The sequence below is a fragment of the Cupressus sempervirens genome, chromosome 3, assembly GCF_028749045.1.
Source record: "Cupressus sempervirens isolate cs-2001-9-10 chromosome 3, ASM2874904v1, whole genome shotgun sequence".
NCBI lineage: Eukaryota > Viridiplantae > Streptophyta > Pinopsida > Cupressales > Cupressaceae > Cupressus > Cupressus sempervirens.
The window spans coordinates 187103961-187176049 of NC_143120.1; the positions used below are offsets into that span (position 1 = coordinate 187103961).

The 72089-nt window shown below is 33.5% G+C and overlaps 1 pseudogene across 1 annotated transcript; it reads left to right on the plus strand.

Annotated features, from left to right (window-relative positions):
• Positions 1–7546: 7546 nt before the first annotated feature.
• LOC149565425 (uncharacterized) lies at positions 7547–24223 on the plus strand (annotated as a pseudogene). Its single transcript, XR_016361382.1, has 4 exons — positions 7547–7597; positions 21292–21436; positions 21626–23648; positions 23762–24223. The product of XR_016361382.1 is annotated as an uncharacterized LOC149565425 (transcript).
• Positions 24224–72089: the final 47866 nt, after the last annotated feature.

Sequence of the window (72089 nt, forward strand, 5' to 3'; positions counted from 1 at the left end):
AAACACTCTCTCTCTTTTTGGAGATTGGATTTTGTTTTGATTTTGTAACCCCATCTCGAGTTATGTTGAAACTTATAGTGTTGGTTAGTACAAAGTCACCAACTGGTGAATCTCTCTAACCATTCATCGTGGGATCAAACTATCTATTTTGTTAGCTCTGGGTGGCCAAGTAAACCCTAGTCCCAAGCTTGTCTCATCTTGTGCATGCCAAACCAAATTGACTCTAAGAGTCATTAAATGCCATAGGGTAGTGATCTTTGATGAGACATATCTCAGAACTCGTGCAATGTATGGATGCAATTTTGGGTGCTACAAGATCATATTTCCAAAAGCTACAATAACCTCTCTCTCTTTTTAGAGATTGGATTCCATTTTGATGTTGTGGCCCCATCTCAGGTGATGCTAAAACTTAGTGTTGGGTAGTACAAAGTCACCAACTGGTGACTCTCTCTAATCATTCATCGTGGGATCGAACTATCTATTTTGTTAGCTCTGAGTGGCCAGTTAAACCCTAGTTCCAAACTTGTCATGTCTTGTTGATTACTTGAACGTTCTCAGGCATGCTGAACCGAATCGACCCTAAGACTCATTAAATGTCATAGGGTAGTGATATTTGATACGACATGTCTTAGAGGTAATGTGAGGTATAGGTGCAATTCTAGGTGGTACAGGATCATGTTGCCAACACCTACAATAACCTTTCACACTTTTTGGAGATTGGATTTTATTTTGATTTTGCGGCCCCATCTCAAGTGATGCTGAAACTTGTAGTGTTGGCTAGTACAAAGTTGCCAACTAGTGAATCTCTCTAACCATTCTTCATGGGATTGAACTATCTATTCTATTAGGTTTAGGTGGCTGGGTAAACCCTAGTCCCAACCTTTTCCTATCCCTTTAACCATTCGAACATTCTTGGGCATGTTGAACTGAATTGACCCTAAGAGTCACTAAATGTCATAGGGCAATGATCTTTGACAGGGCATATCTCAAAGCTTGTGCAAGGTATGGATGCAATTCTAGGTGCTACAGGATCATGTTTTTGACACCTATAATAACCTCTCTCTCTCTTCGAAGATTGGATTCCATTTTGATTTTCCGGCCCCATCTCGGGTGATGTTGAAACTTGTAGTGTTGGCCAGTACAAAGTTGCCAACTGGTGAATCTCTCTAACCATTCTTCGTGGGATTGAACTATCTATTTCATTAGCTCTAGGTGGCTGGGTGAACACTAGTCTAAAGCTCATCATGTCCTAATAACTGCTCAAACATTCTCGGTCATGCCGAAGAAAATTGACCCTAAGAGTCACTAAATGCCATAGGGCAGTGATCTTTGAAGAGGCATATCTCTAAGTTCGTGTGAGGTATGGATGCAATTCTAGGTTCTACAAGATAATGTTTTTGACACCTACAATAACCTCTCTCACTTTTTGGAGATTGGGTTTTTTTTTAAAATTTGGTGGCCCCATCTCGGGTGATGCTGACACTTGTAGTGTTGGCTAGTACAAAGTCATGAACTAGTGAATCTCTCTAACCATTCATCATGGGATTAAAATATCTATTCCATTAGCTCTAGATAGTTGGGTAAACCCTAGTCCCAAGCTCATCCCATCTTGTTGACTGCTCAAACATTCTCAAGAATGTTGAACTGAATTGACCCTAAGAGACACTAAATGACATAGGGCAACGATATTTGATAGGGCATATCTCAAATTTTGTACAAGGTATGGATGCAATTGTGGGTGCTACAAGATAGTGCTACTAACACCTACAATAACCTCTCTCTCTCTCTCTTTTTGGAGATTGGATTTCACTTTAATTTTGTAGCCAAATTTCATGTGATGCTGAAACTTGTGGTGTAGAGCACCTCGGTTGCAACTAGATTTTTCATCTCATCCAATGATGGACACTCATGATAGAAGGTAAAGGGGTGATCATACACCTCATTTTTAACATGTTATTTTGTTATGGTAATAAGGCAATCCTTGTTTGTAAGGTCAAGGAACTTGAGGTCACCTATAAACCCAACTTGCCTTAGTCCTAAAGAGTTTTGCTTTATTGTTCTTTTTGTTACAAATTTGACTTACTAGAAACCACTTGGTTAAGTTCTAGGAAGAGTTAGTGCAAAAATTGCATTTCGCAATAAAAGTTCCTAACAACATTTTGGCAATTTTAACAATTTTTTTGGAGAACATTTAAATTAACCTTGTAACCAATCAAACCAATTGGTAATTAGTTGGAATGGATGTAAAATGATTAAAATATCCTCTATGAATTTAGAGGAAGAATAAGGTCTATGTTCAATAGATTTTTAATACCAAATATACAGATTTTTTGAGGAATTACCTTAAAATGCTGATTTTGTGGACAGGGCTTGGAGTTGGTGATGCAATAGGAGGTGTTAATCTTGTTCTTCTTACCAAACTCTATAACTAGGCTTCTTCCAATCCTTCCAAACATATTTCTTTTAGTCCCTTGGGTCTCTTGCAAGGCTAGAGACCTTTTGAACTACTGACTTTTGGGCTCCTAGTCATTGAGTAGAAGGTAGATTCTTCAAACCCTTGTCTCCGTGAGGGTTTCATTGATGATTATGGTAACTATCTCCCAAACTCCATTATCTCATCTATTCCCCTCTTCCAAGAGGCTCCTTAGCATCCCATGAATGCATACAAGCCTTCCAACACACATGCAAACTCTAACTAAGCCACTGTCACATTTTCCATTGTTGATCCTCTGTATTTTTGATGCAATCAGTAGGTATTTACTGATTCTCAACCATATCCAAAATAAGAAACAATGGTATGTTGTCAACTTATAAGATGGTGATCTAAAAAGACCAAGGGAATATTTAAATCATCCTCCACTTTATATAAAGATAACATGCAAGTGTTGTGATCATTTAACCTAAAGAAGCATCCAGTTTACTACTCAATCTATGAATACAGAGAACTATACCCATTATAAGTGATGTTAGACATACATCTAGCACTTAGTATTGATCCTAACTTCATTACCATGTATAAGGAAGTTTAAGAGTCATCATAACCATAAGATATTAGAAAAGGATAAGGATTGTAATCAAATGATGGTACATCAATAAAATCTCACCAAAAATGAATGATTTATTATACAAACTCACACCATACTCTGCACTTTTCTTCTTCACACCTCGTCCCCTTTATCTTCTACATGAAATTACATTGTTTATACCATAACATGACCTTTCAACTTGGAGTAGAGTCCCTTGATTATATAAAAATATGTTACTTGTGAGTACAAAAGCCACTCTCCAACAATACAACCTAGGGCTCCACAATATGATTCCCAATATCCACAGTATCTAGACTAGATCAATTTCAAAGTCTAGAACACCTCCTTGAGGCATAACAACACAAAAAATTTAATCCAAATGATTCAGGGATGAAATATGGCCTTCTTCAATACTATATGTAGCTCCCAAATGTTTTATAACACAAATTTCACAATATTGGCTTAGGAAAATCAAACTACGCACCTAAATCTCCAAATAGGGCTACAAGGAGAAAATTAGGATTTATGAAGGCAACCTTCTTGGAAATCCACCACAGAAAGTCTTAAATACCTTCAGATGCTCCTATCTACTGTTCAGCAACCCTCATCAAGTTATGACCCTTGACCAATCCCCTAACTCAAGTTGTTTGCAAATCTCTCCTAAGCCTAATAGAGCTAATTAGGTCACTCTTACAAATAAAGTGCAAGGAATTCAAAAAATATTCCAATAAAACCTATTGTAATACTCTAGGGACATGTCAAAACATATAAATCCAAGTTCTTATGTTTCTATTCCACACTTGGGCCAAGTCATGTCTCAAAAACTAGACAGTCACATTTAGATGCCTATCCAGAGGATTTAGTAATTTCTTCCAACATCTCCAATCTCCTGATTTGAGACCAAAATATTATTAAATTAAATCCTCCCCCTTTCTTTCCATCAAGGCTCATATTTTTCCAATGGTGGAATCTCTGGGAAAGAAAGATTTTCTCTCAAAACCCTAGTTAGGGCATTCCAGCAACTAGCAAACACACAAAAATCAATTCCTCTTAACTAGTATGACTTGAAGACCTCAAACCACTTGAAAAACCTTCATGTGAACTTTCTTCAATTTTCTAGTCCTTTAGAGTCTCATTTGATTTTGTACAATTTCATACAAGTATTTTCTCACGAAGATTTGGTACGAAAACAACAAATTTTATTGATTTCAATATAATTATTACATTAGATTCTTCTCTTATGTTTTGAGAAAGGTTTATCAACCTTATTCATGACATTCCAAATAATTTCCAAATAATTTCCAAATAATAAAGGTGCTTGTGAATGTTGGGATTCAAAATCTTGCATTTTTTCGCAAAAGTTGCATTATGCAACATTGACAGCTTTTGACAACTTTTTGCAAAATTTGTCAAATGTCTTCAAATTCTACTAGACTTTAATCTTAGACTCTACCTAGGAATTTAGGAAGGTTTTGATCATAAAATAACCATTATTCAACCTTCTAAACTACTTTATCCTATTTCTACCTAGAAATTGCCCATAAAATGACTAAGGTAAACAATTAGGTTTATGACACACCTAATGTCTCCTTGCCTTACAACTTGGACATTATTTATAGCATTGGATCCTAGATGCAACTATTACCCTAACCCTTTGCCTTTGATCCTCCAGATGTGCTTGTAATTGGTGGAATTACAGGTGCTCCTACATCATACTCCTAGGGTGCATTGATCTCAAGTCCTCTTGAGATAAGCTCTTTCAAACTTGGGCCATGTTTCTAGATCTCTTGTTCATCCATCCATTTAGACTCTTCGTCAAGACAGACCTGCCATTAAATAAAATATTTCTTGTATGCATTCTGATGGGACTCAAATTTGAATTCCCTATTTTGAGTACCATTCCAAATTTTGAGTCACTTTGAGCCCCCTATGAATGTTTTTTGTGCATATGTAACCAGCTGTCCCTTCAAGGCCTAGGTGGTGTTTTATGTTTCTAACACCTTACATTTAGCCTTTCTATGTGTTCTATAATGATAAACTGACATTCTGAACCATTCTGCAAGGTTCCATTTTGAGTTGTCTTCAAGTTCTGCGTTTTTGCCTAAATGTCAAACAATGATTGGAGGCCCAGTTTGCCTTTGAATATCTTTTATCCAAAAATATTTCATGATTTATTGCTTTGATGATGTTTAATATGCATACCAAAGAACCTATGTTCCAAGTTTCAAGTCATTTTGAATCCATTTGATTAGGTTTTGAACCCCTCAAAGTTGGTAGTTTACTGTTTTAATGCATTTGCCAATTGTGCACAATTATGGAAGGCCCTATTTGACAAGTTATAACTTTTGACCCATTGACCCAAATAAGAAAATTCCTTTTGCATCATATTCTAGGGGTTGAAGACTTTCTATGTTCCTGATTTGAGCTTATGAAAAATCCATTTGATCAGTTTTCAAACACAATTCCAAATGCAATTTATAACTTTTACTGGTGTTATGAAATGCAGAAGGGTTAGGAGCCCTATTCATGATGTCATATCTTTGAATCTGTGATTGGTGGGACCAAATGGATTGTATCACTGTGTTCCATACTAGAAATAACACAACTGTGCTAGTTTTAAAGGATTAAAAATTGCTAGTTTTCAAGTCTTGATGAATCCATTTGCACACTTTCCCAGGGCCATTCCATTTGCAAAAAAAAAAAAAAAAAAAATTCCACTGATGTTTCTTGTCTTGCAATTCTGAGAAGCCCACTTTGCATGCTCACCAAATTTTTCTAGTCTCTTTTCACGAGCCCAAATTGGAGGTTTATACTCTCTATGTCAATGTCTACCAATGCCCCAATTTCCAGAACCTCAAGTGCATGTTTGCCCAGTTTTCAAAGTTAAATCAAAATCCACTTTGTGGTTTTCTGACAAGTTCATTTGTAGATGATTTTAAGTAAGCAAATTTGGAGGTTAATATCTTTTGACCTTGATGTTGTCATGTGACAAGATTTGGCAGGTCTGTTGAATATGTCAAAGAGATAGGATATCCAAAGTTTTAGAGCTCGACCAGGTGTTTATGTCAGTTTTTAAAGCTAGGCAACAGGCTCTATTATTAGAAAATCACAATTTAAAGAATTGAGTAAAAAAAATTTTTGAATGATGATTCACTGCCCAAATTTGATTTCAAACAATTCAAGGTGATCATTAGATTATTGTGCAATATTAGTTGTTCAAAAACAAAACAAAAATAGCTGGACCCACTTTTGGGCCCAACTATTTTGATCAATTGCTTAGAGTCATGATAGTATAAGCTTTGCTAATGTTGCCTACAGAAGTGATTGAAACAATCTTTTACTATATGGTTTAAAGGATGAAGTCATTTTTAAAATATGCTAACATTTGTGGTAACTCTATGCCTTAGTGGTGATCCTTACCACATAGGTGCCTCGGGTTGTTGTATAAGTGACCCTCTAAAGCTTACAGTTGAAGATCATCTCTGTTATGATTGATATATTTATCATGCACTTAGCACTTGAGACCAACAATCACATGATGGATGAGAGGAGGAACACACCACTCATGTTCCACTTTTTGCAACCTTAATAATATTGATATTTTGAGCTTGCAAGGCATCATCTTTATATTGCTGAAAATATTTTCAACTCTAGTTGAGACATACAGTAGAAAAAATTAGTGGTTGCCTTCAGATATCAAGTTGATCATCTCATGTTAAGTGTTTGGGTGGTTTCATGGCAGTTGCAATTTCTAGAATGGGCCTTTTTTGAAACAGGAATAGAGCAATCCATGCAGGTCAGAGCATTTCACACAAAGGGGAGATGGTGCATCCCACGACTTGCAAGAAGTTTCAACATCCAATGAGGAGGAGCAAGGATGGCAGAAGGCCCATAGTTGGGAGTAAAACCTACAAATTAAAGAGGCGACATCATCAAGCAATCCACGACATGGAGAATGTTCAGGGGAGGCAGGGCAAGGGTGTCTATAGCCTAGAGGAGTCTTTTTAGATTAAAGCCATAGTAGGAATTCCTCATCCAAAATGCCCACATCATGAGGAGAAAGATGTTTTTTTTTTGCTCTATGCATTGAAAAAAGACCATGCCACAGGTAGGAAGCCTGCTATAAGGAAACAAGAGCATCAACAAAAGAACCACCCATACATGAAGAAAGAGGCCGTAGCTTGAAAGAGGAGCCCCATGTTGAAGAAAAGAGACTTGATAGTCATCGAAATGCATTGGAATGCCCATAGAAAATAAGTATTTTGTTCTCCACATAGTCATAAAAAAAAAGACCAAGTGTTGTGCAAGATATTTGAATAGGGATCAACATTTTTTCACATGGATCTTCATCGAATGAGTGCATTATCCCACATTTTTCCTATCGAAGATTTGCGCATGTTTAAAAGAAAGGGAACTTTAATGTCAAATAACATGAATAGTCCACGCTACTTGACAATGTGGAGCCAGGCTAGTGGCAAAGAGGACATGTTTTAACTTTCAACTCCAAAAGGTGGAGTGCCATGTGGCAGCTCCAAGAGGCTCACTGTGGGGTCAGAACACCAAAGTTGGAGGTATGCAATGTTATGCCAATTTGTAGCATCAAGAGATTAAGATTGAAGGCCTACGATCTTACATTAAGGTGGTTATCATCTGACTGAAAGGTAAGGCTTAACTCCTTAAGATACTATGAAAATTGCCTTTGTCGGGTGGTTGGGAGGATGAGTAATAAAGGATACGATATTACAATTTTTTTGTAAGATTGTAAAGTTCATTTCAAATGCTTAAGATGCTACAATAAATTATTTTTTGTATGATTAGGGAGGTTTAATAGTTGAGGATGATTTCTCATAAATTTCAAATGCATGATTGATGTGGGGCCTGCTTGAGCATTTCAACCAATGGAGGATGGACATGTGGTGATGGCAGATTGGAGAGAAAATGAAAATGAATATAAAAAATAAATTTGAGACATGTTTCAAATGCATAAAGTTGTAAATTTCAAGGATTTGAATTATTTTAAGTTTTTATATAGTTTTGACTATATAGAACTTTTAATTTTTTCCTTTTTAATGCTTTGTTCATAGCTCAGGAGCTAGAATTTCAAATTGGTATCAGAGGCACAATTTTTATCCAGAATATGTAGTGTAGCATACTGCTGGAACTGGGAAGAGATAAATTTTTCATTTCTGCAGTACATTTTTGCATAGTTATTTTTTGGAAGTAGCTACAGGAGGTTTTTGATTCCAGGGGCTTCTCAGTGAAAATTGTAGATTTGTGTTTTCAGTTTGAAGTGATATCAGATATAATCAAATTTTTATTAGATTTGACTTGATCAGTAACTTTAAGGGAGATTTGATGGTTTTAAATGCATTTGGTTGCAAATGGTGTTTTTGGCAAAAACACGGTTGATTTCATGACAAGGGCAGAAATGACATGCCAAAATCAAATTTCAAGGCTCCATCATATATTTGATGTGTACCTGATATTTTCTCCATAAGATATTTTGCTAATTGTTTTAATTAGATATATCAGATATTTTGTTGCATCATTTATGGTTTTTGGTTATAGGCAGATGAAGAAGTTTAGTTTCAACAACATCAAATTGAAGACATTTTTAGTGGGACACATGTCAATTTTAGTTTCTAGATCCTGAAATATCTTCTCTTCTATATATTCTTCTTCTCTGCTCATTAAGGGTTCCAATTTTTATGACTAGTGAGAGCATAAGGTTGGCTCTAGTTTTAGAGTTGTGATACCATTTTCTCAGTGTTATTATGTTATGAACAACAGTGTTGTATTTCTTTTGAAGCATTGTTATATTACATAGTCATCCTTTGTGTCTTTTCTAAATTTTGACATACAAATGATGTATTAGTTTCAATGAAATTAATACAAGAGCTTCATTTTCTTTAGTTTCATTTTGATTCTCATATCCTTCCTCTATTCTTTGCATTTTTTTGTGTTTAAGAACTAAGAGCTTAAACTCAATTACAATCCCTTAAGGTTGTATGTCTAGATAAACTTGTTGTAGGAACAAAGAAGCCAAGTAAATGCTTGTTTACATTGACAGGGTTGTAGGTTACACTAGGATGATATTACCATAACTATGAGAGTTGTTATGAAGATAGATATCTATTTGCAAGTCAGATAGATAGATCAGATGTCTGAGTATATGAGTATATTAAGATGTCCATTTGTATGTGAAAGTTTAGTTGATGCCTAATGGATAAGGGACTAGTTAGCTTAGAGGTTGCATGTTCTCTGTTATTGCATACCCGAGTTATGCTAAGATCCAAATTATCAATTGAATAATCTTTCCCTTTATGTTTAAAAGTTGAAAAAGTTTCCCTCACTTGTTTTATCAGGTTCATGTGCTCTGTTGTTAGCTATTTCACCCATGAATGCTTGCATAAACATAGAAGATTAAGAGAGTTTATCTATTATTTAGATTTAGTTGTATGCCTTACACTAGTACTATTTAAAGAATCTGAGGTCCACCCTCCTAGGTCTTGCAAAGCCTGAAAAAGAAGGAATTACCCTTATAGTTGGCCCAAGATCAATAGTCAAGTGCATCCATTATAGGAATTTTCTAGCCTTATATGTATTGGTCTGGTTTCTTGGTTATTTTTAAATCTGTTAAATCAAGAGCCAACACATTCTTCCTAGTTTGTTTGATGACCTTGGTATCCAAGATCTTCTCAAGTCTCCTTGGTTCATGGGTTGGTATCCTTGAAACATTTTCTTTAAGCTCTTCAAGATGCACTTCTAAACCTGCATTTGCATCACTTTTATATGGGGTTAGATTACAAATATTAAATATGGGAGAGATACCAAGGTGTGGGGGAAACTCTATCTCATAAGAATTCATTCCATGCTTCTTCAATATCTGACAAGCTCCTACTTTCTTCATGAGTAGTTTGGTATGCTTTCCCTTTGGCAACCTCTCCTTTTTCAAGTATGCCCAAACCAAGTCTCCAACCTACAACTGAACATCTCTTCTATGTTTGTCTTTAGCCTGCTTATACTTCTCTACACTCTTCTCAAGTGCTAACCTCACTAAGTCGTGAATCTCTTTCATTCTTTCTACAAACTCCTCTCCATGAGCACTGAACGAAGCATTGGAAGGTAGTTCCCTAAGTTCTAAGATACCTCTTGGATTCTGCCATTAAACTATTTGAAATGGGCTCTTCCCTATACTCCTATTGACTACGTCATTAAAATAAAACTCTACTTGTGGTAGGATTGATTCCCACTTGTCTCCATATTGTTTTTTCAAGCTTCTAAGTAGGTTTCCAAGAGACTTGTTGACCACCTCTGTCTGCCCATCCATTTTTGGATGGTAGGTAGAGCTAACACAAGGTCCTCCAAAAGTGACAAATGAACTTCACATCTCTATCTAATAGTATGGTTAGAGGAAAACCATATATCCTAACAATCTCCTTGAAGAATAAAATTGCAATTGCTAATGCATCATTGATGCTTTTACAAGGGATGAAGTGGGCCATTTTACTAAATATATCCACTACAACATATATGCTATCATTTCCCTTTTGTCATCTAGGCAATCCCATCACAAAGTCCATGTTGTAACTCTCCCAAGGCCTTGTAGGAATAGGCAAAGGTTGGTATAGTCTTGCATTTGTGGATGTACTTTTGGCCCTCTGACAAATTGTACATGTCTCCACAATCTTCCTCACTTTAGTCTAAAGTCTTGGCCAATAGTAGAACCTTCTCACTTGTTCCAAGGTCTTGTCTAAACAAAAATGTCCTCCCATGCTACCTACATGCTTCTCCCTAATGATGTTCTCCCTCATTGAACATTGTGGAATGCATAGTTGATGCCCCTTGAATAGTAGCCCATTTTGAATCAATTAGTCAACATATTTAGTGTGATATGTTTCAAAGAAGTTAGAGCACACATTATAGATGTCTTTGAAATCATTATCATCTTTATACATGCCTTTCAAAGCATTGATCCCTACACTTTGGAGTTGGATTTCTTGCACAACGTGGTTCCTCTTGCTTAGTGCATCTACCACTTTATTGGCAACCGCTTTCTTGTGTTTGATTAAAAAGGTGTAGGCTTGAATTGATTCTCCCCATTTCATGTGTTTGTGGCTTAGTTTCTCTTGGATATTCAAGAAACTTGAGGGTTGGTTGTCTATGAAAACAACAAATTCTTTTGGAAGGACGCAATGCCTCCATTTCTTCAATGATTGGACTACATATAGTGCCAAGTCATAAGAGGAGTATTTTCTCTTGGATTCATTTAGTTTCTCATAGAAAAAGGCTATTGGCCTTCGTTCTTGACTCAAGACAACCCCTATAGTTAGGTTAGAAGCATCACATTCAATAGTAAAAATCTTCTGAAAGTCAGGGAACACTAGGATAGGTTTCTCCATTACCTTCTTCTTTAGCATTTGGAAGGCCTCTTCTACATCCTTGTTCCACAAAAATTTATAGTTTTGCCCACCCTTGATGGTTTCAAGGATAGGAGCGCACAACTAACTAAAGCCACTAATGAAACTTCTATAGAAGGAACAAAGCCCATGAAAGCTTCTGACTTCAGTCATGGTTCTTGGAGAAGGCCAACTCAAGATGGCGTCCACCTTCTTAGGATCCAATTTTATGTTACCTTCTAAGATTAAAAGTCCCAAATAAACAAGTTCTCCATGCATAAAAACACCCTTGTCCAAGTTTATGAAAATCTTTTCTTCATGCAATCTTTTTAACACCAAGTTAAGATGTTCTAAATGTTCCTCCTTGCTCCTACTAAAAATAAGGATGTCATCAAGGTACACTATGACAAATTTTCCAAGGAATGGCTTGAGCACTTCATTCATGAGTCTCATGAAAGTGCTTGTAGCATTTGACAAGCCAAAAGGCATCACCCTCCATTCATAAAAGCCTTCATTGGTTTTAAATGCAGTCTTCCACTCATCACCATCTCTAATCCTTATTTGGTGATAGCCAGTTTTTAAGTCTATCTTGGTATAGTACCTTGCTCCCCCTAGTTGGTCCAATAGGTCTTCTATCCTAGGCATAGGGAACCTATACCAAATAGTGATTCTATTTATTTCTCTAGAATTAGTGCACAATCTCCATGTGCCTCACTTCTTAGGGGCCAATAGGGCAGGTACTGCACAAGGACTAAGGTTTTTTGAAATTAATCCTTTATCTAGGAGTTCTTGTATTTTTTTGGACATTTCTTGATTCTTCTCTAGAGTTAGTTTAAATGTTTCCTTATTAGAAAATGTTCCTCCTGGGATCAAATCTATGTTATGGCTTATGTCTCTGATTGGGGGCAACTCACTTGGCAATTCTTTGATGACAATGTCTTTATACTGGTCCAATAGGTATGCAACCTCCTTAGGACCTACATGTCTCAAGGGCTTCACTTCCTTCACAACCTTCTTAGTTCTATCATCCTTAGGCAAAATGACTGGGGCATAACATTGAGCCTTTTCTTGCTTTACAACTTTTGGAAATTCCTTTCCATCTAAAAACAAAAACTTGAGACCTTTTTGTTCTTCTACAGAATTTGTTAAAGGTAATAGAGTTACCTTTCCACCTTTGTGGTTGATGGTATATATATTCAATTTCCCATCATGGTGTGCCTCCACATCATATTTCCACGGTCTTCCTAATATCAAATGACAAGCATCTATTGGTATAATATCATAAAGAACCCTATCCTTGTACCTTCCAATATGGAATTTCACCCAAGCTTTTTCCTTTATGACAATTTTTTGCTTCTTTGTGAGCCAAGACACCTTATAAGGGTTTGGATGTCGTACCCTCCTTAATTTCAAATTCTTTACTACCTCCTTAGATACCAAGTTGTCAGTAGACCCATTGTCAATCAACATCCTGTAGATTTTGTCCCTACATTTGCAAGTGGTTCTGAACAAATTCTTCCTCTGAGGTGGTTCATGAGTGCTTGGGGAATTCAATAGTGCCCTCCTCATCATAAGGGCTTATCCCTTCTCAGGTTCTGCATAATATCCTCGGGATTCCTCTTCTTGATTGTCATGTTCCCTGACTAGGGTTTCTCTCCTATTAGTCTGATTCTTTGCCTTTTCAAGATACTTAGATGCCAAGTGCCCTGGTTGGTTACATCTGTAACACCTTGGAGGTCCTAATGATCTTCCTCCTGATCTCCCCCTTAAGTCTCCTCTTTTTCCCCTATGGGATCCTCTAGAATTGTTTTTACTAAAGGAATTGTCCTGACTGGTCTCCCCATAGTCTCTAGGAGTTTGTCCTATGCCACCACTTGTTCCTCTTCCTCTATTGCCAAAATCTCTCTGGCTTCTTCCTTTTTCTCATTGGTCTTGCTTCCTCTTAAGCTTCTCCTCCACTTTCAATGCAAATCGAAAGTATTTCTGGACTTTATTAGGAGAACACAAACTTAGTTGATCTTGGATATTCATCCTCAACCCTTACATATACCTAGAAAGTTTGACACACTCTAGTTCAACTACTTTGGACTTCATAGTGAGTTTGTGGAATTCCTCAGTGTAATTAGAGACATCCATCTTCTTTTGCCTCAGAATCTGCCTCTTTTTATGAAGTAGAACCTCATAGTCCTCATGTACATAGGCTTCCTTTATCATGGTCACCATCTTCTTCCATGTACTTATCTGATTTTTGTCTATCTTCACCCTCTCTACTTGAGTGAAATTCCACCAAGTTAAGGCAGATCTCTTCAACTTTGATTTTTCTATCTTCACCTTCTGATGCTTTGGTATCTCCTCAGAGTCAAAGAAACTAGTGAGTGTGTCAATCCAATCCATCCCTTCTTCTAGATCCATCTTCTCACTATAGACAAGAAGATCAAGTTTAGTGTCCATGGTCCTTCTCTCCATGGATTTCAAAGTCTTTAGGAACAACCTCTATTCTATAGGGATCTCTTCTTCTTCCACCTACCAAGGGGTTTCCTCATCACTCCCCTCCTTCTCATTCTTAGAGTTACCACTGAATCCTTTCCTAACTTGTTTTTTAAGTTTTTCAATCTCTCTCTTCATTTTCTTCCTCTCAGCATCATTCTCCTTCACCACCCATAGTAGTTCAACATTTTTCATTATGTTAGGAAGTTCATTTTCATTTTCTTCTCCACCATTTGACATGGTTGCAACTTGTTTTTCTCCAAATATCTACTAAGTTTCTCTTATACCACTTGGAGCAGAGTCCCTTGATTATATCAAAATATGTTACTTGTGAGTACACAAGCCACTCTCCATCAATACAACCTAGGGCTCCACAATATGATTCCCAATACCCACACTATCTAAACTAGATCAATTTCAAAGTCTAGAACACCTCCTTGAGGCATAACAAGACATAAAATTTAAGCCAAATGATTTAGGGATGAAATATGGCCTTCTTCAATACTAGATCCAATTCCCAAATGTTTTAAAACATGAATTCCACAATACTAGCTTAGGCAAATCAAACTACACACCTAAAACTCCAAATAGGGCTACAAGGAGAAAATTAGGATTTATGAAGGCAATATTCTTGGAACTCCACCACAGAAAGTCATAATTACCTTTAAAAACTCCTATCTACTTATGAATAATCCTCACCAAGTTAGGACCCTTGACTAGTCCTCTAACTCAAGTTGTTTGCAAATCACTCCTAGGCCTAATAAGGCTAATTAGGTCACTTTTACAAAGCAAGTACAAGGAATTCAAAAAATTTCCAATAAAGCCTATTGGAATACTTCAGGGACATGTGAAAACATCTAAATCCAAGTTCTTATGTTTCTATTCTACCCCTCAACCATGTTGTGTCTCAAAAACCCAAAATTGGACAGTCGCATTTAGATGCATGTCCAGAGGGTTTAGTAATTTCTCCCAACACCTCTTGCCTCCTAATCTAAGACCAAAATATTATTAAATTAATCCTCCCCCCTTTCTTTCCACCAAGGCTCAGATTTTTCCCATGGTGGAATCTTTGGGAAAGAGACATTTTGTCTCAAAACCCTAGTTAGCAACTTCCTATGACCAACATGCACACAAAAATCGATTCTTCTTAACCAGTATGAATTGAAGACCTCAAAGCACTTGAAAAACCTTCATATGAACTTTCTTCAACTTTTCCATTCCTTTAGAGTCTCATGCAAATCCGTACAATTCTGTACAAATAGTTTCTAAGGAAGATTTGGTCGGAAAACAACATATTTTATTGATTTCAATGTAAGGATTACATTATATTCTTCTCTTCTATATTGAGAAAGGTTTCTCAAACTTATTTATAGAATTCTCAATCAGTTCCAACTGATAAAAAGTGGTTTTGAATGTTGGGATTCAAAATCTTGCATTTTTGCACAAAAGTTGCATTATGCAACATTGACAACTTTTGATAACTTTTTGCAAAAGTTGTCAAATATCTTCAAATTCTACTAGATTTTAATCCTAGACTTCACCTAGGAACTTAGGAAGGTTTTGATCATAAAATAACCATTATTCAACCTTCTAAACTACTTTATCCCATTTCTACTTAGAAATTGCCCATAAAATGACTAAGGTAAACAATTAGGTTTATAACACACCTAATGTCTCCTTGCCTTACATCTTGGACATTATTTCTAGCATTGGACCCTAGATCCAACTATAACCCTAACCCTTTTCCTTTGATCCTCCAAATGTGCTTGCAATTAGTGTAATTGGAGGTGCTCCTACACCACACCTCCTCTAAGAGCTTGTCCAAGATGGATGACCTTCCATCTTCCACAATTTGTCATTTTTTCAAAAAATGCTGACAACAACTTTTTTTTGACAATTTTACATTTTTTGCACATTTTGCATTTTATATTTTCATGTGCTTTCTTGGTACCCTAAATAGGCCCAAAAGCTTATTATGACCTTTTAACACTCCATCTGTGGCCTTACATGGCATTTTCCATATTTTGAGGCACTTTGACTCACTTAGAACCATATTGATTAAAACATGAACTTGGTAAACATGACCTTAATTGAACACCTAAATACATGAATTGAAACAACTAACTCCCTAACCTATCATGACACAAAAACATACTAATTATGACTCCAAATTTCAAGGAGATGGTCAGGGTGCTCCTGCACTAGTTAGGCTATGAAACTTGACAAACAATCATTTAATATTGGGAAAGTTGTAATAAGACCCTTTGTAACAACAAAACAATCCTAAAAAATCATTCTTGCACATTCCAAGTGTTCTAGGCTTGATTCAGCCAATTAGGCCTGTGAGGCTTACATAGGTTCAAGAGTGTTGAAGTAGGGTGGGGAGTTGAAGCTTTGGCGTTTTGTGTAACTTCAAAAAGGGTATCCAAATACCTCTCTTTTTTTTCGAGTTCAGTGGAGAAAAACAAAGTTGTTGTCCGAAAACCACAAAAAATTCTACAAGGGCAATTAGGCCTATTGAGAGAAATTTTACAAAATACATGTTAGGAGAGTAAACTAGTTGTGAAAACCTCATCACTAGGTGTTACTTGAAGTTTCTCAAGTGTTAGTTTGAAGAAAGAAGTTGATTAGGGTCCATTTCTCAAATTTGCTCATTTTTCCCTTATTGCTTCCCAAGCCTTGAATAGGGAAAGTGATCAAATAGTTTTGTGAAATTGGGTAGAAGTTTGTTTAGTGCTGTAACCAAGTTAGAAAGAGTCTTTGAAGACACTTAGGAAGGTGGGAAATGTAGTTTTCCTTAAAAGTGTTCTTGTTGGGAATCCACTACCTTTTGGTGTGAGCACTCTACATCATTTTGGATGCAAATTACATTAAAATGAAATACATAAAATACTTAAAACATAAACAAGAAAAAAATATATATATTATGACAACCAATAATGTCATACATAAACAAATGAATAATATATTATGATAACCAATAATGTCATACATGAACAAACATATCATATATTATGATAATCAATAATGTCATAAGTCTAATAATTTCATGCATCAAATATATGTTATACATCAAATGTATGTCAAATATGTCCACTAATGCCTATACATGTGTGTCTATCCCTATATCTTTTCCTTCCCATGAGGGGAAGAAAACAAATCCCTAGAGGTCTTCAATCATTGCATGGAGGGAGATGATGGGAATGATGGGGTCTTCCTCACATGCTCGTTCATCCTCTTGTTTAGGCTCCTCTCTAACTAGAGTTGATACAAAAAAATTATATATGAATCAATAATTATTATACATTGAAATCAAATATATGTACACACAAAATTATTTATTTTCTTACTACCATCAAATAGTCACTCTGTACATCTACCTCAAAGGCTCACAGATGATCGAGAGTAACAAGGCCCTACAAAAATCCAATTAATACAATCACTCGATCATATTTATAAATATCATTTGAAATTTCAATAATAACTATTATAAATAACAATTAAAACTATGAAAACTTTTTCATACCTCGATCAATGGCTCTGAACTAGCCATCACGACAGCAACTCCACTATTGACGGATTGGTGAAGATGAGGAGGAGTCTCGAACATCAACAACTACAAATCATATAATAAAATTTACACGTGTAACATGAAACATGAAACAAATATAATCAAATGAATTAAATTAATATGAAACAAATGTACCTCTACCAAGTTCATATCATGCCTAGGTTTGGAGTCCCTTATGAATGTTGATGGTCTAGTAGAGAACTAATGCACATGGATTAAAAAAATTTGTCAATCCTTCATATGATTACTTAATAAATATATGTATTAATTTAAATGATTAAATCTATAGATACCTCTTGACTCATTGATAGGACCTAAAATAGTGCTACGGAATCTATACTAGGGTCATCAACAATCTTACATTTAATTTTAAACAATGTCGAAACATGCTAATTAATTAGTCATTCACTGTACATACCAAATGTGATCAAATTAGTTTATTATAATTGTAATTTACTTATGTGTCAATGCCAAATGTGTCACGTAGGAACTTATCAATGACTAGCCCATCAACTATAGTGTTTTTAACATGACTATGTAACATGCTTAAGGATCCACATGATGTGCACATGTGACAGTGACGCAAAGAAGGCTCCTCCTCAACTAATGGACTAGTGCAATGAATGAAGGTCTATGTCAAAGCATTAATAGTCCCTAGATTACTGGTCTCTACATATTCCTTCACAACTAAAGAAATAATCACATGCTCACTCTGTGGCTTGACAACAGGCACCCTAACTACATTAAGGTCATGACATGCCCCTGACCTCTCAAATGATGACCTCCCACCTCTACTCTAAGAATCTAACATATCAAAATAATTGGGGATCTCCCCAAGGACAAATTCACAATACAATTTCTTTAAAAAATACATTGAAACCTCGTGATTATTGCAGGGAGGGGTATCAAAGACCATCCACCATTTATCTAAAAAGTTATTTCTAATATCATCATGCATGCACTAATGGATGGAGAACCTTTTAGTTGTATGTTTAACAATGTCTTGTTCTCTAGGCTTTTTAAACAATGCACATATGTTACCTTTCACTATGTCCTTTTTTCTTACATTTTTATAGGATAATTTGTTTGCATAATATCTTTTGTTCTTCTCTCTTAACATGCCAAATATCCAACTAACTACTAACAAAAGCAACATGACTCATAATGGACTCAAGGGAGGATGCCAATTGTGATCTAGGATTAGTTTTCCCGCAAGCTTTCAACCTACCAATGATTGCTTCTAATTCATTTTTCTTTCTTTCTATTTCATTCATTATATTGTCTTGGCTGCCAGCAAGAGGTCTTTCAATCGGTGGAGGTTGCGGCAGTTCTTGCTTTTCTTGTGGAGGGTTTTCATTTTGATTTTATTGATCAAGTCGGGGATTCGGTGGTTGATTATTCATATTTCTTGATAAGAAATCAATTGCATTTTAAATAAATAAACAAATTTGAAGCAAAACTAAAAAAACATACAAAACAATACAAAAAGAAGAGTAGAAAACATACTTGTCGATCCCAATCTTGATCTCCGGCAATGAGGAGGCATTTTGAGGAGGAGAATGAGAAAATTCTTCAAATTCCATAAGCTACATGCACATTGATGAGGGGAAAGAAGAAACCAACTCAAAAAAATAAGGGAAAATGGAATGGGTCACGGGTTTGTAGCCCATTTATAGAGTTTTTAAAAAGCATGTGTGCACTTTTAGAAATTTAGAAATTTGAGTTGTGTGTTATCCTTTTGACACCACAACTTGGTGCATTCGCCCAACTCACATCATAAAGTTTATTATGTACTTAAAAAAAATAAAAGCTTAAAGTCGTAGACTTATCCTTTAAATAAAAAGTTATCAAAACATTCTGATACAAAGAATGAGATTGTGATTTAGGAGTAGAATATCTGTGGAACCTATTTTCTTTTATCACATTTATAAAGAGTAGAACAAAATCATCATTTACATTTGAATTTAATTAATATTTTAAATTACAATTCATTATGAATAATAACAGTGTGTAATTAATTATTTTTATTGAACCCTCTCTTATATTTATTAAATTATTATCTTTTACATACAGATGAAAAAAATATATATATAATATATTACAATAATATCATTATTATATTATATTAGAAAATTAGGTGAGCACTAACCACATTTAATTGTAGATAGTAACTTACAAAGTGAAGAAGCCAAGTGTTAAAATTTTAACTCTTTTTTTTTTTTAAGCTGAAGCAAAGTCGAGCATTTGACAGAAATTTTTTAGCATCAGTCCAACTTCAATTTATTGGGCAAAGAAAAATTATTGTGTGATCCCAGTTTTAGCAAATCATTTATATATTTATCGTATGTTATATATTTCAGCATATGATGCATGTTAGACCATGCTCATTGAAGCAACTTATGCTCGCGATTGTTAATTATTATTAGTTGGACAACTATTATTTCTGACTCGGAAATAGGAGTAGTATTTATGGATAGCTTGGACAGCTGTTCGTCCTTATCTATGTATAGCAACATTAGTTATGGGTGGTTTGGACAACTGTTTGTCCACTTGCCAAAAATTAGTAAATGGTTATTGCAAGGATAATTATTTACTAATTTTAGTGATTCCCTTTTGGACACCTTGCAACCAATTCTATTGTTGGCTATCGAGTTGTCTTAATCTCAACCGTCGATTGTAAATCAATCTCAGCCATTAGTTTACCAACAAGAGTAGTATAAAAGGAGGTCAGGGGGGCATTTGAAGAATATGAAGTTTTTGAGAAGCAGTTTGCAGTGATAGCAAATTGTCTTGTAGTGTTAGCAAGGGCGCAATGTTAGCATGGGGATAGCAGTGGGGAATATTAGCGGGAGAAATTAGGAGATTGTCAGAGTTCTGCCAGTGAGAGGCAAGGAATTTTGTATCTCTTGATTTGTTGAAGTTTAATATAATTCCTCATCTATAGAATTGGTTTTCCCTTAAGAGTTTTTTCAGGGACAATTTGTCCAAAAATATTGTGTTCATTGTGTTGCGCATTTCTTTCCGTATTTTATAAGTGAAGTTGCAGTTGTGTTATTTTTCGATATTAGCTAAGAATTTATTTTCAGCAATTTAATAATCATTTACGATAGGAAATTAATAATCAGTGACTGCAATAATTAGATTTTTCATAGCGATGCCTCTGTTGCTACAGAGAATCTTTAATCAGATAATATTTTAACGTTGCTAGTTTCTAAGGTAATTTCTGCTCACAAGGCTGCAGTTGAAGACATGATGTGTAATATTTTAATACAAAGGACGTGATTCCATCATCATTACTCACGAAAAAAAATCAAGAAACAATTTGAACAGTTGCTGGTTATTGAATTAAAGAGCCATATGGCACCGTGACTAGACAAAAGTCTTGAATCTTTTTGGTTATGGGATGCGCAATATTGACTATTTTGTAAAATTCTGACTTTTACAAAATATTTAATATAAAAATTTCATGCTCTGTGGTAAAAAATAATAAAACAAATTGTAAAACAAATCATTGTATTTTGGCAGATCTATAAAATTGAGAGTAATTGGATTTATATACCTGCTTTTTAAGAGCTTAGCCCGTGACTTGATTATATGCATTTGAAAAATTTTATATGAACTTTATCTTTATATATTTATTAGCTTTTACAATAAAAACAACTAAAATAGAATCCTCTTTGACTCTGTAATTATTTTAATTTTTCAATTTCTATCGAATTATTGTTTGTATTTGCAAGGAGAGATGAGCTTTGTGGATTACTTCTAGTTTAGATTTTGAATAATTTGGAAGAGTCCATGAATTGTATAGGCCATTTCTGACTTGAAACTTCAAATAAGAGAAGCGAGAGATCTGTTATCTATCCTTTCAAAAAGAACGGCTAAAATTGCAATACCAGATGGATTGATTCTGTTTTCAGGAATGAATAATTTGGAAGAGCCTGTGGATTGTAAAGGTCAGTTTATTATTTTAGTCATCTTCACTACTTTTGTCTTTGTTACGTTTTCCTCCAATGAATATCAGAATCAGATCGATGAAGAAGCTTTGCTGTAATTAAAAATGTCAGTAAAATTGAATCCAGCTCTTTCCTTGTCCAACTGGGTAAATGGAAATTGTATTTGTAACTAGACTGAAATAACTTAAGATCCCAATCGGAGGGTTTTTCTGCTTCTGTTAAACTGTTCACAATTGAAGTGGCTTTCACTGACAGCAGATATGTTCGTGGGCTCCATTCCTACAGACATTGGCCTGAAGCTCCCCTACTTAGAAATATTTTATGCGGGAGATGATCAATTTAGTGGGAACATCCCAAAGTCTCTAGGAAATTGTACTCGCAGAAAATTGGCTAAGTGGCGTGGCGCCTCATGAATTGGGAATGCTAACTGCTCCTGCAGAGACTCAACATTGAGTATGATAGCCTGTCAAATGGACACTGTGAAAGGATGTGTTTATTAGATATACTTTCCAATTGCTCCGTTCTTCAAGTGCTGGGTCTAGGGGCTAACAATTTTAGTGGCACTTTGACAAGGGGCGTAGGAAATCTCTCTCCTAGGCTATCGATACTCTCCATGAATGGCAACAATATCACTGGCAACATACCCCAAGAGATTGGTAACCTTACTAAGTTGACCAGCCTCTATCTATATAATAACAATGTAATTGGGCAGGTTCCGACTTCCGAGTGCATTAGGCTGTCTAAAGAGTGTACAGTTGTTGGATTTGAGCTCCAACAAAGTGCAAGGCAGAATTCCATTAGAGTTTAAGAAGCTGGTAAACCTAAAATATCTATTTCTCCAGTGAAATTATATTTCTGGAGCCATTCCTCCCAATTTCGGCACTCTGCAACAGCTGAGGCAACTTAAGTCATAACGAGCTCGCAGGAAGAATACTGAATGCAATTGGGCAATGTTTCCGCCTGGAGATGATTGATCTCTCATACAACAACCTCACAGGATATATACCTATGGAGATCTCAAGCCCCCATTCCTTCGCTTCTTATCTCAACTTTTCATACAATTTGTTGACAGGAAGATTGCCTTCGCTGCGAGGAATGCAACAGGTTCAAGCCATAGATATCTCAGCTAATAAACTATCAGGACCTATCCCTGGCGATATTGGCAGTTGCTGGGGATTGAAATACCTGAATCTTGCCAAAAACAAATTGGAGGGAATGATGCCGATGCCAATGTCAATAGGGCAGCTTAAGAGCCTTGAAAGCATTGACTTGTCTTTCAACGAGTTGTCTGGACCAGTGCCACATTCTATTGCAAATCTCACCATGATTTGGCATTTAAATTTCTCATACAACGAATTGAATGGATCAGTCCCAAATGAAGGAGCTTTTAGAAACCTAAGCGCAACATCATTTTGGCGAATCCAGGAACATGTGCAGTCTTGGGCTGGTTGAATTTACCAAATTGCAGTAGTGCAAGCTCAGCCAAAAATCATGATGCATTCAGCAGAAACATCGTCTTGGGTGCTTCAATTGGCACTGTCGTCGTATTGTGTCACGTGTGGCATTTTGTGGGCATCTTACGTTTTCTACAGAAGAATTAGAAAGGCACCAATTATGAATGGTTTGTTGGGGCAAGGTTTCATGCAAGTTTCTAGCCAGGAACTTCACACGGCAACCCAAGGATTTAATGCATCTAATTTACTTGGCAATCGTAGCTTCGGGTCAGTCTACAAAGGACTCTTGTCTGACAATAAATTGGTGGCTATTAAAGCATTCGATCAGGACCCTCAGAATTCATACAAGAATTTCGTCAGGGAATGCAGAGTGCTGAGAAATATCAGACACCGCAATCTTGTGAAAGTCTTGTCCTCTTCCTGTGCTGGAGATTTCAGGTCTCTGGTACTGGAATTTATGCAACAGGTGAGCCTGGAACAACATCTCCACACCAATGAAGCTGGAATTTGTAACTTGAGTTTGAAGATGAGAGTGAGTATTGCATTTGATGTGGCACACGAAATGGGTTATTTACACCACGATTGTTCTCTCCCTGTTGTTCATTGCGACTTGAAACCCTCGAATGTGTTAATGGACGAAACCATGACAGCCCATGTGGCTGATTTTGGAATTTCTCATCTATTGACATCCCCTGTTTCTGCAACTGCAAGTAGCAGCACATCCAGACTGAAGGGAACAGCAGGGTACCTTGATCCAGGTAAAAACCGAAACTCGACATATTTTTTAATTTTAATGTTTGTCTTAGCTGTTTCTTCCCCCCATATATTAGTAGTCTTCTCAAAAATAAAAATACCTTTTTAATGTTGCAAGAATATGGATTGGGAGGAGAGGTGAGTAGCAAGGGAGATGTTTACAGCTTTGGGGTTCTGATCCTTGAAATGGTGACTAGAAAGAGGCCCACGGATGAGATGTTCAGTGGAGATGTAACATTGCCGAGATGGGTGAGACGAGCATTCCATCAGAAAGTGGAGGGAGTGGTGGACAGAGAGCTGCTGGCCGATCAACAAACTGTAGGAGAGTCCAGTAGGAGATCTACAACTGAAACCACCGGTGAGGAATTCGAGTCTTCTGAGCATGGCAGTTGGCTGCTTAGTTTAATTGGAATAGGAGTACAATGCACAGGGGAAAATCTAGCGTATAGACTGACAATGTGAGAGGTAGAAAGTATGCTGGAAATTAATTAGAATAGGAGTACAATGCACAGGGGAAAATCCAGCGTATAGACTGACAATGTGAGAGGTAGAAAGTATGCTGGAAAAAATGGTGTATGGCAGGGCGTATGGCAAATTAAATGGGACAGGCTAATTTCCATCTAAAATGTACTAAAGACAAAATAAAGTCGAATTTTTTTTTTCTTCAGAAAATGTTTTTGATTTTTTGAAAATTGGTGAACTGTACAATTTGGATGGAGGATAGCCGCATCCCTTAAATGAACATTTATCTGTGCAGAATCTGTTAAGCGTAGACAATAGAGTGGGCCATCCAAATAGCAAGCACAGATAAAAGTGAGAGCAGTTGAGTACAGCACAAGTTTCTTTTATGAATGGAACTCTACTTCCAAAACTAAGAATCTGTTAAAATAGATGAATGTGAGAGCAGTTAAGCGTAGGTAATAATTTTAAGATCATTTTTATTTGGGTTGCTTGAATTCTCGGAGTACAAATAATAGCTCTTATATAAATGGAACTCTACATTCAAAACTAAAAATTGATGAAATTGTAAATAACTGTCGAGATTTTTTTTGTACAGTTTACTCGGTGCACGATTCCAGCCTCATCTCATATGATGTCGTGCTTTACATTCAGCAAGACTTGATTCCTGGTAGATTCTGTGAGCTATTCAACTTCACAAATAGACCAAAGACCTTTCGACCCGTTCATAATTTTTGTTTTTGACTATTCCTAAATTAGAGTATGTTAGTGTTTTCAGATTATATCTTATGTTTCCAATGATATCTTGATATTCCTGAGATCATATGAGAATGTGAACCAAGTAAAAAGTAAATATTCATATAATTTAAAATCATTTAGACTGTCCTATTAAATTTCTAAAGAGATTGCAGCCATGATAACAAGAATAATAATTTTAAAAAGCCCTGTTATCTCATTTAATTTAGCCGATAGGCTATATGTGGAAAAAGTTCCTGTCAAATTACTTTTTTGGCCGGAAAATTGTCAGTTTTTCACCGGAAAACTGTCAGCCCTTGTGTTAATTATTTTCAACCAATTTTATCTCACTCCAACTTAAACTCTCTTTTTTTTCCTATTTATTTAATTTAATTAACTATTATCTACTTAACTCTTGTTTTTTTTCTTATTTATTTATTTATCTCCACTTTTAACTATTGTATTTAATTTATCTATATTTTGAAATCTTATTTTTTTTCTATTTATTTATAAAATTAATTAGTTGTTATCTACACTTCTTCTTCTTTTTATCAATAAGAGGCCGAGGCCACGGTTAATTATTATTATTTGTTGTGATCAATTAGTTCAATTATTAGTTAATCTTGAGTAGATTCGAACCCAAGACCTCTCAATTAAGAGGCTCACAATTCACCATTGTGTTGTAAGCTCTTGCCTTGTTATCTCCACTTTTAACTCATACTTTTCTTTCTTTTTATTTAATTTTGATTTTTAAAATCGATTGAAGTTTTAATTTTTAAATTATTTTAATTAGTTTAGTTTTTTTAACTTCAAATATTAATCTTTAGTTTAGCCAATATGATATTTGTGGGAGGAGTTCCTATTTTTTTACTATATTTTTTAATATTTCTCATATTATTTTTTTATATTAATTTTTGGAAATTTTTTAAAATAATTATTTTATTCATATATTTAAGCCAATAGACTTCAAATTGGTTTAGTTTTTAGTTTTAATACTTTTTTTTTTAAAGTTTTAGTTATTAATTTATTTTATTTTATTTTATTTTAGTTTTTTGATCGGTAAATGGCCAAGGCCTTGATGTATTTTATTAATTAAAATGAAACAAAGTACAAAGCTTATCTCCATTTAAATGGGCACTAGTAGGAAATAACAAAGAAGAAAATCTCAAGTGTTGCCCGAGACAAAGGTCATATATTTTTACATGTTAAAAGGGGCATACCCTAGTGAGCTCCTATATATAATTTTATAGACAACAAAGAGGGGCATACCCCAGATAATTACATCTATTTAATATCAAACGAACTCGTTGCTAGCATTGGAGCGTCTACTGGTTGACAATTTGTCCTTGCAGAATATTACCATCTAGCAAGCTAATCACTCAAAGGTTAGTAGTCATAAGCAATAAGCATTTAGCCCAATAGATCTAAGAGGTTAGAATGCCAATCTTGATAACATCAAGTTAGTATAAACAAGCTAGTAATTTTGCAATAGAATAACGAAATTTAAAATCACCCTAGAAAACAATGAGAAATGGCTACTAAAAGAGAACTATATCTAAATGAATAATACCATTGGAACCAAAATGCAGTTAATTAATTAAGGTGTAAACATTACTAGACACTTGGCAAAAAACATCGAAGGATAGGCTCACAAATGGGGCCGAGATATGAGGCCCACTCCTTGTGACCAAGCCAAGCCCACGAATCATAAGAAAATAAACAAAGCCATGTCGATTACTGACAATCCTGATTAGTATGGTACACCGAACATCAAGATCTTTCAGACACAAAGCTAAATCTTGTATATTTATAAAGCAAAATAGGCCTAACATAATACTAGGCATCATAAATTTAAATCGAATGAAATCATTATGGAATGAAAAGTGTACAAACTATATCAAAGTATTTAAAATTGACAAATATCACAAACTAGTGGGTTGATCATAACTAACAGCCTTCAGACTTAAGAGATTACCAATCTGGCTTGGCAAAACCATTCCATTTCTCCCAATATATCAAAGCAACTTAAATAAATCCAATCTATAATGATACCCTTTGTATCCTTATCAAAAGGCCAGAGAGATTTCCTAAAGAGGGAATGCCATATACGAATTTGATAGAGTAAAAAACTAAACTGCCTACTAGGATACTATAAAATCCTCCTCTGTGGAGATATCAATCTATAACCAGCCCCAGACAAAATCCAAATTCTCAAACAAGAGCTATATAACCAAGATATAAATAAACAGAGTATTTATAAAATTTAATTTACATATTTTCTAGGGTCTAAGTGTTTCAACATAATCATGAAATTCACATACATTTATCATATGTAGAAGTCATAACAGTGCTACATTAGCAGACAAAACAAAAGGCATCCCAAAATATGACATGGATCGAACCCTAAAAAATGCTTAAACACTAAATCCTATTCGGGGCTAGAAAGGTACTATCTCAGCAAGCAACCCTCATTAGGAACATGAGGGTAAGAACCAAACCCTCAAGATAAGCATAGTACAAAAATTGAATAGATCATAGTCAAATACCATATATTATATATAGATTCCAGATTGTCCACATTATCAAAATAGATAAGTCTTGGAGATTAAAACAGTACTTAATAGAAATTATACATGTATAATAAGCTGAGAGTCCAAAACAAAGTATCTTTAAGCATACTAACAAAACTGCTATATATGCATAACCATGGCACCCTAAGTTACTGATTCTAACCCGCAGAAGCTAACAATTTCAAGCCGAACCTCTGCCTTCCTTCCAAAGAACCATGATCACATCTGTGATATCACTGAGCTGCTCCACACGGTAATTGGGAGGGAACTCAAAGTTAGATTTCCATCTTCTTGTCTTTTTTGCATTTAGGGTGTAGAAATCCAAATCATCCAGATTATCAAATGTCACTCCTAGCTCAATGTAGGCGTTAAAGAGGCAAAGGTAATTGGTGAGCCACTCCACATTTTCTTTCGCTATGATTCCCCTCCAATGAAGGAGATATCGCAAACTGGCCTCCATTTTAGGTCATTCATGATAGAATGCTATATTCTCTCAGATGACTAGGGATTGGCGACGAGGAGTGGTGTCTAAATCCAGGTGACCCACAAGAATATTCATGTACTTTTCAGGGGAGGGAATCCTGAATTTACTATCTATATTATATACCGCTTGTTCTAATCCCTTTCTCTAGGAAGGGACAAATAGGTCACGACAAAGCCTTACAATGTCATATGCTCCCACTTTAGCTCTTACCAAGCAGCCAATAAATGACCCGATAATGTCACTATTTGTCCTCTAGGTATATTGGTAGTCGAACACTCCCTCACCCAGAGTATTGATAATTGCGAGTCGAGACATGTCATCCACCAGGCATAAAATCCTATTCCATCTCTTTGGTTTCACCATCCCATAGAAGGCCATCATGTGATTCTCGAAGGCATGGAAAAGAACAACATTGGACTCCATACTAAGCGATGATAATGAAAATGAAAGACTCGAAGATAACACCCCTAAATAACACAGGGAATCTTCTGGACTTGATCATGTAAACTACAACCTCCAAATCGCAAAAGCAGGACAACAATTTTCAATTAAATGCGAAGTACCAAAGCTCATGAGATACCATGATGGAAGGCATGATTACAAGAAGCTCTGAGCAAGCTAAAATATGCGGCTGACATAGGAATGATGAGAAAGGTACCGATGCCATTCATCTTATATAAATAATGCATATATGTTAAGTTGAAAGAGATCCTATTTAGTGATCATAAGATTTAGGAGCGATATGTGAGAGATCAAGCTAGACATGTGTGAAGTGACACAAAGGAAAAATCAAACTTGGAAACTACTATTCAAGAAAAGAAAGAAATAAAATAAAATAAAGGTTAATCATAAAATTAAAGTGAAAGATAGAAACTGTTGTTTAATAATAGAGAGTTAACCCCATCTGCCCCTACATTCACTAATTGATCTGCAAGTTTATTGCCTTCCCTATAAATATGACAGATCCTATAATCATCTAGCTTATCGATTAGGGAGAGGACCACTTCTAGATGAGAGTTAAGGAACCAATTAGGAGTTGACCTTTTCTAATAGCATTTACAATAATTTGAGAATCGCCTTCAATGATGACTTTAGATAGGTTAAGCTTATGACATAACTTGATCCCTTAACAAAGAGCCTCAAGTTCTGCTAGATTGTTGGAGGTAGGATGAATTGACATTGCTTTCTTGGCAATCCAAAGCCATCCTCATTATGAATTATGCATCCAATACTAGCTATACCCGGATTACCTTGAGCTGCTCCATCAAAATTTAGTTTGACCCAACCAACAGGTGGTGGCTCCCATTTGCAATTATTCCTAGCTTCTTTATTGAACTTTAAATAATATAAGGCTGAATTAATCAAATTAGGCTAGAGTTTCTTCATAAGGCCATCCCAATTTGAGAATGAGCCTTCCTTTAGTCGCGAGTTCCTTAAATGTGAGTTGATTGTTTCCACAATACTAGCTTCAATTTTGGAAATGAGAACTTTAGGTTTGAGTTCCAAATTGCAAAAAATATGATGATTCCTTTCCTTCCAGATTTCCTAGATTAGGATAGAAGGGGAGATATTCCAAAGTTTACTATAAACACTCTTGACGATATTCGAGGGCCATCCCAAAAGTAGATCAGTCAAAGATTTTGGGAAGGGCAAAGACCATCCCAACATCTGCCTAAGCCACTCCCAACAACTTTGGGAGTAAGGGCATAGATACAAAAGATGATCCTCATTTTCAGTGCTTTGATGACAAAGAGCACATCTAGAGGGGCCCTGAATGCCAAGGATGTTTAATTTGTCCATAGATAGAATCCTATTTTTTATAGCTAGCCATAGAAAGAAACCAGCTTTCAATAGGCAAGTAGAATCCCAGTAGAGCTTTAATGGGATATCCACTGATTTTGGTCTATGGGCTTCTAGAATGGCCCTATAACCACTTTTGACATTATATTTCCCATCATTAGATGCAGCCCAAATCAGAGTATCTCTTTTTTTCGACTGCTTAAGTTCCCTATTCTCAAAAATCTTCTCGAAGAAATTAACTAATTCATCATCAAAACCTAAACCTCTGAGAGATTTCCATTTCCATATTGGAGAAACTTCTGAATCTGTCATAGTTTTATAATCCCTGACTTTGTTACACCGTAGATCAGCTAATCTATTTTTAAGTGTCAGAGGAACATTGTGGGAAGAAAGTGGGGGTTTTCCATCCCAGGAGTCTTCCCAGAATAGGGTCTCATCACCCGACCCAACATCCCATGTTAGGAATTTACAAATCAAATTAGGAAATTTGATCATAAAGTTCCAACATTATGAACCTTTAGGAGGGGAGATAATTCTAAAGATCAAAAGCGGATCATCCACAATTAGATATTTATTATAGAGAATTTTAGCCCATTTACAGTTACTTTTGTGGTATAGGCGCCAAATGAGATTTTCTCTTAGGGCTTCATTTTGCCACTGTAAGTTTTTAATCCCTAAGCCTCCTAATACTTTAGGTTTACAACTGTTCTCTCACTTGATGAGGGCCAAATTATTATCGTCATCCCGATCATTCCATAGAAAATTTCTCATCTTGGATTCAAAATTTTAAAGATTTTTCTTAGAAAGAGGCAGGCATAAGAGTGGGTAAGTTGGAATGGCTTATAGGATTGCACGGATCTTAGTACATTTCCCAACCTTTTTGAGCCATCTATCCTTCAAGGACATAGCTTAGAATCCAATTTTTCAAGGGTGTTTTCCCAAACCTTTCCTAATTTTAGACCTTTCTCTAGAGCTATACTGAGATATTTGCAAGGAAAGGATCCTTTCTTATGACCCATAATCCTACAAATTTGTTGTTCCATTTTTGACTTAGTGTTTATGAAGAAAATTTTAGACTTAAGATCATTAACCTTGTGACTTTAGGCTTCCATATAGGTGTTTATAATGCTTTTGAGAGAGCGAGCTTCTGAGGCTGTACTTTTCTTGGGAAGAATAGTGTCATCGAAAAACTACTGGTGGGTGATGTTAGGCAGATTTTTAGAGACAGTGATGCCAGAAATTCTCTAATTGTTATATGCATCTGTCATGGCTCTCCCAAAGGCTTCATCCATGATGATGAAAAGAGAGGAGGATAAGGGGTCCCCCTGCTAGATGCCTCTCGATATATCAAAAAATCCTTCTAGTTTATCGTTGATGAGAACCAAAATTTTAGGTGTTGAGATAAATTTGAAGATTAGATTAATCCATTGATGAGAGAATCCAAAGGCTTCTAGCATCTTGCACAGAAACCTCCAATCAACCATATCATATGCTTTTTGGATATCTAGTTTCATAAGCATACATGCTTCCTTATTAAGACTTGCAGAGTGAATAGTCTCTTGAATGGTGATAATGCCATCAACAATGGATCTGCCCAACATGAAGCCAGTTTTTTCCTCAGAGATAATCTTGGGGAGGATCTCTTTCAGTCTGTTTGGTAGAACTTTGGAGAATATTTTATAAACTGTGTTACACAAGACTATCAGTCTATAATCTCCTAGCAATTTAGGGTCAAACTTCTTTGGAATCAATGTGATAAAAGAATGATTAATTTCAGTGAGAAGAGAGCCTCCATTTCTGGAAGCTTCGATCACATTCCAAAGGTCAATATCTATAATTTCCTAGCACTTTTGGAAGAAGAAAGCCTAGAATCTGTCTAGTCCAAGAGATTTATCCAGATTCATGTCGAAGACCACTTTCCTAACTTCTTCTAAAGTGATGGGTTTGGTTAGTTTTTTGTTGTCTTCTTGAGTAACAACTTTAGGGATAACTTTCAGGAGGTTGGATTGCACAAGATAATTTGAACCTTTAAGGTTGTTTAATATATCCTAGAAATAATTAATGAAGGTGTCTACTATTTCTCTTGGTTTTTCAATTAAGATTCCTTGCTGATTTTTTATATGCGTGATTCTGCTCTTAGCTCTGTTGTATAGGGTAGAGTTATGAAAAAAAATCATATTGCGATCACCTTCTTCTAGCCATCTTCTCTAGATTTCTGTCTCCATAATATCTCTTCTTTGGAAAGAATATCTTCTTGCTTACCGAGTAGTTCCTTTTCGAGAAGATAGCTCCTATTATCCATGCCCTTGCTGATAACTTCTACATTCAACTCTTTAAGTTGGTTTTCTATGTCCAACTTTTCTTTGAAGATGTTGTTAAATTGTTGTTTGTTCCACCTAAGGATATGTTCCTTAAGCATCTTTAATTTGTTAATGAAGACAAACATTTTAGACCCTTCACAACTATCTTGTGCCCACCAAAGTTTTATGTTTTTGAGAAAGTTTGGGTCTAGGAACCACATCTTCTCACACTTGAATGGGTTTCTAGCTGGTTTGGGGGGTTCAATGAATTCAAATTTGACTGGGAAGTGGTCGGATCCGGCTATGGGTAAGATTGAAGACTAAATATTTAAATTGTTGATATCCAACTCACCCTTTATCATCAATCTGTCTAGTTTCTCTGCGATGTAAGCAAAGTCCTTTCTCCTATTGTTCCATGTATAAATGCCATTATTGGTGGGGGTATCTATTAAATTATGCAAAAAACACCACTCTTTAAAGTCTTTGAATGCTTGTGATAGCACCTGAGTACCTCCTACCTTTTCATTAATATCTAAAATAGTATTGAAATCACCTCCTAGTAGAAAAAAACATTCTTTTGGCTATCCAAGAATTGACCAATTTCATTCCAGACTAATTTTTTATTAGTATTATTAACCGGACCATACACATTTATGACTGTGAAATTAAGATCTAATTTTAGACATTAAACTTTACCACTTATCCAATTATTAGAACTATTGAGAATATTAATACTAACCTTCCTTGGATCCCAAAGGATGCCCAAACCTCTAGATGCTCTTGAGGATTCCTGGAATGCAGAACACCATACTCCAAGTGGCCTACTTAACTTACTTATTTCTAATGCATTTAGTTTAGATTCTTGGATTAAAACAACATCAAAATTAAAAGATTTGAGGTTATGTTTTAATAACCTCTTTTTGCTAGGGGCATTGAGGCCCCTAGCATTCCAAGTAGTGAGTTTCATACCTGATCGAGAAGGCCCTTCCCCTTCTTGTTGTAGAAAATTTGATCTATCTTCTGTTATTCCTTACTAAGACCCTCTGCTTCTCTGAGTTCCTTTAAGGACTTCCTACCTCTTTTTCCTTTTATCTTGCTACAACATGGGGACTTAGGCCCTTCTTGAGACATGTGGATGCCTAGCTAATCTAGATTGACTTTTGTTGTTTGTACTATATATCAATCTTTTCTAATAGAAAGTGTTCCTGAACCTCTGGATCAAATTTTGAAATAATCTATTTAGCAAGATCAGATTGTTTGGAGAATGATGAGGTCATATCTTGCATTTGAATTTTTAATATATCTCTTCTAAGATCTTCACATGAATAGTTTTTCCCTCCTAATTGAATGACCCTCTGAATAAGTTCTTCCTTCCAAGCCACCAATTATTCCTCGATATTATCAAGACAGAATGCTTGGGCTCAATCATTAGTGAGTTGATCCATCTTCATTCTCTCTATCTTTTCCATATCTAGTTCGGCATTTGGAAGATCTGGCAAGCTATCCCTATTCAAAAAATCTTGAAATTCCTTGACTGGTAATTTAGTTGTTTGTACACTGTCTTTGACTTCCTACTAAAGCCTGCTACATGAAGTGAATAGTGAACTACTAGTAGTAGCTAGAGTCTGCCAAAACTTATTAAGTTTGATAGGGAACTCTCCCATACTATCTTCCACTCGAGGCAGATTTGATTGTGGAGAAATATGATCCTTATGAAGTACTATTTTGCTGCTTGTCCTACATGAAGTGAACAACATGAGGTTTTCAAGATCCTCTAGTTTCCCTCCTTGATTATCCTCTGAAGAACCTGCTTTTTGATGGGTTGGATGAGAGTCTTCACTTGTTGGATATACTGAACTTTCTAAGCCCTTCTCATAAGAAGACTCTACTAATCTCTTTTGAGAAGGGGAATTAGCTTTTGGCGTTTCCTCCCTATTATCAGAAGAATCTTGGCCCTAAGATGTCTATATTGATCTATCTCTATTTTTCCTTTTCTTATTTCTCCTTTCATTCTTACTATCTTTCCTGTTGTCCACAATGATACTCAATAACCTAGGCCTATTGGAATTACCCTAACTGTCCTTATCCCTGGAAACAATCTCTTCAGAAGAAATGTCCTTGATGCCCATTGGATTCTTATCCAAAGGGGATAAGTTATCTTCTTTATTTGTTGATTTGTTTTCTCTACCTTTGTGGCACTTTACCCTTTGTCTTGTCCTATGATTTTCCTTGAAAGGAGTCAATCAAAAACAATTATGTACCAGTTCTTACGAAGCATTCCTTAGGTGTTTGATCTCCTTGAAGCATCTTGAGATGTCTGCTTCTAATTAGGGGAAGGGACTCACAAAGATTCGTTGTTACATCCATCATATTGGAAGATTGAATTCTTTCATCATCCAGTCTGATGATATCCAAGATTTTTCCTTCATATTTGATAAATTCTACACCATATTTTGATCAATTTGTAATGAGTTTTAAATGTTTGGTCTTGGATTCATTGATTTGGCCACTGATTAGGAGTTTCACATTATTACTTATTTCATATGCTAAATCCACACCAATAATGTTTCCTAAAAATCTATTCATTCTTTCTAAAATGTTGATGTGCTTTAATTCTAGGGGTAATGAGTGAACTACATACCATGCAGGAACTATGAAATCAAAATCGCTTACATTGCAATTAGTAATCCAATCAAAAAAATGAACAACATGGCCTTTGAACATGCATTCAGAGGCATTAATAAAATCTTTCTTAACTAATTCATCATAGCACCGAAGATAAAGAATTCTGTCAAAAAATTTAGAGATACATACCTAGGCGCATCAAGCCAATCGATCAATCTTTGTAAGTCTGAAGCAGGGCCATTCCAATAGGCGAAAGGGCCTGCCTCTTGACATTCTTCCCATTGTTCTTCACTGACTTGATCGTTGATGATGAGGACCATGTTGTTGATTTTCGTTGAGGAATGATGGATGGAAGTAGAGAATTTAGGGTTTGGATGGTAGTTTTTCTTGGCTTTGTAATGCGGAGGGATGTAGGGTGGAGACGAAACCAAGGGGGAGTGGGTCGGTGAATGAGATGGCATGGCTGAATTAAGAGGATGGCAAGAACCCTTAATTCCTAGGTGAGAGGAGATTCGGTTTATCCTGGCATACTTAGTTGAATTGAATATTTTAATTTGCTTGTCTAAGTTTAAAATGGAGAAGATTTTGGGAGGAATATCTCGACAAGTTTTTCCTATTGTCTACTCCTCCTTCTCCGAATGCCAATCTGCCAAAGGTGCATAGAATTTCACGTGTGGATCTTCTCTGTGATAGGGCATTCAAGATCTCCTACCTTGCTTTGGGCATGAAGGTTGAGCGAAGACTTGCTAGACCAATTTGATGTCTGATGGTAATGCCCCGAATGTTTCCTTCCATTGATCACAGTGGAGGGCTTAGGGTTTTTTACCTGATGTCTTCTTTTTGCATTTTTCTCAATTTGTTTTCTTCTCGCCATTTTTTTTAACACAAGTTAAATGCTAAATATTATTAATTAATATTTTTAATTAGCATAGTTTTTCACTTTACATATTGATTTTGAGTCTAGCCAATAGGATTAGCGATTAGGATATTTGTATGATTGAAGTTTTAGTTTTTAGACTGTTTTAATTTATTTTTTAAATTAGTATAGTTTTTCATTTAAATATATATTTTTAGTTTAGCCAGTATGCTATGATATTTGTGTGAGTTGTTATTTTTAAATATATATATTTTAAATATTTCTCATATTAATTTTTCATAAAAAGAAATTACAAAGATTATTTTTAAATGATTATTTTTTTCATATATTTAAGTTGGTAGATTTTAAATTAGTTTATCTTTTTATTTTTTTAAATGATTTTATTCATATATTTAAGCTAATAGACTTTAAATAATAAGTAGGAGATATTTTTCCACAAGTTAAATTGTGATATTGTTACAAGGGTTTAACTATGTAGTTTTTGAGTCAAACTCATTGATTCATGTTTAATGAGTAGTGATTTATAAGAATCCATCTCTCATGATAATAAATAGAACACTTAGTAGTCATTCGATCTAGGTGATACTCACAGAGGTGAAGCATCAAAACTTCCCTTAGTTTAGTTTTTAGTTTTTATAATTATTTTATTTTATATATTTTGCTTGATTTTATATGTGTTATTTTTTTCATATTATTTTCTTATTAGTTTTTCATAATAGATTTTTATGGGAATATTTTTTAGAGTATAACTTATTAGTATATGATAAATGAAATAAATAAATATTATTTATTTGATTTATTGCAAAATTAAATTTTATTTTACTTAAAGTAAACACCTATCAGCTCATCGTTGCAAGCACAAAAGCTTGTGACTGCTAGTTTAAATTTGTTGTGTACCAAATTACTACCAATCAGCTAATCACCCCTAAAGCATTTTCCTTAACGAAGTGCAAACATTTTAAAGGTGTTTAGGTACTTTCAAAAATGATTTGTCAAAAAAGTATGACAATATTCCTTAATGATAAGATTTTTTTAAAAAGTCTTTGACCAACATTCTAGTGTCTATTGTTTCTTTGCAATATTTTGTTTAATGGATATAACTAGTAGATTTTTGATGCAGTGTTTTTATTCTAATACGATAAATCAAATATAATTTTTTTTTAAAAAAATCTATTTAAACTATTTTTAAAAATTATTTGATTTAAATTGAAAATTAATTGTAATTTAATTTGTTAAGTTTAATTATACTTAAAAAATAAGTTTATAATTAAATATATATCAGCTAGTCATTGCAAGCATACAAGTGTGTAATTTAATTTATCATTAAAGTACTACTTTTTATTATTTTAAAAAATGAATTATGCTAAAAAAAATTGTATATGAAATATTTTTAAAATAAAGTAGTAGTTTCAATAGTTGAAAAAATGTGGAAAACAATAAAATTTTGAAAATATTTTTATTCAAATAACACTTTCGAATATATTTGTATTACACACACATATATACAATTAGTTGCACATTTTTGCCTTATTTAAAGATTACCAAAACAATGCATGGTACAATACTTTTATCTAAAATGATAAAAAAATTCACAAATTTATATATTTTTAATACCAAGTAATCAAAATTATTGACTAATTGTTTAGTGTCATTAGGTAGTTCTTATATGCTATTTTAAAGAATACTTGATAGTTACCTAGTGATTGAAAATATATGACTTGAATGTGTGTGTGTGTATTCTCATATTAATATTAGAACTTCATGTTTTCAATCCCTAGAGGTGTGTGAGTAAAGTGTTTCTTGGTGTTCATGAAAATATAATCTAAGAAAGCAAGGTGTACCTCTTATTTTCCAACTTTTTAAAATTGAAGTTGATAAAGAAATCATATATATTTATTTCTCTATCTATATTTGTTTAAATGTGAAAAAATATTATGATAAGTCTTTGATATAATTTTCATGGTTATTGTTTGATGTTTTATTAGTTTGATGAAAGATGTGTGCCTTATGACTCTATGAGATTGAATTCCCTTCCTACAACCACTATTATTCACCTTCTTGCAGCCATATGTGAAATGTTCTTTGATTGTAGTTAATACCTAATGAACATATGAATGAGATGATGAATCATTTAATGAGTTGAATGTGTTGAGTCGATCCTTTGTTGCATGTATAGTTGATAGTTATCGCAGTCTCAAAGAGAAGATTTATCCTCCACTAGATCATTGGAGGACTAGTGATTGAAAGAAGACCAATTGAACAACTAGAAATAAGGAGGCAATTGGGACGACATCCACCACCTAAGGAGAGAATTTCAAAAATCCAACAAAAGGGTTCTTGATGACACACAAAGCTAGAATAGTGGTTCATTAATTCCTCCAAACTAATTTGGTTGGACTCTCTCTATTGTGTCCACTTCTTCAATATAAATGTCAAAAATGTAATAAAGGTTACCCTTTTGTTTGGAAAAAGCTAGTTAGTTGTTAGGTTTTAGATTTGAGTAAATAGCCATATTCTTGTTCAAAGAAATAAGGTTAAAAGTTTACTAAATTGTATTTGATGTAGTTGCAAGTTGTGAGTGATGTGCTTTTTAGTTTCACTTCAATAAAAGCATTTTATGGAGTTTGAAGTTTAATCTACTATGTACTTGAGACACTACCTAAGGGGAGCCACTTAGGGAAGTTGTCTAACTTTTCCATTCAAGTGCAATTAGAGTAGGTCCATGCTTCATTTTCTTAGAACTCTAGTGTGATTTTCCTTGTAGCTAGTAGAATTATTGAGCTATCAACTATTCTTTCTACCAATAGGGATAAAGCAGTTCATGTCTTTAAAACTGGGGGTAGTTTTTTTGTGTTGTAAATGATAGTTGTGGTTTATTTCCAACAATTTCAATTCTAGCATGATAGTTTTAAGGTAGACCATATATCTAAAATAGGTGATTAGTATGCAGACTGTGTTAGGTCATTCAAAGTTTAATATCCCTAGGTTGACAATTAAATAGTGTTCTTAAATAGATTGTAGCTGTCAGTTGTGATGTCCAATCCCCGAGTAGAGGAATATTATATGTTCCTAGTTCCCATTCTAATTAAGGACACTACATTTTTGGCACCATTATCAAGGATGGTATCAAACTTAAAACCTATTGTAGTCATGGTAGTAGGAGTTTGAATTTCATTCCTATCATTAAGCTTAGAATTCAGAATTCCATCATTTTCCATAGTTTAGATTTACTTTTTATTGTATGCATAGAAGAAGAGATCAATTTGGAAGATTCCTTCCTGAAAGATTAGATACCCAAGAAATTGAACCAGAGTTTCTCTGAGAAAAAACATGTGGATGATGACTAGAACTTATTGACCTCATCTTATTCCTTAGAGTTAAATTTGAACATGTTTGATGTGGTAGATGACCTTAGCTCACTCATTTAGCATCTAAATAATCTATAAGCTTTCAACAATAGGACCCAGATAATAATTACCTTGCCCTTGTACTTTATCAGCCAAGAGGTAACCCAAGTGAACCACCAAGGATGAAAAGACCTAATTTCCCCTTTCTTATCCCTAACCTAAATGACAGTAATAATATTAAGAACATCAGGTCTAAATACTCCCAAAGTTCTATGGACTTATTATAGAAGACCCTGATACCTTCTTCTTTGAGTTTGACATCCTTTGTAGAATTTATGACTATAAATGCACACAAGATGAAGTTGTTTCTCTCTACTATAAAGGAATCATCCTTGAGGTGGTTCATGAGAGTATGTGGCAATGCAATGACCACTTGATATAAAATGATGGATCTATTATTGGGAAAGTATAAATAAGATTGTAGGGGGAATGATGTGAGAGGAGGTGTCATCTTCAAGTTGTCACGAAAGAAGGATGAAACCTTGGAAGACTATATGTTAAGGTTTTTGTTTGGTTTTCAGAAGAACACTCATCACTAGCTAAATAAAGAGTCTTAGAAACATCTCTTTCTAAGAAGATTTAATGATACTTGCATGGAGGCACTAGGCCTCATTGCAAGAGGTGATGTCACCAAAAGAAATTGGGATGATAACAAGTAGATCTATCTCAAATACTCTAGAACAACTATGAAGAAAGGCAGAGGGTTTAAACTCTTTATTGCAAAAGGAAATGGATCAAGAGTATCCAAGGGGGAGATTTATAATCTCTTGTCTAACTTCAAGAAAGATATCATCAATAATGCAGCTACTCAATTGGAAATCATGTGAGCTAAGTGGAAGAAAGAAGAGGAAAAGGCAATATTATCTAAATATTGCCCACACTACAAGAAAAAGAAGAAGGATTGCAAATGCAAGGAAGTGGTTGATTTGAAGGTACAACATCTTACCATGGAGTTGAAGGCAATAGAAGGAGATGAAGAAGTATTCTCCATTCATCAATGCTGACCTTGGGCCTTAAGATAAGGTATGCCTTAGGACTCTTTGCAAAATTTTGGTTCATATAATAATCAATGGTAGAACCATTACACTCCAAATTATGGCCCACATTCCCAAGCTTATTAGAATAATCCTTGGCCAAATGCTCAGAAAAAATAGTGGTAGTTACCATAGAAAAATCAGTGGTAGCAACCCTAGAATTAGTGGAAACCTTCGCAAGGGAATTGGTAGTAGCCTAACTAGCAGAGGGGAGGCTAGAAATTGTCAAAATAACCTATTGGTTTCCTAAAACCACAACAATAGTCAATTATGCCACCTTTTATAGAAAATGAAAGAAAAATCCTAAACCAACATATTTGTCTAGTCAGTTAGCACCTAACCCAAATAGCCAATCTTAACAAAAATAGAAAGTTTATTCCATTGATCATAATCAACAACCTTCTTATGCTCTCAATTTGAGAAATATTAACTCAAGGTCAAGAATAATATTAACTACACCGTCTCTTCCCATAACCATAGAGTTTCCATCTAAGGAGAATGAACAAGAGGACATTAGTGACCAAATTCTAGCCAAAGAGTTTGTGTAAAATCCATCTTTCCCTAAAGTGTCCAATAACACCTTGTCTCCTTTTCCATAAAGGTTAGAAGATGAAGTTTTCCAAAAGCATGAAGAGCGTTCCTTTCACCTTCTAGAACAACTAGAGCACATATGTGTATAAATACCCTTGTTCTAATCAATGGAGGAAATACATATCTATAACAAGTCTATTAAGGAAGCATGCATGAAAACAATGGGTAGGAAAAGGAAGGACCCTCAAAATGTTCATGTATCAAGTTAACTCTTTGACTTGATGCTAGGGAAGCTTACCATCCCAAAATATTCAAACCCTAGCAGTCTTGTTGTGGATCATTAAGGGAGTTCAGATTAAAAATACTTTAGTAGACCTTAGAGAAGCTATTAATGTCATGATTAAAGAACTTATGATATTACTAAATACTTCATACCTAAGAATTACACCTATAGTCTTGTAGCCCATTGATAGTTCAAATGTGAAGCCTGATGGAGAAGTAGAAGACCTGACAGTCATCCTAGATTCATTGGGATGCCCTATTGATTACATGATCTTGTCTCTAAGAGAAACACTAGAGGGATATCTTGTAATACTAGGAATGCCTTGATTAGCTAGTCTAGATGCTTACATAGGATGTAGGTCTGGTAACATGAATATTTATGATGGATATATCACCAAGAAGCTGATGTAGGAGCATCCTAGGTTGCCTTTCTATCCTATTCTTTTTGGTTCATTCTACCAATTTCTACCAAGTTTCAATGTTAACCAAGTTCCAATGTTTATTGATATCTAGTGTTAACTGAGTTCTAGTGTTGAGCAAGTTCCAATGTTGACCAAGTGTTCCTTTGTGTGCTAAGTGAACTTGTTTGTTGCTAATGCCTGGTTCCTTCTTTGATCAAGTTTGTCTGTGATTGGTTCTTGGTTTGAGCTGACTTATGTATTTGATTTGGATCATGAATTTAATGATAGGATCTTGTCTTGGGATGTGTGCAGACCATTTTAAGGTTGACCTTTCTATTATGTAATGATCTATAATATTATGTAAGCCATTTGGCAAGTTTAAGTAGGAATATTTAGTTTAGGTTAGGTGGGACTTAGAGAGTTCAAAGTAGATATTTCTAGAAAAGTGAATTTGAAGCTAGATCATGGATTTTGAAGTTGTATTTTGTAGTTAGTCGTAACCTAGAAGGACTTACAGATGGGCTTGTATGCTGATAATTGGATGAATTAATAAAAGTGTTTATTCTCTCTCTATCTCTCCTTGGTATTTTTTTCTATGTGTTTTCTTTCATTGTGTTTACTTAGTATGATGTTTGGATAGTTAGGTGTGCCTCTGGCCCTAGCTATTCAAATCCCTCTTTGCGTTAGGTGATATGAGAGCTATTGAGGTTCATCCTTGAGTAGATTGGATCATGTAGAACCCTAAGTTGAATTTGGTTGTAGGGTGAAAGATCTATAGATTTGACCTATAACTTGTAGAGGGTTACAATCTTGCAAGAACCTCCTTGTAAAGATGGTTTGAGGTAGAGAAAATGTTGACACTTCTATTATGGACATGTTGAGATGAATTTTAGCTAGATTAGATGATGTGGAGACAACCCAGAGGAGAGGAGCACATCTTGATGATGAAGGAATGACACCAAACCCTAATCCAAAACCTGAGGAAGATCAGGATGAAGAAAGATTGTTGAGAGTATTGTCTAGGGAACATTCAAAGCCTATTGTAGAAGTTGTTCCTTATGATGGAAAATTGGATACCAATGTTGTGTTGGATTGGATCTCTAACGTGGAGAAGTTCTTTCAGTTTGAAAGCATTCTTGATAATAGAAAGGTGAAAATTGCAGTCACTAGGTTGAAAAGTCATGCCTCACTATGGTGGGAGCATTTGCAAACTAATAGACAAAGGAGAGGAAAGGAGAAGATCAAGACTTGGCTGAAAATGGTGAACAATGTGAAGAAAAAAATTCTTCTCGTTGATTACCAAGTTAGCTTGTTGAGAAAGATGTAGAATTTGAGACAAAAGGACATGCCTGTGAAGGAGTATATTGAGGAATTCTATAGATTGGACATCATATTTGGACATGTGGATGATGAGGTTGAGAAATTTGCAAGACATATAAATGGACTAAGATATGTAATTCAAGATGAGATAAGTTTTGTGAAATAGGAAAGTGTGGAAGGAGCATACAAATATGCCTCGAAGGTTGAGGAGATCTTGACAAAGAAGTATGAACAAAGACAAAGAGGTAGACATGGTAGATTCTAGAGAGCCAAAGGTGGATCTTATGGATAAAATGGAAGATCTAACAATTCTATGCAAGATAAGTTAAAATCTGAGTGGAAAAATGATGACATAGGCAAGACCGAATGGAAAGGTGAGGAGGTACTAATTCTTACCGAGCAAGAGGTAATTTTTATTCTAGAGGTCATTTTCGTGGTAATTGTTTCCAATGTGGAAAATAAGGGCATAATTCCTTTGAATTTAGATACTCTAGTGAGAACGAACAAGGTAACATAAATGTTGTGATTCAAGGAGACCTTGAGGGTTCACCAAGTGGACCCGAGGCTGGAGAAAATATGATGGTGAGAAGAACTTTGTGTAAAAAAGGAATTGATGAGGAACTCGTCCTAAGGAGAATTATTTTCAAGACCAAATGTAAGATGGTTGGAAAATGTTACAAAGAAATCATTGACAATAGAAATTCAACAAATTTGGCATCAGAGGAGTTGGTTACAAAGTTACAATTGTAGAGGTTGAGGCACCCTAAACCCTATCATTTTCCATGGATCAAGGATGAAAATAAGTTGCTAGTAAGTAAACAATGTGTTGTGAAGTTCAAGATTGGAAATTACTTTGATGAAGTTATGTGTTATCTTATGCCTATGAATTGTTTTCATATTCTATTGGGTAGACCTTGGCATATGCTATGGATTATGGAAGATTAAATGAATATACTCTTTGGGTGAATGGAAGAAAGAAAATATTGTCACCTTTGATTGAAAGTCTAGATGAGGTTAATTGTACTACAGTTCGAGTTTGTGTGGTCAATGAGAAGCAATTTGAAAAGGAAATAAAGAAGAATCAAATCTATTTTTCCATAATTCCTTGAAGACCAAGTTGTGCTAGTAGTAACTGAGTGATAGAAAATAGTGATGATCGAGTGGTAGACAATAATGACCGAGTATCAGAGGATAATAGTAACCAAGTGACAACAAAAGTTGGCAGTATTAACTGAGTGCTAGTAGCAATTAAAAGGTTGCTTGATGAATACAAGGAGATTGTTGTAGAAGATATACCTGATGGTTTACCACTAGTAAGAAGTATAAGTCATTGTATGGATATGATTCTTGGAGCTAGTTTGTCGAATAAAGCACTATTTAGACTGGCACCTACAAAAAATGGAGAACTTAACAAAAAAGAGCAAGAGTTGTTGTAAAAAGGTTTGCTCATAGAAACTTTGAGTCCATGTGTTGTACCTTCTATATTAGCACGTAAAAAGAATGGAGAATGTGTACTAATTCTAGAGCTATTAACAAGATCACAGTGAAATATAGGTTTCCTATGCCAAGGGTGGATGACATAATGAATTGTTTGAGTGGAGCAAAGTGTTTTACCAAGATTGATTTGAAGAGTGGTTATCATCATATCAGAATCAATGAAGATGATGAATGGAAGACTTTTTTCAAGAAAAAAGATGGTTTGTATGAATGGTTGGTTATGTCTTTTGATTTGACTAATGTACCTAATACTTTCATGAGGTTGATGAAAGAAGTTCTCAAGAGGTTTTTGGGTAAGTTTGTGATTGTTTATTTGGATGATATTCAGATATTTAGTAAGACTAAGGAAGAACATCTTGAGCATGTTACACAAGTATTGTAGAGATTGAAAGAGGAGAAGCTACTAATTAATTTGAAAAAGTGTTCCTTTGTGCAAGATGAGATTGTGTATTTGGGATTTGTGATTTTAGCCGATGGTTTGAGAATGGATCCTGAGAAGGTTAAATAAATTTTGGAATGGCCTACACATAATAACATGGGTGAGGTAAGTTCATTTCATGGTTTGGCTTGTTTCTACAATTTTTTTATAAAGAATTGCAGTTATGTTTGTAATGCTATGACTGAGACAATGAGAGCAGATAAAAAGGATTTTAAGTGGACATGTGGGGCTGATAAGAGTTTTGAAACTTTGGAACAAAAGGTTGCTGAGTTACCTGTATTGACTTTTCCTAATTTCAATAAGGTATTTCAAGTTGAATGTGATGCATGTGGTAGTTCAATAGGAGTTGTATTGAGTCAAGAAGGTGAACCTATTGCTTTCTTTAGTGAGAAGTTGAATGATGCTAAAAGGAAGTATTATGTTTATGATCAATAGTTTTATGTTATTGTTCAAGCCCTGAAGAAGTGGAGACATTATTTGATTCCTAAGGAGTTTGTGTTGTAAACTAATCATAAAGCTTTACAGTATTTGGGAAGCCAACACAAGTTGAATCAGAGACATATGAAGTGGGTTGAATACTTGTAGAGTTTCACATTTATGAACAAGCACAAGAGTGGAGTTACTAACCAATTATTGATGCATTGAGAAAAAAACATTCTTTGTTGACCGAGATGAAGGTTGATGTTCTTGGTTTTGATAAGATGAAGGAGTTGTATGATACTGACCTTGATTTTTCTAAGGCATGGAGAGAGTGAAAAGAACCAAATCTATCAAATCAAATGAGTAAGTTTGATGAGTATTTCATTAAAGAAGGTATGTTGTTCAAAGGAATTCAGTTGTGTATACCAAGAAGTTCTATGAGAGTTAATTTGATTAAGGAAAAGCATTGTGGTGGTTTGGTTGGACATTTTGGAATTGATAAGACATTGAGTTTGCTTAAGGATAAATATTATTGGCCATATATGTATAAGGATGTTGAGAAGTTTGTAAGGAGTTGTGAAATTTGTAGAGTTGCAAAAGGAGTAAGTTAGAATACTAGATTGTATACACCTATTTTTGTCCCTAAGAAACCTTGGAGTGACATCAGTATGGATTTTGTTCTTGGATTACCTGAGACAACAAGATGGTATGATTCCATATTTTTTATTGTGGATAGATTTTCTAAGATGAAAGATTTCATACCATGTAAGAAGATATCAGATGTTGTGCATATTGGTGAGATTTTCTTCAAAGAGATTGTTAGATTGCATGGATTACCAAGAAGTATTATTTCTGACAAAGACAATAATTTGTTGGTTACTTTTGGAGGAATTTCTGGAAGAAGATGGATACTGAGTTTAAGTTTAGTTCTACATTCCATCCACAGATAGATGGACAGATAGAGGTTGCAAATAGAAGCTTGGGTAATTTTTTGAGATGTTTAGTTGGAGATAAGCTAAGTAATTGGGATATGATATTGGCACAAGTTGAGTTTGCATATAATAATTCTATGAATAGGAGTACAGGGAAAACACCTTTCGAGATTGTTACTGGAAAGAATCCTAGATGAATATTAGATTTGAAGGATGTTGTTGGTGAAGAGAAGAGAGGTGATGAAGGGGAAGAATTTTCTATTTTTATGAAGTCTTTGCATGAGGAAGTGAATTTGAAGTTGGAACAAAGTAATTAGAAGTATAAGGAGAATGCAGACAAGTCTAGGAGACATCATGTTTTTGAAGTTAGTGATGAAGTGATGGTTCATTTGAAAAGAGGTAGATTTTCTATTGGAACATACAATACATTGAAAATGAAGAAGTTTGGACCTTGTAAGATCTTGACGAAGTTTGACAGTGGTAATGCTTATGAAGTTGAGTTACTTGATGACATGGATATATCTCCTATATTCAATGTTGTTGATTTGTATAAGTATCATGAATTAGATGATGAATTTTTTGTATCAGATGATTATCCTAAGAAGAAAATTGAAGAGGTTGAACAAATAATAGATCAAAGAGTTGGTAAAAGCAAAAGAGGAAACTATTACTATGAGTATTTGGTGAAGTGGAAGAACAAACCAGTTGAAGATGCTACATGAATTTTTCAATCTAAGTTCGATTGAACTCAGGTTGTGACATCTTAATTTGATTTAGGAGAATCACTTCATTCAACCTCGATTGTCTGATCTAGGAGCATCCTGGGTTGCCTCGCTATCTCACACTTTTTGGTTCATTCTGCTAGTTTCTATCAAGTTCTAGTGTTAACCAAGTTCCAGTGTTTACTGAGTTCCAATGATAACCAAGCTCTAGTGTTGACCAAGTGTTCCTTCATGTGCTAAGTGAACCTATTTGTTGTTGATGCCCGATTCCTTCTTTGATTGAGTTTTTCTGTGATTGGTTCTTGGTTTGATCCAACTTATGTATTTAATTTGGATCATGAAGTTAATGATAGGATCTTGTCTTAGATGCGTGTAGACCATTTTAAGGTTGGCCTTTCTATTATGTAATGACTTGGAATCTTCTATAAGTCATTTTGGAAAGTATAAGTAGGGATATTTGGTTTAGTTTAGGTGGGACTTAGAGAATTCAGAGAAAATGCTTCTGGAAAAGCGAATTTGAAGTTGGATCGTGGATTTTTAAGTTGCATTTTGTATCTAGTCATAACCCAAAAGGCCTTATAGCTGAGCATGTATGTTGATAATTGGATGAATGAATAAAAGTGATTATTCTCTCTCTCTCTCTCTCTCTCTCTCTCTCTCTCTCTCTCTCTCTCTCTCTCTCTCTCTCTCTCTCTCTCTCTCTCTCTCTCTCTCTCTCTCTCTCTCTCTCTCTCTCTCCCTCCTTGGTGTTGTTCTATATGCATTTTCTTTCGTTGTGTTTACTCAAAAAGGTGTTTGGATAGTTAGGCTTGTGTCTGGCCCTAGCTATTTAGATCCCTCCTTGCATCAAAAGCTCACCCTTTATGCTCTAGACCAAGCTCAACTTATGTACGAATAATTATTTTGGCAAGATTTAGGAGAAGTAAATTATGTGGTAAACTTCATGATGATTATAAGAGAGCCTTTTATTGAGAAACAAGAAGTGGAAAAAGTGTTATCTGATGTTCTTCATAAAATTTATGGCATAGAGTACCCCCTTTTTGAAGAAGTTCCATATTCCATGGAGGAAATTCTTCCCCCATCTATGTCATCTCATTATCCTGTAGCAATTGATTGTGTCGGTTCTCAAAATTGTTGGTTGAATTCCTACAAACCCTTCTTGCTTGATGCTAGGAAATCAACACAATTTTGGTCAACAAAGAAGACTGAATTATAAATTTTTCAAGCTCCACACTTTAGGCTCTACAAAACCTAGGTCGTTATACCTATATCAATGTTCCTTAAGGTAAGCTTAAAGATTAATAATGCAAAATTTATAATTGATGCTCTTTAGATGGAAAGTGATTCTCAAGGAAAAATCAAAATATATGAATATTTTAAGTGTGAATGAAATATTGAAAATAAGCCTTATGCAATAATTGTGGATATAATTTCACCAATGTATAACTATGTTTATCAACTTATAATAAATATACAAAGACCATTTCTTATTCCATTTGGACAGTATAGAGTCAATCCCCACATAATCTTATCATCAAACCTCAAAAGATAGTGTATAACCCATCAACCATTGGACAAATAAGAAACAAATGGAATCCCTAGCCTAAATTCATCTAACCCCAATTAAAGGAGACCAATTGGACACATACCATAACTTAGTATGGAAAATATCTAATAAACCAAGTTCATGCATTACTCTAATCCATCAAAATAATATTATAATCTCAAGGGACAATGAAGAACATGAGTAATTAGAAAACCATATGCCATCATAGATATAGAGGAGTCATCATTGTATTAACTTCATTCATAAGGAAATGCAACAAAGTAGCTTCATTGCATATCCAAAGCAAGTAATTGCATGAAATGGAAAATTACTTCACACTGTTAACTAAAATAGCCTCATCTCATATATTATCTAAGATATTTTTTATGTCTTGAAATTTTTTCTTCTTACATAAGGGTCTTGGTACCTTTTCTCATAAAAATGGAAAGGTGCAACATAGCTTCAAACCCATTCATAAATATAACTAACTACTAACTAAAAGTATAACTGCATAATGCTTGAAAATATGAGAAATTGTTTTAAGTTTTGTCTATCTCTTCAATAGCCACAACCTCTTTGAGAGCATCTAACCTTGATCCACTTAGAAATTTGAGCATGTGTGGGCCACACAAATTTTTGGACTATTCGAGTGAAGATTTGTAAATCAACCCATCTCTTCCCTTAGGAAAAATGTTGACATCTTTTACAAACTTCGTAAGCTTATCTTCCATAGTAATCATTTTATTCAATACCCTATGAAATGAATCCATTTGAAAATTATGTTCCTCCTTGAACTTGGTTATCAATGCTTGAGGTAACATTATAAATCTATGTCTCCAGTCTTCCAATTGTTTGATTTTACCCTCTTCATTTTAGATGATGGGAAAACAAGGATGATCAACATATCTAATCACCTTTTAATTTTCTTTCAACTTTGGATATTCTTGATTTATGTAACTCAAATTCTTTGTAATAGTATCAATGAAATCAATGGTGGCCTTAATCTGTGCAAGAGCATCTAGATCCCTTTTTGTAACTTCGAAGAGTTTTTTTAATTCATACCTTGAGGGTCCCCTTTTCCTCTCATCTTAGAAAGTATATCTTTTCCCTTAGCAAATAAATCCAACATATTACATATATCATTAAACCCTTCAAATACCACATCGCATTTGAGCAATATAAGATTTATCCTGTAGACAAGAATCTCTTCTAATACCTTAAAGGTACAATCTTTGTGATCAACATCTAAGGTCACCTCCTTGTCCTAGCTTTCTTTAACATCAATTTCTATAGCTTTGTGAACCACAATAGCATGAGTACTTTTAGAAGATTTCAAATCATGTAGGTCTATCTCCAATCTTCTAGTTTTCACATGCATTTTATTTACCATTGAGTTTATGTCCATTTCTCTTCTTTGCAATTCTATAATTGTTTCTTTCATATGTTTAATCTAAGCCTAGTTAAACATAGATTGATTATTCAATTGTGATGCAACAAGCATAGGGTCAGTATTGTCTATGGTTTGCACCAGGTCCATCCCTTCTTATCCTTTAGATATATCAATCATCTTAGGTTTATTTCCTTTGAATGTAACCCATGTAGCAAGGGTTACTGATTTGGGATCATACACTGTCCTTTCTACTTTGTCCAGTGATTCAAATTTTGACACAAATGTTGAATCTTCTTGCTTCCTCACTTGATCTAGTAGAAACAATTCTTTTAATGTTAAACCAAGAAGAATCAAGATGTCACTATTTTTCACCATTCCTCTAGCATCTTCCTTAGTACATGAAATTTCATCCAAATGTAGCTAATCCAACATTTGATGAACAATTGAGGCATGTTGAGACTCATCAACACCTTCAAGTGTTTTTCTCTTTCTATCTTCAAAGTCCCTCATTTTATATTTAATCCAAAATTCGTTGAACTCTTGTTTTCAAAAAAAAAAAATCATGTTCAATGTACCTGAGAGAAATGGCCTCCCTCTCATCTTTAGTATCAATTGGGTCATCATACTCCATAGTTTGAGCATAGTAACCATGCTCTCTCTTAGAAAACTTGGGAGGTGGCTCTGATGTCTCAACATTTTTACCTTCTTTCATGTTTCTAAGAGTATTAACAATTTATGTTGATCCTTTGTCATCTTAACCATCATAAGCCACCAAAGGGGTACTAGTCCCTCCTTCATGAGATGTAGGAATACAAGAACTAGAACTTGAACCTATCAAACTCAACTTTTGTAGTGCCTGCCCATAGTTTACATTTTTTGCTATCATTGTCGAACTCTTTTAGGCCAGTTTTTATGCTTGATGATTAGTAGCATTATTTTTGAGATTATCAGATATTGTTTCATATTCAATTGATTACATGATGAGATTACTTGGTACTCTAGACTTCATGTATGCATGATGATTATTATAGTGATTTCAGTTATTACTGATGATTAGTTAGATGGATTATCATATGTGTTTTCTTATGAATACTTACCCCATACTGCATGTGTATGGTGTGCATGTATATTTTCTTTATGTATGACATTTCTGATGTGGTTAAGGAAGGGAGTCATAGTCACTTGCTAGTCAGGATCTACACGATGCACCACTTCCTACCATTGACTATCTAGTTGAGAATATTGTGTTTGTAAATGCATGGATTTTATGCAGATTACAGGTACCGGGTATTGACTTCCCTAAATTGCCAAGATGAGCATACTCTATCACATTATCTCAATGGTAAGAGAGGGGAGATAAATTCTTGAGTCCAAATCCTAACCCTTAAACCCAGTTGTCCTAGAAAATTAGGACAAGTATCTAAAATGTTACCTTCTAAATGCATCGTATGATGTAAGTTCATGATTATAACCCTTTAGTTTGATCTTGTATGTGGTATTTTATGATGGGTTTTCATATTTTCATCCTATATGTCTTTGATGATTTTTCTATTAATTAAGTCTAATTAAAAGATTAAATTAATGATTTAATTTAATGGAAAAATTATTATGGTACTTTTAATATTTAACTATATTTAATTGATTGGGAAATTAATTAAATAAAAAAGAATTAAATTTAAAGATAAAATTATAAGAGAGAGTAAGCAATTAATTAATAAAGTTTATTTTAATTAAATTGCATAAAGTTTGTGCATGAGCTTAAAATATAATAATATTAATTAAAAAGTGAAAGAGAAATTAAATGATTAAAGATATTTAATATTGAAAAAAGTGTGCATGAAAACATAAAAGAAAAGATAATAAAGAGTAAAGAGTTGTGATCCAAGGAGTTTTCCTCGAGTGATCGCGCAATCAGTGCCCCAAATTTAGTAGAGAACTCCTTATAAGCATTTGAGGATTCATTTTTGTGGGGACGAAAGTTTTGGAAGGACTACGAATTTTGGAGAAGGAATTTTCAGAGACAAAGTTTTGAAAGAAGAAAATTCTCTCACAAATCTTTTGGGTGTGTGCGATTTTAACATCAGAATCTAGGTAGATTCTTGTGTTTGATTTGCACAGTTAATTACGTTATTTCTTTTCCTATCTTCTTCATAATTGTGAAATGGTTATCTAAATATTTCTTTGTGATGAATATTTCAATTTGGAATTATTGGTATGCATGCTGATTTCTTCTGCATACGTAGAGATTAAAATATCTTAGAATTCCTTATTCAGTAATTTTGTATATTAGATTTAAATCAGGAAGGGTTTTGAAATTAAAAAGGAAAATTTAAAGAGAAAATTTGACTAGTTGGTCATATTTTCCCTATCAAATTAACACTAGAATTGTTATAAATAAAATATACAAAATTATTGTATGGGGGGAGCGGTTTTGTAAAAAGTTATAAATTTTATTATTTATAAAATTTAAATGGGAAGGTATTTGTTTTGGAATTATTATAAAAAAATGGAATTTTATATATAATTTTTTTTAAAAATTAAAATTAAAAAAAATATTATAAAGGAGGAGGTTTTACGCCACCTCCTACCTTATTGGTTGTCGACCATTAAAACCTGCGTACGTAGGTGGTACTGTGGCATGCAACAACAATAACACCTGCGGCCATAGGTGTTAAAGGCTGACAAGCCTTTTAAATATAAACGCCTATTCATATATATATTTACAGTTTGAATTTTTTTGTTAAAGTTTTCTTTTTAAAAATTGCTTTATTAATAATTAATTATATTAAATTTTTAATTTTTTATTATTATTAATTAATAATTTTATTAATATTTATAAATTTTAATTTCTAATTAATAAATGATTAATAAAGATTAATTAATTGAAATTATTATTTAATTTAATTAAATGTATTTAATTAAGTTAAACAATATTGGGAATTATTTAATGAAGTGTTGAATTTATTTTATTATTAATTAATGATAATGGTTTTAATTAAATTTTAATTAATTTATTTAAAATTAAATAATTATTATTTTAATAATTTAAATAAATAATTACGCTTATATTATTTTGGAAAGATTGACTTAAAATCAAATAGGGGTAATTGTGCATTTTATTCAAATAAAAGAATGGGGTAAATTGTAAGGGTTAAATTGTAAATCGTAGGTACTCGCAAACTTACATTGGAAAAAATATTTAAATCTTACTGTTAACTCAACTATGTGTTTTCAAAGTCAAACCAAACTACAAACTACATTGTTATCTGTATGTTGTCTATACTTTGGGGTTTCGAGGCTTGACTTAGCTTTGACTAGTCTTAGGATATTATAGAGGCCTAGGAGTTCTATGTTTGTGATGTCATGATGATTTTTTGATCTTGATCTTTTAAACTCAACCATGGTAATGTGTCTAGTATGCTCTATGATGTGTGTTGATCTATTGATTGTTATTGCTTTCCAGTGTTCTTTTGTGAAACTGAGGAGAATAATGTGACCTATCTGATATAACCTTTGATTCTTCGATCAATTGTATCTAGATTTCTTTCCAGTCACTTTTATAGGACTAAGGTGTTTGTATTATTTGTTATTGGTGATGTCATGTTATGACATATTTGACTTAACCTTTTTGAGTCTTCGATCAGTATTTTTGGGATGCTTTCCAGTTGCTTGTAGAGAACTGATGGGTTATTGTGAATTATCTTTTGATGCTTTCTAGTTGCTTGTATAGGATTGAGGTGATTTTATATGATTATTTGATTTGTGATTTTATGAGCTTAGGGTAGGTTATCTATATGTAATATCAGGAAGTGGCGTACAATGGAGGCCAGGGCCCTAAGTGGCTGCTAGGGTAACCCATTGTAAGTTGTTTAATAAGTGAAAACACTACAATAAATGAGAGTAAAATGAACCTAATAAGAGTCTTTTTATGTTCTCACCCATGCCTCAAGTGCTAGTATAGACTAGGATGGGAGTAGAGAGAATGTTTGGTTGTGACCATGCATCGTTAGTATGCCTTGTCTATACGAAAGGATACTTTGGAAAGATTGACTTAAAATCAAATAGGGGTAATTGTGCATTTTATTCAAATAAAAGAATGGGGTAAATTGTAAGGGTTAAACTGTAAATCATAGGTCCTCGCAAACTTACAGTGGAACAAATATTTAAATCTTACTATTAAATCAACTATGTGTTTTCAAAATCAAACCAAACTACAAACTACACTGCTATCTGTATGTTGTCTGTACTTTGGGGTTTTGAGTTTTTACCTAGCTTTGACTAGTCTTAGGATGTTACTAGAGGCTTGAGAGTTCTATGTTTGTGATGTCATGATGATGTTTTGATCTTGATCTTTTAAACTCAACCATGGTAATGTATCTGGTGTGCTCTACAATGTGTGTTGATCTATTGATTGTTATTGCTTTCCAATGTTCTTTTGTGAAACTGAGGAGAATAATATGACCTATTTGATATAACGTTTGAGTCTTTAACAGTTGCATTTGAATTTTTTCTAGTTGCTTTTATAGGACTGAGGTGTTTGTATGATTTGTTCTTGGTGATGTCATATTATGACATATTTGACTTAACCTTTATGAGTCTTTGATCAATATTTTTGGGATGCTTTCTAGTCACTTGTATAGGATTGAGGTGATTTTATATGATTATTTGATTTGTGATTTTATGAGCTTAAGGTAGGTTATCTGTATGTAATGTCGGGAAGTGGCGTGCAATGGAGGTCAGGGCCCTAAGTGGCTACCAGGGTAACTCATTGTAAGTTGTTTAATAAGTGAAAATACTACACTAAATGAGAGCAAAATGAACCTAATAAGAGTCTTTGTATGTTCTCGCCCATGCATCTAGTGCTAGGACAGACTAGGATGGGAGTAGAGAGAATTCTTGGTTGCGACCATGCATCGTTAGTATGCCATGTTTGTACGAAAGGATACTAGTGCCGCATAGAGTCACTAGGGGGTCAAGGTCAAGTTAGACTACTAAGGTAACTCTAGCATTGATTCATGCGATGACACTTGCCCACTTACATAGTAGGTTTCCTACGTGTTTGTGTTTTCCTTTGGGTCTAGATTTTGATTTATCTTGGAACATTTGAGTTAGATTACTTTTAGGGTTTCCTCGACTTAGATATTATTTTTGATTTTGGGATTGATATCCTGTTTGCGACTTGAGACTATCTCCTCAGCACGATGAGAGTGGGCCCTTTTGGGGTTACCATGTAGTCGAGTGGTAGTGTTTTTTACTCTTACCATTGAGTTTCGTCTGTTGTTATCATGGCTAGAGTTCCTTGTCTACATTTCCTTTCATTCTATCTTTGTGCATTATGATGGATAGTTGTATCTTTATGATGGATAGTTATATCTTTATGATGGATGATTCCACTTATTGTATTGTATCTTTTTTTCATGGATCTGAAAGGGATGATGTAATTTATTTTTATAAATGTATATTATTTAAATGGACTTGGACTTATTCTTTCATATGGATGTGGTATTTGTTAGACTTAGTATTAATTAAATTTAAATGTGATATAATGTCTTGGGATCCTTAAGGAATATAATCTATTATGTTTGCTTATGTATGATTGTATATTATTGCTTCCGCTACTTTATGATTGATGTGTATTTTATTCTTTAAAAAAAAAAAATGGTTGGCAAACTTAGTAAAACTTTAGGTTAATTCTTTTGGATCCCTTGGCGGGGCATTACAACTTTCTTCTTTTAGCTTGAGGGGGTGGAGGAGATTCCTATTCAACTTTCTTTCCCTTTTCTTTCTCAACATATTCTTGGTATAAAATTTCAAAATCTTTAATACACTTTTTAATCAAAAGGATTTCAATATCCTCTTCAAAATGAAAATGAGAAAAATCATTACTTAACATCTGGCTCTATCTTATTCAAGACATTCTACTTCTTTAACCTTTGGTATGCTTCTTGTAAGTCATCATGGTTTCTAATACTGTCATCTTCAATTTTAATCTAGTTAGCATACTTGACTTTTATAGTTTTAATGTGCCCCTCAGGATCATAATCTCTACTTTTATCACTAATCAACCAAAATTTATTCATCGTGACTTCTTGAACCTTTTGGATCTTATTATTTTTAATTGTTATCTAATCTCCAAATAATCAAATGCATCAGAATCTAGAAGTGACCTAATCTCTAGATAATCATATGCAACAGTAAGAGTTATGTTGGTATGTGATCTAATGTAACGCCCCACCAAGGGATCCAAAAGAATTAACCTAAAGTTTTAAAAAGTTTGCCAAACATTTTTTTTTAAAGAATAACATACACATCAATCATAAAGTAGCAGAAGCAATAACATACAATCATACAAAAGCAAACATAATAGATTACATTCCTTAAAGATCCAAAGACATTGAGTCACATTTAAATTTAATTAATACTAAGTCAAATAAATAATACATCCACATGAAAGAATAATTACAAGTCCAAGTCCACTTAAATAATATACATTTTTTTTGAATGCCACTTGGCAATAAAATTCAGAATGCAGAATTATCCACTGTACATGTCACATGGTATGAAATGCTAAAAGAATATACATTAATAAAAATAGATTACATCATCCCTTTTGGATCCATGAAACAAGATACAATACAATAAGTGAAATCATCCATCATAAATAAATAATTATCCATCATAAAGATATAACCATCCACCATAATACACAAATATAGAATGAAAAGAAATGCAGACAAGGAACTCCATCCATGGCATCAACAGATGGATCTCAATGGTAAGAGTAAAAAGCACTACCACCTGATCACGTGATAACCCAAAAAGGCCAACTCCCACCACACTGAGGAGATAGTCTCAAGTCCCAAATAAGATATCAATCCCAAAATCAAAAGTAATATCTAAGTCAAGGAAAACCTAAAAGTAATCTAACTCAAAGGTTCCAAGATAAAATCTAAATCTAAACCCAGAGGCAAACATAGACACGTAGGGAATCCACTATACAAGTAGGCAAGTGTCATCACATGAATCAACGCTAGAGTTACCCTAGCAGTCTAACTTGACCCTGGCCCCCTAGTGACTCTATGCGGCACTAGTATCCTTTCTTACAGACAAGGCATACTAATGATGCATGGTCGCAACCAAGAGTTCTCTCTACTCCCATCCCAGTCTATACTAGCACTTGAGGCATGGACGAAAACATACAAAGACTCTTATTAGGTTCATTTTACTCTCATTTAGTGTAGTGTTTTCACTTATTACATAACTTATAATTGGTTACCCTAGCAGCCACTTAGGGCCTCGGCCTCCATTGCAAGCCACTTTCCGACATTACATATAGATAACCTAACCTAAGCTCAAGAAATCACAAATCAAATAATCATATAAAATCACCTCAGTCCTATACAAGTGACTAGAAAGCATCAAAAGATAAATCACAATAACCCATTAGTTCTTTACAAGAAACTAGAAAATATCCAAAAAATATTGATCGAAGACTCAAAAAGGTTAAGTCAAATATGTCATAACATTCATCTCATTATCCCACAATAATATTGACAGCAATAACGAACAATATAATCAAACTCATAATAGAGCACACCAACACATTACCATGGTTGAGTTTACAAGATCAAGATCAATTCATCATAATACCACAAACACAGAACTCCCAAGCCTTTGGTAGACGTCCTCAAATTGGTCAACACTCTAGTCAACCCAAACCCAAAACATAGACAATATATAGATAACATAGTATAGGTTTCATAGTTTGGTTTGATTTTGAAAACATATTGTTGTTGAGTTAACAGTAAGGTCTATGGGAGGTGGGGTAAAACCCCTGCTTTATAATTTTTATTTATTTATTTATTTATTTATTTATTTATTTTTATATATAAAACAATTTGTTTTTAATAAAAACAATCCCCTCTTCCATAATAATTTTTTTTTTAAAATATATTTTTTTAACAGAATTTCTATCAATACTCTGATAGGAAAACTACGATGAGCTAATAAAAATTTTAATTTCATTTCGAAACCCTTCCTAGTTTAACTTCAATTTAAAATCTACTGAAAGAGGGGTTTTTTTTACAATTTCCTAATTCTCGCATATACAGAATAATTTTGGTATGAATACCAATAATTTCAAAATACAATATGAAAGATTTGTTACAAGGATATTCAGAAAAACAATTCACAGTCACGAAGAGGACATAAATATTTAAATAAAGTAATTCACTAGGTGATCAAAACACGAGAATCTACCTTGTTCAGATGCGAAACTCGCAAACACCCAAAAGATTGTGAGAGAAATCTTTTCTCTCAAAAATTTCTCTCTAAAAGTCCTTCCAAACGTTCACCCCCTCGAAAATGAATCCTCGATTGTTGATAAGGAGTTCTCTCCTAATTTCGAGGCACTAATTGTGTGATCACCCGAGGGAACTCCTTGATCACCACTCTTTAACTCTTTATTATCTTTTCTTTTATGTTTTCATGCACCTTTATTGCAATATATCTTTAATTAAATTCACTTGAATCCTCTTTTTAATTAATTTATTAAATTTTAATCTCATCCATACTTTACGCAATCTTTAAAATTCTTTAATAAATTAATATCTTTTCCATGCTTTAATTTATTTTCAAAACTTAAATTGATAAAATATTTATTAACTTAAGTAATAATAATATTTAGCATTTATTTAAAAATGATCTCCTAAATATATTATTATTAAATTAAATAAATATTACGCTTTAAAATTAAACCTATAATTTTATCTTTAAATTTAATTCTTCAAATTTAATTAATTTCCCAATTAATTAAATATAATTAAATATTAAAAGTATCATAATAATTTTCCATTTAATTTAATCATTAATTAATCCTTTAATTGGACTTAATAGAAAAATCACCAAAGACCTATAGGACGAAATACAAAAACCCATCATAGAAAAACACATACAAGATCAAACTAAAAAGGGTTATAATCACGAACTTATGTCAAATGATGCATTAAGGTAATCATCTCATATACTTTTCCTAATTTTCTAGGACAATTGGCTTGAAGGTTTAGGATTTGGACTTAACAATTTATCTTCCCTCTCTTACCATTGAGATAATGTGATAGGGTATGCTCATCCTGGCAATTCAGGCAAGTCGATACCCAATACCTACAATCTACATAAAATCTACACATGTACAAACACAATATTCTAAACTAAATAAGCAATGGTAGGAAGTGGTGCATCATGTAGATCTTGACTAGTAGGTGACTACAACTTCCTTCCTTAACCACATCAGAAATGTCATGCATAAAGAAAATATACACGCACACCATACACATGTAGTATGGGGTAAGTATCCATCAAAAAATATGCATGATAATCCATCTAACTAATCATCATCAAATAACTGAAACCACTGTAACAATCACCATCAAGGTATAATCATGCATACATGAAGTATAGAGTACCAAGTAGTTTCATCATAAAATCAACTGAATATGAAACAATATCTACTAATCTAAAAGATAATGCTACTAACCATCAAGCATAAACTGGCCTAAAAGAGTTCGGCAATGATAACAAAAATGTAAACTAGGGGCAGGCACTACATCTAACAAAAAGTACCACTAATCTGGAATCATTTTATCATATTGTAAGAACAAAGTAATATAATATATGAAAAAAAGAAACGACACTGGAAATATATTATAATATTGCAAAGATAGGTAGAGTATTTTATCATATTGCAAGAATATGGTAGAATGTACTGAGTTGAGATGAATTAGTCCTTGCGAAAATATACATATAATTATTTTGTAGGAACTTGAATATTAATCATTCCAATAAAGTCCATAGCTATTATAAGAATGGCAAGATTGTTTCTACAGTAGGAGGGATGATAGTCATTCGTAGCAAGGCATGGAGAATGTAGAATATTTCAACTATAATAAGAGAATAAGTTTGCAGTAGCAGGTGAGATGTTCATCAAACATGAAGCCACTTGGCCATATGGGAAAGGAGCCACAACACTTGAAGCATCTTCTAAGAATTGGTAAATATCCATCTAGATTATGAATGAGTCCTCAAGGAGAAGTTGACATTTTAGCTATATAAACCATGTAACAGGCTCGTAATAGTCAATTTAATTATCGATTGATCATATCCACATCAAGAGATCTATAGTCCATGTTTATATCATAATGGCTAATATAATGGTTTATTTCATGTTGGGACTACTCTGTTGATATGTTGTTTCAATGAAGATGGTAGCAAATTTTAATCCCTTGCAGGATTTTTATGTTTCTGACATGGAAAGAAAAGGTGAGTACAACATAACATTATACTTAAAGAAAAAATGATATTGATACATACTAATTGTAAATCCAATTCAAAATGATAATATTTCGATTGTGAAGCATTTGCATACATAGATTTTGAATGTAGAACCAAGCTGGAAGCTAAGTCAAATAAATGTATATTTTTTAAATATGGCATTGATGAATTTGGTTATACAATCTGGGATATTGAAAATCATAAAATTGTAAGAACCAAGGATGTCATATTCAATGAGAAAGTGTTGTACAAAGATCTATTGCAATAGTATGAGAAGAAAGAAAATGATTATGTAGTACTAAATGATGCCCCAAAAGATGATGTTCTAGTAGTTCCTTGTCCTTTGGAACAACAACAACAAAAAAATACCACAAATACCAGTGAATATTGGATGATCAACAAGGCTAAGTAGGCATCTAGAAATATTTTCTCCCTCTTTGTACTCTATTTTATTAACAGATGTTGGTGAACAGGTAGATACAAAGCTTCAATGGGAGTCTGCAATGATAGAAGAAATAGACTCCTTCCTAAAAAATCAGACTTGAGATTAATGCAAGTTACCTGCAAGCAAAAGGGTTTTATAGAATAAATGAGTTTATAGGCTGAAAGAAGAGGATGGAGGTAAGAAAAGATCTAAAACCAAGTTAGTTGTAAAAGGATTTTCTTAGAAAAAAGGCATTGATTTGATGAGACATTTTTTCCAGCTATTAAAATGACTTCTATTCATACCATTTTAAGTATTTGGGCTACTAAAGATTTGTATTTAAGGTAGCTTGATATTTAAACAACTTTTCTTCATCGTTATTTAGATGAAGAAAAATATATGAAACAACCATAGGGATTTTAGGTCAAAGGTAAGGAGAATCTAATGTGCAGATTGAAGAAGAGTTTATATGGCTTGAAGCAAGCACCTTGACAATGGTATCTTAAATTTGATAGTTTTATGCATGAGCATGTATATACTATGTGTCATTTAGACCATCATGTTTGTTATAAGAGGTTGGATGATGACAACTACATTATTTTATGTTTATATATTGATGATATTCTTATAGTTGGGTCTAACATGGATCACATCACGGGATTGAAAAATTTATTAGCACAACCATTTTCTATGAAGGATTTGGGAGCACCGAAACAAATTCTTGGTATTAAAATTTGCAAAGATAGGAGGAACAAGAAACTGACTCTATCTAGGGCTGATTATATTGATAAGGTGTTGCAACATTTCTATATGGAGAATGCCAAATCTATCAACACACCTTTACCTATTCATTTGAAATTAACTAATGAGATGTGTCCAAACACACAAGAAGAGGAGGATAAAATGTCCAAGGTACCTTATGCCTTAGCCATAGGAATTTTGATGTATGTTATGGTTGGTACTAGGCTAGATATTGAACATGCAATGAAAGTTGTTAATAAGTATATGAGTCATCTCAAAGATATACTGTGTTAACCAAGCTCACAATATAAACCAAGTTATCTAAGTTGTCAGTGGAAACCAAGATCACAGTGTTAGTTGAGCTCTCAATTTGAACCGAGGTAACTAGTTCAAGTTAGATTGCTCCTATATCACCTGAGTGTCATAGAGTTATTTGAGCATCCAATAAATAGTGTTGAGCTCAATGTATTTTCTGAACATTAGTAGAAGATCAAATGCACTATTACATAAACTATTATCTAAATGTATGTTACAAGAAATTGTAGCAATGACAAGTAAACATTGACTAATTTAAAAAAATTGAAATACATTTAGGAAGGATATATAGAGTTGCATTCATACTTAAAGATATGACATTATGGTCAGTGACTACATTGTATCTCATAATTTTGTAAAATTTATTTGAGCTAAAATACGAGGATAATATCAATGACATTTACTTATTATTTTCTTTAATCAATAGATTTGGAAGGTTTTATAGTAAGATAATATATTGTGCAAGAGAGAGAGAGAGAGAGAGAGAGAGAGAGAGAGAGAGAGAGAATGTTGGTTTTTTTTTCAAAAGGTAAGGTTGTCCATTTTATATAAATCCATTTCCTTCCTTAAGATGACTTGAACTAGTTAGCTCGATTCAAACTAAGAACTCGACTAACACTGTGAACTTGGTTTCTACTGACAACTTAGATAACTTAGTTTATACTGTGAGCTCGGTTAACACAATATATCCTTCATCTTCTTAGGCTACACTAAAATTTGATCTCTAATGGAAATCTTAGTTGTAGTATTAACCGACCTTCCTGGATAGCTTAAGTGGTTTTTCACTAATTGAGAACATGTCTTTTCATAAGGTCAAAAAAACCATTGCATCCCTAATTTAAAATAACTATAGATTGGTATAACATAAAGTAGGGAAATATGTCCTTACATAAGAAATGAAGAAAGAAAAAATTCCCCAGGGTATTCTCTAATGTCTCTTTTGAGTGAAGGTGAAAAGGATACCATATTTTATGTTTGAAAGGGACTAGGAGTGCTAAATGATGACTTATATAATAGAAATGCAATGTTTATTCATAATAGATGAATTATCATTAATGTCTAAATAATAGAAATAAATGGTAGCTCTTAGAATCTTTTAAATGATAGCTTTGAGAATCTTTTAAATGATAGCTTTAAGAATTTTTGGTACCCTTTGTCAAACCTTGGTAGTTATTACATTTGAGGTAGACATAAATTATTATCCAAACGCATGTTACAAGAAATTGTAGAAATGACAAGTAAACATCGACTAATTAAAAAAAAATAGAAATACATTTATGAAGGATATATAGAGTTGTATTCATACTTAAAGATATTCATTATAGTCAGTGACTATATTGTATCTCATATTTTTTGAAAATTTATTTGAGCTAAAATATGAGGATAATATTAATGACATTTACTTATTATTTATTTTAATCAATATATTTGTAAGTGTTTTTTTTTTTAATTTTATAGTAAGATGCTATATATATAGTGTGTGTGTGTGTGTGTGTGTGTGTGTGTGAGAGAGAGAGAGAGAGAGAGAGAGAGAGAGTTGATTTATTTGTTTCAAAAGACAAGGTTGTCCATTTTATATAATAAATGATAGTTAGAGGTGTAGGGAGATATAGGGAGTGATAAGGGAGAGAGGTTGAGGGAGTGAGTAAGATGAATAACATGTAGAGGAAAGAGAGACAGAGAGGTGAAAATGTTGATAGTGATAACAAAGGGAGGAAACATTTAGGAGAGATGTCATGCCATGAATTTTAATGGGAGAACACAACATAAATTTTAACGAGAGAACACCACCAACTTTTTTTTTTTGTAGAATACATTACTGTGAAGGGGAATCATACTCCTATCGGGTGGCAGTTATATTTGATTGTTACTCTGTATGATTAAAAGTGTGAATTGAATTTTAAGTTTAGAGTTTACGATGAAGCTTTGGTAATTACCTAACTGAATTTTTTGATCAGATTAAATGATACACTATCCGTATTTAAACTTGGGTTGTTAAGATTCGTTAATGGATCAAAAGGCTCTACTCGAGAAATGAAGTTATGAGCCCTTATTCTTCTGCACTCAACCAGGACACTCTGATGGGAAAATATGATTTATCTTATGTGAATGTGGCGGTGATAGCACAGAAGATTGCAACCAAGGGATGAGTTATTACTCAGTGTGTCTCCATCAGTATTCGGGTTACTATTATTATTATATGTTCTATTACAAGTTTACTAGTATTATAGTTATAACTTACAAGCGCCTATACCTCCTTAGTTTGCATCTATTCATGAACATGCTAACAATTCTTGTATCAATTATTAGATCAAACTACTATGCTTGGAGTTATTGTGCAATTATTATCTTGATCATATTACTGTTCAATCTCGTATCTCCTTATGCTGACATCAACACATCGTTAATTCATATTCAAAATTAAGTGCCCAACTTGTTCATCTTATCTATACTACATTCGACCTAAATAACCACTAATCAATATAATGTATATCTAAATGATATCATATTATTTAAATAGTATATACCTAAATAATATAATATCGTATATATCTACTTACATAAATAAGAGTAATACAATGCATATCCCTAGTTACCCATTTCATCCTTACACTAGAATCAAATGTATTAAATTCAATAACATCTTAATATAACCATTTAAATGATCGACCACCATAACCCATTTATACATTATTTTTCATTATAACATAACTTTATTAATTTACATGTCATAATTAAATTTCAAACAAAAACTAAATTAAGATTCAAACCCACTTCTAATACCACTTAATTATACCTATTTTGCCTAAGCTAAGGGTCTAGGCTTACATCATGAGTATGTTAAAGGCTATCATATCACTGAACATCATGCAATTTAAGCTTATCTTCTTTTTCAAACGCATGTTTTTGAGTTAATTTGAATTGGGGTAGATTTTGTTTTATAACAAAGTGTTTCCAACATCCATCACATTAACTTGCTGCCCCACATGAGTGCCTAGGAAAGTGTGGGAGTAGGTGGGGAGCAAGTAGAAGAGTATGTGCGTTCTCCAAGACTCCTCCTCACTTAAGAATTCTTTTTTCCTTCCATAAAGTATAAGGATGATGTCGCTGTCCAAGGTGACAAGGCCATCAAAACATAGCAGCAGCAATTTATGACTTCTTAAGTACCTTTCTCCCATGTCCTTAGATGGTATGCCTAGAATGGGATGCCACTTGCATTTTTTATATATTTTTTTCATTTTATGAATAGGTTTTGTTGTTGACTTTAGCCATTATTAGTTCCTGCCTATGGCAGGTAACTTATGCTTTCTCTTAGTCCATTGTATTAATAGCTGCACCAATCAGATTTTAGATTTCATTCATATAGTAATGTTTGCAAAAGGTTTTGTAATTTGCATGATTTTTTGGAATTGAAAAATACAATTTTTTGAAAACCTTATTGGCTCATGAGGAAAAAGGCAATGAAAAATTTTAATTTTCTTCAACAAAAATACAACTATTTTTTCCAACACCTCTATTAATGCAAGCATTAATTGCAACTTTATCTTTTCTTTTCTTGTGACAAGTGGATAAATTTTATTAAAAAATAATCATTTTCCTAACACCTCATGAATGCATTAATTTCAATTTTACCTTTTCCACATTTGTGACTAGTGGACAAACTTTTTAAAAAAAAGACAATCACTTTTAATTGATGTTTATTTTTGTAATTTGTAAAATGCTATTAAATATAGATATTTTAATCAAGTATAGGTATTTTAATCAAATATAGACATTTTAACTCTTTTAAATTGTCAATTTTCAAAAATTATTTTCTATATAGCTTAATTTCATATTTATTTTAATTTTAATTTATATATAAGTTTAAATTATAATTTAGTTTCTTTTATTTTGACATATCTAAACCAATGCTTTTAATAGATTTATTTTTTATTTTTTATTTTTATATATAATTTTATTATATTGACATTTTTAATTTATACTTTAAAATACATAATACTAATTTTGTATCAATTTTAATAAAGTTCAAATTGTTTAGCTTTGTATATTATCAACTTTATTTATGATAAGTGTGTTTGGTTTTTTTAAAGCATAAATGTTATTTTTAAATTAATTTATGTTTATTTATTTTTATGCATTAGATTTAAGCTTAAGAATATTGTCCACCTTCTTCAATTAGATGAATTTATCGCTTAAACAAGATATATCAAACAATTTCATCATTAAAATTAATCAATTTAACTCTTTTTTTAAAAAATATATATAATTTTATCTATATCTTATATATAATTAGTTCATAAATATCTTTGGTCTCATAAATGTTCTTTACGATGTCATCTAATTTTAATCTACCATGATAATATAATATTTATTTATATATTCTTTTACTATTTTAATTAATATATATCATTGCAGTTATATAATTTAATAATATACTGACTATACTCTATAATTTAATTTAGCTTACCACTATAATATTCTATTTGTCATTATTATTTATTATTTATTTTATTAAACTAAATACATTATATTTTAACCAAAAGCTACTTCAATCAACCATAAAATCATGAAGGCAGGAACTTTGGTGCTTGCGCCCCTTGTTAAAAAGGCGACACCTTAGAATATAAAAGGCTATCCCAAGAATCATGTATAACATTTATGTTAGCATTATTATTATTAATTTGTTTCTTTATAGAGAGTGATTTGACACTTGGGTTTGATAGCTCATTGTTTATTTTGGGTATTATTTCTAGCTAGGAATGTCTTATTCCTCTAGAGTCTTAGATAGACTCCTAGCCAATAAAATATTAGTCTGTAATAGAAGAAGGGAATTAGTTACATTCCCATATAAATTCTAGAGAGATAAATGAGCACCTTCAGCTAGTTAGTTTTTATGTTCCATACCCTTTATATGTATTGTTTTGATTTTCTTCTCCCTTAATAGAGGTCATCCACCATGGGTTATTACACTGATACATTAGGAATTATTAAACTTGTTCTATTCATTCAATTTAATAATTTATTAGATCATATAGACAAGGGATTCCATTTAAAACAACATATGGAAAAACATGCTGGAGAAATCAAATTAAGAATAGAACCAAGAAGTGTTGAGCTAATTCTTATTGCATCAAATGTTTTCATTCACATCCTTCAATACTAAGATTGAAATCTATATGCCATTCTTTCTATCAATTGTATACCTTACTTCATTAACAATTTCAATACTAGTCATCAACTTCTAAATTATTCCTTATGCAATAGAAAGGTAAGATATCAAGCTGACAAAGTTCAGTTCCAGTCCTATTGTACTTTCAAGATACTCAATTTCTTCTTTCTTCACATTCTTATTAAATATAAATGGGACAACATCAACACAACATAACCTCTCTAACACAATCCTTTCAAAATTCTTTCAATACAATATCAAGCATGAATTCTATCAATCTGAACACATTAGAAAAATCATATATGATAATTATACAACAGTTTCTCTTCCTATGAACATATGAAATAGAAACAACTCCACACTCTAAAATGCAAATGCCTTCACATAACCAATGAGGATTTCTCTCTCCTTAACACAATAATGATACATCTGCTCCTAAGCAAGAAATAGACTCCATAACATCAGGTTTCCAAAACTCTCCAAAAGAATACCTGGACAAAAGAGAGACAAATAGGGAACCATGGAGGCTCACCTCCCAACCTAGGCCTCAAGGAGACCACCCCCGCACTAGGGAAAACAAGGCTCAACCAGGTTTCATCCACACATCATCACAACACTTAAACTAACACAATCACATATGTTGCAACACATTTACAATCCCCAACCAAGGTTTACACAATGATTCTCCATTGGAATCATACACATCAGGTGAAGGTGGGATCTCAAGTAGGAGACTTGCCATATCATATAGAATCTATAACAATAGTTTTCATGCCCTTTCGGGGCTTTCATAGATCAATAATTTCCATGCCTTTCAGGCTTTCACTAAAAAATAATTTCATGCCCTTTCAGGGCTATTCACAAGCATTTTCCCATCATAGTACCATCAACTACATAACCTCCTTTCCACCCCATCGTTTCCTTCACTCCTCAAGAAATCCATGCACAATTTTGGCATACAATGGATCCAATACTCCAATGCTCTCAACTACCTTTCAAGCCCAACTAACCCCTTCACCCAAGGCTTGCTCTTCCCTCCCAAGGGTGAGTGAAGCCTTCACACCCATGAACAAAATTCAACATCCAACAAAACAAGAAAATCTAACAGAATCCCAAGAAGTTTCACAACCATACATACACTCACAATACACCACAACACAAGAAAGCACAATACATGATGCCATATCACTCACACAACCCTGCAAAAGATACTCTCTTACAATTTCCAAGGAAGAAGCATGGCATGAAGCACTAACCTGCTTACAAGCTATGTCAATGGAATGAAGACCTCATCCTGCTTGGCTTTCCAGTTTTCCCTTCCCTAGTTGTCTCTAAAATTAGAGAGTGGGTGAATGAATCCCCAAGATTGGCACAAATTCCCTATAAAGATCTTCACTTTCATCCTCACCTACCTCTTTTACTTTTGTGTTTTTCCACCAATGAGGATTTAACCAAGCGGTGTAATGAGGAAAGAAGTTATGTGACAATATCATTTTCGAATTGGCTTGGAAATGACTATTTTTGAGGGTCCCCTAGACCCACTTATGATTATATTTTAACCCCCAACCCATTCTATTACCATGTGGGTAACTTGTTTCCACAAAATTAGCACTTAAGAATCACTTAGGCTCTCTAAAATTCCTATCACTTGTAACTTGCATTCCATCAAAAAGGTGACTCTTCCTAACACTCTCCAAGGTGGTTTAATTGATTTCAAAATGAGGATTAGGCTTAGGTTAAGTGACTTCATGCCAAAGAATCCTATTTGATATGTCATTTACACATAGACAATACAAGTGTCAAATGACACGCACACGCACATAAAAACACTTTACACATTATGATGACATATCTCTAATCAACCATGCTTTCTAACTATAACACTCATACACAGTCACAATATGAAATAAACACAATACAACGAGGTTTTGAATCTTCCAAAGATTCACCTTGGCTTAACCGTGTTCACATAAGATTGAACCTTGTTTCCCCCATTAATCACCATGGTTCCACTTTCTTGCACACTCAACTTAAACATTAGTAACCCAATAAGATAATATAGGATCCATACAAACACGTACAACATAAATGCAATATCTCATACTACTCATTAACATATACAAGTAAGTATCATCTAATCATTTTTGTTCTAAGTACTATCAATAAAACATTGCAATAGCATATTCCATTTAACTTTCATCTAAGTGCATATTCAAAACATTACATTATCATTCTCATAAAATATTTAAAACATTGAAATATCGAATATGTGTATCAATAGTAATCTTTCTTAGTATATATCATTTTCAATTAGAGTATCATCACAACTCTTTCTCACATAACAATGAAACTATGAGTCATCTTTAGTAAATCATAAAAACAATATAAAATGGATATATGCAGATTGGTTAACTAGTAACTTTGATTAAGTTAAACATAAAGGTCAAACATAGTGATGGTCCTAGCAATATCCCCTTATCACATTATGAGGGGTTTGTGTGATTTTCTAGGTTTAACTCCACAGACTGTTGGAATGTTTCAGTAATTATGTCATAATAATTAAGAACCAAGTTTCAAACATATCCATGTATCTGATTATCATCATAACCTATACTCGTAGTTGTTCTTAATAAGCTGAATGTTATTTTATCCTTCCTAACTGCCTAGTAAATCATCCATAGTGTCTCATGGTTAGGTTCTTGTCTTGAACATTAAATCTCATTTCCATGTGGTCATATCTTATCGACTTACTGCTACTGGGGAGAGTATCAAAATCTACATTAGCCTCCTATGAGATCCCTTAAGTCATGATTTTTAATAAAAACAAAATGTAAATTATAACTCAATTAACTCCTAACCATTTTATTCCATCAAGATCTAGAATAGGGTACTAGTGCAGGCCTTACAAGAGAGTATATATAAGGGAGATATATGAAGGGAAAGGTAAAGAAGGAAGTCAAATGGATATAAATAGGAAGAGGAGAGAGGAGAGTGGGGAGATGAAGATATAGAATTATAAAGATATCTTAGGTGATAGATAGTATATAGATAGATACATAGAGTACATCAAAGATAAATTGAGCAAATAGAATATTGACAATGAGAGGTGAATGGTAAAGAGTGGGCAAGATAAGGTAGAGATAAGGAGGGATAAAGGAGTGCATGTGTGTATATGAAGGATATAAAGTAAAAGATATGAAGGTAGATAGGAGTGTGAATTACAAAAAGACATATGTATATAAAAATAGAGAGGAGAGTTAGAGGGATAGATGATTATAATGGAAGATAAGGAGATAGAAGCGGGCAGTGTGTAAAATTAATAAAATAAAAATAAAAGAGGGGTAGAGAGGTGAAAAGATTGCTAGAGATAAAAATAGATAGGGAAACATAGGGAGAGACGTTGTGTAGATGGATGGATCAAAGTTGAATGTCAAAGTGGAGGATAGTTATGAAGAGAGAGATATGATGAAGAGATGAGAGAGATAAATAGAGATAGTGATAAAGATATACAAGGTGATAGATAGATTGGGGATAAATAGAGTAGATCAAAGAGAAATAGAGGAATTGGGATATAGATACATAGGAGAAAAGTGTAAAGAGAGGTAAGATAATATAGAGATGGGGAGGGAGAAAGGATTGTCTATGTGCATGAGTAAGTAAGTTATAAAGATTGAGTTAGGGAAGTAGATAAGGAGATAATTGTAATGCATGAACAATTCTAATGTTTCATTAGGCTTTAAGACCTTATATTAAGGCCAAGCAAGAGATTTTGACTTTAATTTGTTTTCTATATTCTACTTACAAAAGTATATTCCTTAGGTCATTAAGATAACCTCAAGCTCCCATGATAATGTAAACATGGCTACATAGAATAGTAAAAGACATGACATATACAGATAGTGGTACTTATTAGATTATGACCTTCTAAACTTCCTATGTGGCTAATATTACATGGATAGAAAATATTGGAGACATAAGAACCTGATTTATTTCAACCCAAGAAGCTATTAACATAATAGACAGTCAAAGCATTCTTTGGTTAAATATTGCATTTCCTCTTAAACATTCTCAAAATGTTACAGTTTATCATAAAAGCTTATACTAGGTTACACATACCTTTTATAAGTAACTCTAATAGCCTTGGTTTTGTTCCATCCCAAGATTTATTTAATACACTTGTTTCTCCTTAGATGGTCCTATCATTCGTAATTTTGTAGAAACATTAATAGTTCTCTTCATTTCAATGTTATATGCATTTCTTAAATTTTTTGCTAATAAACTTATAGTTTTACTAAAGTGATGATTAATTTCCTATATAAGTGTTGAAATATATTATCTCAATTTTATAATGTTTTTTTGATCTACTCATCTAATTTTGTGAAGGGTATATCCATACAATTCATTCTATGGTGATTTTGATTGGTAGGATCTATTTCTCCAAAAATTATATCCTTGGGTAGCATTGTACACATACTTCCTTATGACAAGATTAAATTCTTTACTTGTCATATATACAAAGTTATAGTTTTAAATCATTCCTTTAGGTTAAACTCTTTCATATTAATAATACTTTTCCCAAATACATTTGGTCCTATTGAAATTTATTAGATGGAAATAAGCAACTTATTCTTCTTATTTCAAGTTCCAATTTCGAGAGGAGAGGAACAAAGAGGTTATCATTCACCAAATATATAACCTTAAAATTTAAAATATTGTACATTGATTAATTAACTCATATCTTGAGGTGTTCTTAGGATGACCATATCAACATACACACTTCATTACATATTTACATTTGAATTTTATCCTACAATTAGGTTACTAACTAGATATTGTCTTTTAACAAGATAGATTGAGCCTTAGATAAATTTATTTATTGGGCATTTTTATGTGAGAAATCCTACTATTAATCAATTTCCTTTAAGGAATCTATCAACTAGGAAAGGGGAGAGTCCTAAATCAATCTCCATTTAGTCTTTTAAAACATTCTAGAGGAGCATATATACCTTAGACTTGCAAGTATGCTAGTAGTGATAAAAGTATACTTAATCATTATTCATTGTTATATGTTTCCTAATACTTCCATTAAGGAGAAGTGCAAGCCCCAAACTTACTTCTATTCAACACTTTCTCTAAACATCCTATTTATAAATACATTTCATCCTCACAAACTAATAGATATCATTCATTTCATGCATCTTTTAAAAGAGTTATCATTCACATATAATACATCAAAGAAATAAATTTATTTCCAAAATTATCGTCTAGACTAATTGCTAAAAAATACATATTTACAAGACAAGGTCTACTTTCTTTCATTATAATTGAGAATTATTTTCCTAAGACTTACTACACATATCGTCTTGTGGCTATTAAGAAAATAGGGCATTTTCTTCCTTAACAATACTTCAAAAATACAAATCTATATAAATCCATTTACATTAAAATGTATGGGTTGTCCTAAATAATTTAATAAATTTTTCTTTGAATCTTAGGAAGGAATAAAAAAATCCATTATAAAATCTTTTCTATCAACTTCCTATTTCATGAGGATAAGGGAGAGATTCTTTTGCAGGAATCTAACCATACAATATCATTTTTTTCAAGAATCTTAAGTTACTAAATTCTTAGGAAAGAATGCAAGTTTCTAGCTTTGCAACACTTATGACGTTGAATAAGGGATTACTTGGAAAGTC